The sequence below is a fragment of the Ranitomeya variabilis genome, chromosome 2 (genome assembly GCF_051348905.1).
Source record: "Ranitomeya variabilis isolate aRanVar5 chromosome 2, aRanVar5.hap1, whole genome shotgun sequence".
Taxonomy (NCBI): Eukaryota; Metazoa; Chordata; class Amphibia; order Anura; family Dendrobatidae; genus Ranitomeya; species Ranitomeya variabilis.
Window position 1 is genome coordinate 271,391,470 of NC_135233.1, and position 72,089 is coordinate 271,463,558.

Genomic DNA, 72,089 nt, shown 5'->3' on the forward strand with positions numbered 1-72,089 from the left:
GAACCCCCAAGTGTTTCACTACAGTTTATAACGCAGAGCTGTGAAAATAAAAAATCTTTTTTCCCACAAAAATGATTTTTAGCCCCCCAAATTTTTATTTTCCCAAGGATAACAAGAGAACTTGAACCCCAAAAGTTGTTGTCCAATTTGTCCCGAGTATGCTGATACCCGATATGTTGGGGTAAACCCCTGTTTGGGCGCACGGGAGAGCTCGGAAGGAAAGGAGCACTGTTTTACTTTTTCAACGCAGAATTGGCTGGAATTGAGATCGGACGCCATGTCGCGTTTGGAGAGCCCCTGATGTGCCTGAACAGTGGAAACTCCCCAATTCTACCTGAAACCCTAACCCAAACACACCCCTAACCCTAATCCCAACGGTAACTCTAACCACACCCCTAACCCTAACACACCCCTAACTCTAATCCCAACCCTAATCCCAACCATAAATGTAATCCCAACCCTAACCCTAACTTTAGCCCCAACCCTAACCCTAACTTTACCCCAACCCTAACCCTAACTTTAGCCCCAATCCTAACCCTAACTTTAGCCCAACTCTAATCCTAACTTTAGCCCCAACCCTAACCCTAACTTTATCTCCAACCCTAACCCCAACCCCAACCCTAGCCCTAACCCTAGCCCTAACCCTAATGGGAAAATGGAAATAAATACATTTTTTTAATTTTATTATTTTTCCCTAACTAAGGGGGTGATGAAGGGGTGTTTGATTTACTTTTATAGTGTTTTTATAGCAGATTTTTATGATTGGCAGCTGTCACACACTAAAAGATGCTTTTTATAGCAAAAAAGTTTTTGCATCTCCATATTTTGAGACCTATAATTTTTCCATATATTGGTCCACAGAGTCATGTGAGGTCTTGTTTTTTGTGGGACGAGTTGACATTTTTATTGGTAACATTTTCGGACACGTGACAGTTTTTGATCGCTTTTTATTCCGATTTTTGTGAGGCAGAATGACCAAAAACCAGCTATTCATGAATTTCTTTTGGGGAAGGCGTTTATACCGTTCCAAGTTTGGTAAAATTGATAAAGCAGTTTTATTCTTTGGGTAAGTAGTTTACAGTGATATCTCATTTATATCATTTTTTTATGTTTTGGCGCTTTTATATGATAAAAGCTATTTTATAGAAAAAATAATTATTTTGGCATCGCTTTATTCTGAGGACTATAACTTTTTTATTTTTTTGCTTATGATGCTGTATTGTGGCTCATTTTTTTCGGGACAAGATGACGTTTTCAGCGGTACCATGTTTATTTATATCCATCTTTTTGATCGCGTGTTATTCCACTTTTTGTTCGGCGGTATGATAATAAAGTGTTGTTTTTTGCCTCGTTTTTTTTTTCTTACGGTGTTCACTGAAGGGGTTAACTAGTGGGACAGTTTTATAGGTTGGGTCATTACGGACACGGCGATATTAAATATGTGTACTTTTATTGTTTGTTTTTTTATTTAGATAAAGAAATGTATTTATGGGAATAATATATATATTTTTTCTTTATTTAGGAATTTTTTTTTTTTACACATGTGGAATTTTTTTTTTTTTACTTTTCTACTTTGTCCCAGGGGGGACATCACAGATCACTGATCTGACAGTTTGCACAGCACTCTGTCAGATCAGCGATCTGACTTACAGTGCTGCAGGCTTACCAGCGCTTGCTCTGGACCCGGAAGTAGTACCTGCAGGACCCAGATGCAGCCCCGCGGCTATTTTGGATCCGGGGCCGGCAGGGATAGGAGGTAAGAGACGCTCGGAGCAACGCAATCACATCGCGTTGCTCCGAGGGTCTCAGGGAAGCACGCAGGGAGCCCCCTCCCTGCGCGATGCTTCCCTATACCGCCGGAACACTGCGATCATGTTTGATCGCAGTGTGCCGGGGGTTAATGTGCCGGGGGCGGTCTGTGACCGCTCCTGGCACATAGTGCCGGATGTCAGCTGCGATAGTCAGCTGACACCCGGCCGCGATCGGCCGCGCTCCCCCCGGGAGCGCGGACGATCACATATGACGTACTATCCCGTCGGTGGGAATAGTACGGGATAGTACGTCATATGGGAATAAGGGGTTAAAAGGTGTCCAAAAGCTGACCAACTGCTCAGAAGACTCAACAAACAAATGGAAAAGTCACAAGTACATATAGTCATGCAAAAAGAAAAGAGGTGGAGGAGTAAAAGGAGGAGGAGACACAGATATAGGCTTGTCATGCCCTTCTAAAATCAAGAAAGGCTGGAGTAAAAATCTAAAATCACCCTACCAACACCCAGACATCGTGACAACAAAAATTAAAAAGAAATATCTTTAGGTAGAATGGCGGTGGGTCCATTCAGAACACTTTCCTTAGAAGACGTAGTGGTATCCCCGTTGGGAGTCATGCCACCATTTGTCATATCCAAGGGGCAGGTCAGTAAATGGCAACATCGATGCGGAACCAAGTACAGTACTATGTACTGTACCTCCTTTGATGAGGCAATCATGAGGGTCAAGAAGTTGGGAAGGGGCACCCTAGAGAAAAAAGCAGAGATTATTACCTGCTGAAGCCTCCAAACAAATGCACTATCAGGGTGCAGCGGACCCGATTAATGATGGCAGCCCGCCTGTATGTGCGCTAGTAATAGGCTGTAAACCAGATGCTCTGCTTTGCCTGTGTAAACAATGCCACATACAGACTATTATCTCTTTATCTTTTTGTGCACTAATGCCAAACAGCCAACACTGGATTGAAAGTGGTTGTTTCATCGATATTTTTTGCACCTGTGTTTTTGCCATCATTAATTGGGTCCGCTGCACCCTGATAGTGCATTTGTTTGGAGGCTTCAGCAGGTAATCATCCGTGCTTTTTTCTCTGTGACTTTTTTCACTTTTTGGAGGATTTTTAAGTCCTCTTTTTATGTCTGTCGAAGGGGCACCCTAATGGCCAAAACAGACATTGAGGGGGCGTTCCGGTTGCTACCTGTGCCTCTGAATAGTGTCCTCCCATTGGGCTGCTTCTGTGAAGGAGCATACTACATAGATCGCTGTTTGCCCATAGGGTGCTCCATATCCTGCTCACTATTTGAGGCGTTTAGTTGCTTCCTCGAATGGGTCGTCATGGATGTTTCTAAGGGGGCACATATTATCCATTACCTCGATGACTTCTTATGCCTGGGCCCAAAAGATTCACCACAGTGTGAATACACGCGGTAGTCCACCTGTGAGAAGGAGAGAGCTGGAGGGAGAGTGGACACCCCAGAGCCGAGGGGTAAGATTGAGAAAGGAAGAAGGCGGTGTGGGAACTCTGCTGAGTAGCAGAAATTGCTACTAGGCCCAAAGTATTGCCTGGGCTAGATGCAGTTAAAAATTAGTACTTAGATAAACAGGAGGTGTAGCTTGCTTCATGGGTGGGGTACTGTGCTGAGTAGCACAAAATTCAACTAGGCCCAAAAGGTTTTCCTGGGCTATATGCAGTTAAAAATTAGTACTTAGATAAACAGGCGGTGTAGCTTGCTTCATGGGTGGGGTACTCTGCTGAGTAGCAGACACTGCTACTAGGCCCAAAAGGATTTCCTGGGCTAGATGCAGTTAAAAATTAGTAATTATATAAATAGGCAGTGTAGTTTGCTTCATCGGTGGGGTACTCTGCTGAGTAGCAGACACTGCTACTAGGCCCAAAAGGATTTCCTGGGCTAGATGCAGTTAAAAATTAGTAATTAGATAAACAGGCAGTGTAGCTTGCTTCATGGGTGGGGTACTCTGCTGAGTAGCAGAAATTGCTACTAGGCCCAAAGTATTGCCTGGGCTAGATGCAGTTAAAAATTAGTGCTTAGATAAACAGGCTGTGTAGCTTGCTTCATGGGTGGGGTACGCTGCTGAGTAGCACAAAATTCTCCTAGGCCCAAAAGGTTTTCCTGGGCTAGATGCAGTTAAAAATTAGTACTTAGGTAAACAGGCGGTGTAGCTTTCTTCATGGGTGGGGTACTCTGCTGAGTAGCACAAAATTCTACTAGGCCCAAAAGGATTTCCTGGGCTAGATGCAGTTAAAAATTTAGATACACAGGCGGTGTAGCTAGCTTCACAGGCGGGCTACTCCGTTGACATGCAGACACTGCTCCTAGGCCCAAATGATTTCCTGGGTTAGATGCAGGAAAAATTTAGATTCACAGGCGGTATAGCTAGCTTCACAGGCGGGCTACTCAGATGACTACCAGACAATGCTACTAGCCCGAAAGGATTGGTTGAGCTAGATTACACCAAATGCTGTGACAAACACTTGCACAGCACTGGCACAGACCTGCCTGGCAAAAAGTGCTATGAACTGCTGTAACCTACCCTGAAAAGGGCTGATATTACAACTAGTCCCGACTCCCTAAACCTATCTCTCAGAAAATTCACTCGCAAGAAAAGACTCTTTGACTGTATAGCACCCACAGCAGCAGCGGTGCCGTCTAACACTAAGCTGCAGCAGTGAGGAAATGGTGGCGACGGGGAAAATGGCTGGTTCTTATAGGGCAAGGACTTGTGACATACACAGCCAATGACACATGCCCTGTGTGCATCACATGCACATTGCTGTGTGTGTGTGTGCACTGCTGATAGGCTGAGAGACTGCACCGCGCCCACTGTAAATGGGGGAAAAAAATGGAGATCGGCATTATTTCAGCACAGATCTATCCCCTGCCACCCCCATGCCCGCTATACACTGAAACAGTCTATTAACAATGATAAACAGTTTTAATGTTATCGAACAGAAACTCGAACTGCCGAGTTTTAAGCAAATTGCTTGAGTTCAACGAACGACTCGAACACCGCCTAAAAGAGCTTGAACTATTGATATAGTCAACAGGTTTTACAACACAAGTAATAAGTTTTTTCCTATAAATAAGCATTTAAAAGATTTGCCCGGTCATAATCATTATTTAAAGAAAATAGTTGAAACACTATCAAAGAAAATCAATTAAAATAACATGACATTAATTTTGTGGTCTAGACCAAATTATCAGGGCTGTGATGTCCTGAAGGCATTCTGTTTGTTATGTCTAATAGGGGAATCACCTAAGCAGCCTGAGAAACTGAACATGGGTTGTTTTGGACTTTAAACAAATTCTAGAATTAAAACTTTGTTGCTTATTACTATGTAAATTAGACCTGAGATTATCAGTATGACTTCTAAGTGGAAGAACTAAGTTTTTCCAAAGGTTTTTGAAAGGAGAAATATTTCCATGAGTCATAAACTAGAAGCGAATTGAATAAAAAAACTTTAACTTGGAGATTTGCTTTCAGAGTGTTTTGTCCTTGTCTGAACCCTCTCCTAAAATCCCTGCCTCTGCCAGTAGGCAAGGTTGCACTTCCACTGCAGATAATTGTAGGTGATACATGCTTAGTCCTGCCCCAAGTAAGAGTCTGATTTACTCAGGGTGCCATTTTGAAATTGTTACTTGCCTTTCCTTCTTAGTTTAGCCAGGTTCTGGTATCCCACTATTTAGTTCCTAACCTCGGCTTGTATTCTGATTACTCGACTTTATATTGATTTTGTACCTGACTTTGACCTCCTGGATTTGGCTATGCATCTTGACTACTCTTTCTGCTCACTTTGCAGCCTGCAGCCAATTTATGGCCATAACTGAGGCTCCCATGTTTAAAGGGAACCTGTCACCCCCCGAAATCGAAGATGAGCTAAGCCCACCAGCATCAGGGGCTTATCTGTAGCATTCTGGAATGCTGTAGATAAGCCCCCAATGTATCCTGAAAGATGAGAAAAAGATTATACTCACCTGGGTGGGCGGTCCGATCTGTTGGGCGTCGCCATCTGGTCTGGGGCCTCCCATCTTCATAGGATGATGTCCTCTTCTTGTCTTCACACTGCGGCTCCGGCACAGGCGTACTTTGTCTGCCCTGTTGAGGGCAGAGCAAAGTACTGCAGTGTGCAGGTGTTGGGCCTCACTGACCTTTCCCGGGGCCTGCGCACTGCAGTACTTTGCTCTGCAAAGGGCAGAGAAGGGCAGAGAAGTACGCCTGTGCCAGAGCCGCGGTGTGAATACAAGAAGAGGACGTCATCGTAAGAAGATGGGAGGCCCCGGATCGGACCGCAGCGGGACCGACCCTGAGTGAGTACAATCTAACCTCTTTTTTTCATCTTTCAGGTTACATTGGGGCATTCTGCAATGCTGTATTTAAGCCCCTGATGCTGGGGGGCTTAGCTCATTTTCGATTTTGGGGGTGACAAATTCCCTTTAATTCCAGATCCCTCTATTGGGGTGATTGGGTCAAGGCCAGATTTCCCCTGAGACCTACTAAATGGAGTGGCTTGTGCCAAGCCTGCCAGTGGAAGATCTGATAAGAGCTGCAATGCCTCCGCTTACAATCTGCCTTTACTTTACATATGTAATGTAGTTCAAAGTCTAAATGTCTATGAATACAATACAATAAATAACATTTTTTATTCTTCTATTTTTTAAAATGTTTTTTTTTACAGCTCCCTGGTTGCTCAAGTCATTAAGCATAAGACTGACATAAGCTTCCTACTTCAAAGTATTTGGCTCCTAATGAGTTAAATTTTGCTAATTCCAAGTGGGTGTTATCACATAGCAACTCATACAGTGAGAAGAAGTACACTCCCCCAGTGAAAACACTCACTTGGGCTTAACTAAAGTTAACTCATTAGGTGCCAAACACTTTGATTACTAATCTCCTCCACCATGGAGAGGCATAATAAAATAAAAATGTATTCCCCTCTGAAAGAAGAAAAATTTGGTGAAAGGTCCTCTTTAATGATCAGGAAAGATGGCCAGGTATTTTTTTTATAGCAAGCAATCTACTGTAAAAGAAGCATCCATCCAGTTGGCGTATATTAGGAGCCTGTGACCACACTGCCATGAGTCCTCTGCAACCAATCTATGCTTAGGCACTACAGAAAGATTACGCTTAAAAAAGACTGAAGAAATCACTCTTCCCTTAAACAGTAAGTTTATATGAATGACCCATTGCAGTTAGGTACTAAGCATAGTATGTTACCCAATCTACATAACAAGGTGTACCCCAGTAGCTCATCATTTAAGTGACTTTAATTGCTTTTCTATATCCCGCATGTTAGTATCTCTATGACCACTGAGGCCATTGATTGGCTGTAGTGATCATGTGTGTGGATGTGATATCCGCATTGAAGCAAGTAAATAAAGACCAGTGCAGAACACAGGACTCGTAGCACTGGAGTAAGGGAAGCGGTAGTGTGTAAATAATGGAGTTAATCAAAAAGATTTGGAGGACCTTGGTCCGGCATGCACATCGGCAATCCATGGCTTTTTGCTCTACTCTAGTAAGTAATGCTTCTTGTAGCATTTTTCCCCTTTTCAATTTTTTGGTTTATTCAAGACAACACTGTAACAGACCTAGCTTTCTCTTGGTTTCCCTGTATGAATCAGATTCATCTCTGTGTCACCCATTTTTACTGTAAGATATTTTGATCAAGGCCCTCATTCATATCTGCCAAAGGAGCATTAATGTAAGCCTGGCATAAATCAGCAGACAAACATGCGGAAGGCTTGTTCTCAGGCTAATCTGATTATTTATTCAGAGCAAAAATCATTGTTGTTGGCAGGACCTCTCCAAATGCAACTGTGTGGAGACTGAACTATAGTAATGACACCGCATTTTATAACATATATATGGTATATATACATCATGAGAATATTTCAGCGTTTGTTCCATGAGACATTATAAAGGATAGTTTGTGGATTAAATCCGTGCTACCATAATGATACAAATTCAGATGTAATGAAAAACTCTGCTGATTTATTCAACGCATTTCTAGGTCTATATGACCTCTCCATCAGGAAATCACCACAAAGACATAGAAACATGAAGCTGTTACACTGCTTAAATACATTTAGATTTCAAAAACAGGCGCCAAAGGAACTTCTGACATGTGATATACGATGTCAGAGTTCATGAAACAATGATAAATGATTAATCTAATACAAAATGGTTTCAAAACATGTGCATGCCAAGACGCATGAAAACTGTGATTAAAAATCATGGTTATTCCACAAAATATTGATTTCTGAACTCTTCCTGAGTTAAAACATTAGTATTGTTGTTCCTAAATGATTATGAACTTGTTTTCTTTGCATTATTTGAGGTCTGAAAGCACTGTTTGTTTTTTTTAATTTTGACTATTTTTCTTTGTCAGAAAAAAAATACAAAAATTATTGCTTGGAAATTCGGAGACATGTTATCAGAAGTTTATAGAATGAAAGAACAATTTACATTTTACTCAAAAATATACCTATAATGAGAAAAATCAGACAAACTGAGCATTTTGCAGTGGTCTTCTAATTTTTGCTAGAGCTGTGTATTCATCATGCTGCTTCTGTACCGATGTGATCAGCTGTAGGAGCCCGACTGATATGTAGAGCCAGGCAATTGCTGCACCTCCTATGAATAATGTCCTCCCCGATTCCAGCAGTTTAAAGTTTGATTTGCCTGTCAATAGTAAAGGTGTCACACGATGAGTTTGATAGAGGAAGAGCGATCTCTCTCTCAGCCCATCAGTGACCCCACAATTAGTGTTGAGCATTCCGATACCGCAAGTATCGGGTATCGGCCGATATTTGCGGTATCGGAATTCCGATACCGAGTTCCGATACTTTTGCGATATCGGGAATCGGGATCGGAATGCATATTCATGTGTAAAATAAAGAATAAAAATAAAAAATAGGGATATACTCACCCTCTGACGCGCCCTGGTTGTAACCGCTGCAACCGGCAGCCTCCGTTCCTAAGAATGAGCGAGTGAAGGACCTGCGATGACGTCGCGGTCTTGTGATTGGTCGCGTGAGCGGTCACATGAGCGGTCACGTGACCAATCACAAAGCCACGTCATCGAAGGTCCTTCACTCGCTCATTCTTAGAAACGGAGGCTGCCGGTTAACACCACTAGGTCCAGGGTCCGCCGGAGGGGTGAGTATATCCATATTTTTTATTTTTATTCTTTATTTTTTCCATGAATATGGATCCCAGGGCCTGAAGGAGAGTTTCCTCTCCTTCAGACCCTGGGAACCATCCAGGATAGCTTCCGATACTTGTGTCCCATTGACTTGTATTGGTATTGGGTATCGGTATTGGCGATATCCGATATTTTTCGGATATCGTCCGATACTATCCGATACCGATACTTTCAAGTATCGGAAGGTATCGCTCAACACTACCCACAATGCAATTTTAGGATGCCAATGAGTTGCTTGCTGCCACAATCAGAGACCTGACAATGGCCTTCATGACTACAAAATGCCGACACATATTAGACTTTGCCAGTGGCACGGTTTAATAGCTTTAAGCCATTATAAGGGTGGGTTCACATGAACATAATTTCAGTATGAGTGATGTCTATCAAGTATACAGACCAAAGTTATTCAAAGGTATAGTGTGGATGAGCAATTTTTTTACTTACCGAAACTGAGGAAAAAAATTGTATCATGCACTAGTTTCTACTATGCTTCGAATGAGACTCACCCATTCAAGTCAATGGGTGCACACAAAACATGCCATATGCAGCCAACCTATAACATGTTTTTTTACCAAAACATTACAGTTCTTTACCATAAAAAATTGTAAACAGTCTTGTTAATTACTAATAACTGTAGCTGTAAAGAAACAGAATAAATATGGACTTCACACAGATTTTAGTCGGATGACAAGTGCCAAGAAAACTGTTTGGTTTCTCTGGATGAAACTTATGTTTATGTGCAAGTGCACCAGGCCTAACACTGATAGGATAAAGTAATCCACTGCACTAAATAAGTGATTCACTGTGTTAACATAAGAGACTTTTCACAATATGCTGCGATCATCTCTGCGTTCTCTTGTGATTTCTACAGCTTGAATATACTGCTCCTTAGACCTGATGGTTAACCCACCATTTTCTGTAAGTAATGGTTATTTAGAGATTATTCACGTTACATTGCAATCATCTTTGCATTCCTTTGTGGCTTGTATAACTTGAACCTACTGCTCCTCAGACCTGCTGGTTAACCCACCTTTTGCAGGAAGGTTATTTATAGACTATTCACATTATGCTGTAATCATCCTCACTATCTCCTCTGCATTCCAGTGTGTCATGCTTCTTTTCATTGCATGATATCTAAATTTCTAGAAATTCTTCAAATTCTGCTTCCACTGTGGACCCAGAATTCAAGCACTTCATGCATTAGAAAATCTTCTCCTGGAGCAGCATGACATGAGTTGAAGTAAGTTTTTATCCTACAACCATCAAAAAGATATTTACCACAATCCCTCCTTTTAAAATCAGGCCCTCAGTTGAGATTTTTGGAGAACAGTATGTGAAAAAAATAAAGATTTCTTCACAATGAAAAAAATGATATCTTAACAACACAAATGAAGACATGAAAAATGTTTTAAAACTGAAAGATAAATAAGGGAATGTGTTGGTTTGGCCAATTGAGATGTACATAAAAGGGACTTTCCGACAGCTAAATCATGGCAACGGGAACCATAAATTGCCATCTAGCACCGTAAACTAGGGTTGAGCGAAACGGATCGGTCATTTTCATAAGTCGCCGACTTTTGGCAAAGTTGGCGTCTCATGAAACCCGACCCGATCCCTGTGTGGGGTCGGCCATGCGGTACGCGACTTTCGCGCCAAAGTCGCGTTTCAATGACGCTAAAAGCGCCATTTCTCAGCCAATGAAGGTGGACGCAGAGTGTGGGCAGCGTGATGACATAGATCTCAGTCCCCACCATCTTAGAGAAGGGCATTGCAGTGATTGGCTTGCTTTCTGCGGCGTCACAGGGGCTATAAAGGGGCGTTCCCGCCGACCGCCATCTTACTGCTGCTGATCTGAGCATAGGGAGAGGTTGCTGCCGCTTCGTCAGAAGCAGGGATAGTGTTAGGCAGGGTACATTCACCCCCAAACCGCTTGTGCTGTAGCGATTTCCACTGTCCAACACCACCTTTTGTTTGCAGGGACAGTGGAGGCTAGATTTTTTTTTCCTCAGCGCTGTAGCTCATTGGGCTGCCCTAGAAGGCTCCCTGATAGCTGCGTTGCTGTGTGTGTACGCCGCTGTGCAAACCAACTGCTTTTTTCAAAGCACAAATCCTGTTGTTCCTTCCTTTCTGCACAGCTATCTTGTTTGTTTGTCCACACTTTTGTGTGCAGCAGTCCTTTTTATAGCTGCCTGCCATACTTTTCTGAGATTACTGCAGGGAGATAAAGATTGGCAAGTCTGCCTCTGTGCCAGTGATGTGTGTGGCATCTGTCTCTCATTGTGTGCCACAGAAAACCTAGTGTGTAATACTGGGCCATTTTTTATTTATTTTTTTATTCTCCCTGAAAAAAAGAATAAATAAATGGGAGATAAAGATTGGCAAGTCTGCCTCTGTGCCATTGCTGTGTGTGGCATCTGTCTCTCATTGTGTGCCACAGAAAACCAGTGTGTAATACTGGGCCATTTTTTTTTTTTTGTAAATTATCCCTGAAAAAAAAAATAAATAGTGGGAGATAAAGATTGGCAAGTCTGCCTCTGTGCCATTGCTGTGTGTGGCATCTGTCTCTCATTGTGTGCCACAGAAAACCAGTGTGTAATACTGGGCCATTTTTTTTTTTTGTAAATTCTCCCTGAAAAAAAAAATAAATAGTGGGAGATAAAGATTGGCAAGTCTGCCTCTGTGCCATTGCTGTGTGTGGCATCTGTCTCTCATTGTGTGCCACAGAAAACCAGTGTGTAATACTGGGCCATTTTTTTTTTTTAATTCTCCCTGTAAAAAAATAAATAAATAGTGGGAGATTAAGATTGGCAAGTCTGCCTCTGTGCCATTGCTGTGTGTGGCATCTGTCTCTCATTGTGTGCCACAGAAAACCAGTGTGTAATACTGGGCCATTTTTTTTTTTTGTAAATTCTCCCTGAAAAAAAAAAATAGTGGGAGATAAAGATTGGCAAGTCTGCCTCTGTGCCATTGCTGTGTGTGGCATCTGTCTCTCATTGTGTGCCACAGAAAACCAGTGTGTAATATTGGGCAATTTTTTTTTTTTTTGTAAATTCTCCCTGTAAAAAAAAAAAAAAATAGTGGGAGATAAAGATTGGCAAGTCTGCCTTGGTGCCATTGCTGTGTGTGGCATCTGTCTCTCATTGTGTGCCACAGAAAACCAGTGTGTAATACTGGGCCATTTTTTTTTTTTGTAAATTCTCCCTGAAAAAAAATAAATAAATAGTGGGAGATAAAGATTGGCAAGTCTGCCTCTGTGCCATTGCTGTGTGTGGCATCTGTCTCTCATTGTGTGCCACAGAAAACCAGTGTGTAATACTGGGCCATTTTTTTTTTGTAAATTCTCCCTGAAAAAAATAAATAAATAGTGGGAGATTAAGATTGGCAAGAATGCCTCTGTGCCATTGCTGTGTGTGGCATCTGTCTCTCATTGTGTGCCACAGAAAACCAGTGTGTAATACTGGGCCATTTTTTTTTTTTAATTCTCCCTGTAAAAAAATAAATAAATAGTGGGAGATAAAGATTGGCAAGTCTGCCTCTGTGCCAGTGCTGTGTGTGGCATCTGTCTCTCATTGTGTGCCACAGAAAACCTAGTGTGTAATACTGGGCCATTTTTTATTTTTTTTTTATTCTCCCTGAAAAAAAAATATAAATAGTGGGAGATTAAGATTGGCATTTCTGCTTGAGTGCCGGTCATGTGTGTGCCATCTGTCTCAAATTATTGGGGCATAGAAAAGAAAACCTAGTGTGTAACATTGGGCCTGGTTTTCCTTTCAGTGTCAGCCACCTATAAAGGTGTATATAAATCCTACAGAAGTTAGAGTTCACCTTATAAGTTGTTTTACAGTAACAAATACCGTTACTTTGGTTACGTTTTGCAAACAATGAGGAAGTCTGGTGGAAGAGGTCGTGGCCGTGGGCGGTCATTGTCAGCTGGTAATGATGGTAGTGGTGGTGGAGCATCAGGTGGTTGTGGTAAAAGCAGTACAGCACCTAAGTCTCGAGTTGTTGACCCAGGTTCGTCGTCTGGCTACACAAGGCCTCGAAAGCAACCTTTTCTGGGAGTAGGAAAACCGCTTTTAAAGCCGGAGCAGCAAGAACAATTTTGGGCTTTCCTTGCTGACTCAGCCTCTAGCTCTTTTGCTTCATCTTCTGAAAGTGCAAAATGTAAAAGCAGCGCGTCGTTAGTGGATGTTCACGGTCAGGGACAAGTCGCTTCCTTGTCTTCTTCACCCAGAACAAAAGAGATGGATGCGTCATGAGACACAACGGGTTTCTCCATGGAGCTCTTTACACATACCGTTCCTGGGTTAGACAGTGAAACAGTTAACAGGCCATGCCCATTAGAAGTTGAATCGGACATGGAGTGCACTGATGCACAGCCACAGCCAGATTACTATGCTGTTCCTTTGACTCAGACCAGAACATTGCCCTCGCAGTGTACTGAGCCAGAATCAAACCTAGCTGAGACTATGGTGCCCCGTCACGAACGCTATACCACCGGCTTACACGGTGACACAGACGAAGTTGCGCACGAGATAGAAGAGCAGGTCATAGATGACCCAGTTGTTGACCCCGATTGGCAGCCATTGGGGGAACAGGGTGCAGGCGGCAGTAGTTCTGAAGTGGAGGAGGAGCCGCAGCAGGCATCAACATCACAACAGGTTCCATCTGCCGGGCCCGTATCTGGCCAAAAACGCGTGGCAAAACCAAAACCAGTTGGAGGACAGCGTGGCCATCCGGTTAAAGAAGCTCAGTCTGCAATGCCTGAAAAGGTATCCGATAGTAGAAAGAGTGCAGTCTGGCATTTTTTTAAACAACATCCAAATGATCAGCGCAAAGTCATCTGTCAAAAATGTTCAACTACCTTAAGCAAAGGTCAGAATCTTAAAAGTCTAAATACAAGTTGCATGCATAGACATTTATCCACCATGCATTTGCAAGCCTGGACTAACTACCAAACGTGCCTAAAGGTTGCAGCACCCTCGGCCAATGAAGCTAGTCAGCAATGCTACATCCCTTCCCTCACTGTAAGCCCACCATTTCCCACAACACCTGCAGTATCTGTGCAGCTTTTGTCTCCAGGCCAAAGCAGTCAGGGAATCACCAGGTTCGTAGTAGGAAACACTGCATGTAGGGCACCAGCAAGAATACCATCTCCAACCCTCTCTCAGTCTGCCATGTCCACCGGCACCACCGCTAGTTCCACGATCTCCAGCTCTCCAGTCCAGCTCACCCTACATGAGACTCTGGTTAGGAAAAGGAAGTACTCATCCTCGCATCCGCGTGCACAGGGTTTGAACGCCCACATTGCTAGACTAATCTCATTAGAGATGATGCCCTACTGGTTAGTTGAAAGCGAAGCTTTCAAAGCGCTGATGGACTACGCTGTACCACGCTACGAGCTACCCAGTCGACACTTCTTTTCTAGAAAAGCCATCCCAGCCCTCCAACAGCATGTTAAAGACCGCATCGTCCATGCACTCAGGCAGTCTGTGACTACAAAGGTGCACCTGACAACAGATGCATGGACCAGTAGGCATGGCCAGGGACGTTACGTGTCCATCACGGCACACTGGGTGAATGTGGTGGATGCAGGGTCCACAGGGGACAGCAATATTGGGACAGTTCTGCCTAGCCCACGGTCAAGGAAAGAGTTGGCTGTAGGCGTTCGCCCCCCCTCCTCCTCTTCCTCGTCCTCCTGCAGAAGCGAGAGCTCATCCACAGACCGCAGTCGCACATCCACTCCATCCGCAGCTGCCACTGTTGCACACCAGGTGTGCCATTATGGGACAGCTAGTGGCAAGCGTCAGCAGGCTGTATTGGCAATGAAGTGTTTGGGCGACAACAGACACACCGCGGAAGTTCTGTCCGAGTTCTTGCAGAAAGAAACTCAGTCATGGCTGGGCACTGTACATCTTGAGGCAGGCAAGGTAGTGAGTGATAACGGAAGGAATTTCATGGCTGCCATTGCCCTTTCCCAACTGAAACACATTCCTTGCCTTGCTCACACCTTAAACCTGGTGGTGGAGTGCTTCCTGAAAAGTTATCCGGGGTTACCCGACCTGCTCCTCAAAGTGCGCAGACTTTGCTCGCATATCCGCCGTTCACCCGTACACTCCAGCCGTATGCAGAACTATCAGCGGTCTTTGAACCTTCCCCAGCATCGCCTAATCATTGACGTTGCAACAAGGTGGAACTCCACACTGCACATGCTTCAGAGACTGTGCGAACAGAGGCGTGCTGTTATGTATTTGTGGGAGGGTACACGGGCAGGCAGTTGGATGGCAGACATGGAGTTGTCAGGTGTGCAGTGGTCGAAGCTACAAGACCTGTGTCAAGTCCTTCAGTGTTTTGAGGAATGCACACGGCTGGTTAGTGCAGACAACGCCATAATAAGCATGAGCATCCCCCTAATGCGTCTGCTGATGCAAAGTTTGACGCACATAAAGGAGCAGGCGTCTGCAGCCGAGGAAGAGGAAAGCCTTGATGACAGTCAGCCATTGTCTGGTCAGGGCCGTGTAGAGGACGCGGTAGAGGGCGAAGAGGATGAGGAGGACGAGGAGGATGATGGGGATGAGTACTTTTTTAATGAGGAAGCTTCTCCTGGGCCAACAGAAATTAGTGGCGTTGCAAGGCCGGGTTCTGGTTTTTTAAGGGAGACAAGTGACGTAGATTTGCCTGTAACTGCCCCTCAAACCAGCACAACCGCAGATTTGACAACTGGAACTTTGGCCCACAATACGGATTATGCCTTACGTATCCTCAAAAGGGACCCACGCATTATTAAAATGATGAGCGATGACGATTACTGGTTGGCCTGCATCCTTGACCCTCGCTATAAAGGCAAATTGCAAAATATTATGCCACATGAGAACTCGAACAAATATTAGCAACCAAACAAGCAACTCTTGTAGACCGTTTGATTCAGGCATTCCCAGCACACAGCGCCGGTGATGGTTCTCACACGAGCTGCAGGGGGCTACAGGGCAGAGGTGTTAGAGGTGCACAAATCAGAAGTGGCGTTGGACAGAGGGGTTTTCTGACCAGGTTGTGGAGTGATTTCGCAATGACCGCAGACAGGACAGGTACTGCAGCATCTATTCAAAGTGACAGGAGACAACATTTGTCCAGTATGGTTACTAACTATTTTTCATCCCTTATCGATGTTCTCCCTCAACCGTCATTCCCATTTGATTACTGGGCATCCAAATTAGACACCTGGCCTGAATTGGCAGAATATGCATTGCAGGAGCTTGCTTGCCCAGCAGCTAGTGTGCTATCAGAAAGAGTATTCAGTGCTGCTGAAAAAAGGACTCGTCTGGCTACCCAAAATGTGGATGATCTAAACTTCATTAAAATGAACCACTCCTGGATTTCAAATTATTTTGCCCCACCTTTCCCGGCTGACACCTAGCTTTCCTATAAAAAGGTCTTGCTTGTGGACTGGTCTTACTGAGTGTTCCAATCTCTTAATTTGCAGCAGCTGTTTGTCCAGCATACGACATGTTTACACCTCACTCAATGGGAAAACTCCCCCCACGGGGCCGTGGTCTCGCCACTTGGCGCAAGCACCCGTTAGAGTGCCGTTTGTCTGAAGAGGTGGGTGTGCCCGCTTTTGGTCGACGGCACTGCCACTGGGTCCCTCATAGTACAATAAAGTGTCTCTGGTGGTGGTGGCGCGCACCCAACGTCAGACACACCGTTGTAACATGAGGGGCCCTGGGACGGTACCGCCGGCCACAAGAGAGTTCACCCCCCCCAGCTCAAACTGTGCTCTACCACGTGCAAAATTATCTCTCACAGCTCCACCAATGTTTAGTCTATGCGCTGACATCATTCAATGCCTGGCACTGACAATACCAATTTGTTCACATCTATGATGCTAGTTAAAGTAGTCTGGGTCAGTGTCCTATATTGACACCAGTAAATACTTACTGCCAAATTACTATGTCAGAAACTCAGCAGATGAGCCCACCCCTGTACCTAAGTATGCCACACCTTTTTTTGTTGCTGTTGTTGTTGTTTTGCGAGACATTAACATCTATTTATTTTTTGTGAGTACTAACTGTGTCAGACACTCCTTGCAATCGTCCTCCACTGACCACACCAATGCTGCCTGTGTACCCCTGCGAGATAACTCTAAGTGCCTTGAGCCTATTTTTATTTATTTTAGGCCTAGTAAGCCTGTCTGCAGTCCCTCCTTGCAATCCTCCTCCACTGACCACAACAATGCTGCCTGTGTACCCCTGCGAGATAACTCTAAGTGCCTTGAGCCTATTTTTATTTATTTTAGGCCTAGTAAGCCTGTCTGCGGTCCCTCCTTGCAATCCTCCTCCACTGACCACAACAATGCTGCCTGTGTACCCATGTAACCTATTTAAAACTGCATTGAGCCTATTTTTAGTTATTTTAGGCCTAGTAAGCCTGTCTGCGGTCCCTCCTTGCAATCCTCCTCCACTGACCACAACAATGCTGCCTGTGTACCCCTGCGAGATAACCCTAAGTGCCTTGAGCCTATTTTTATTTATTTTAGGCCTAGTAAGCCTGTCTGCGGTCCCTCCTTGCAATCCTCCTCCACTGACCACAACAATGCTGCCTGTGTACCCATGTAACCTATTTAAAACTGCATTGAGCCTATTTTTATTTATTTTAGGCCTAGTAAGCCTGTCTGCGGTCCCTCCTTGCAATCCTCCTCCACTGACCACAACAATGCTGCCTGTGTACCCATGTAACGTATTTAAAACTGCATAGAGCCTATTTTTATTTATTTTAGGCCTAGTAAGCCTGTCTGCGGTCCCTCCATGCAACCCTCCTCCACTGACCACAACAATGCTGCCTGTGTACCCATGTAACCTATTTAAAACTGCATTGAGCCTATTTTTAGTTATTTTAGGCAAGTCTGCCTCTGTGCCATTGCTGTGTGTGGCATCTGTCTCTCATTGTGTGCCACAGAAAACCAGTGTGTAATACTGGGCCATTTTTTTTTTGTAAATTCTCCCTGAAAAAAAATAAATAAATAGTGGGAGATAAAGATTGGCAAGTCTGCCTCTGTGCCATTGCTGTGTGTGGCATCTGTCTCTCATTGTGTGCCACAGAAAACCAGTGTGTAATACTGGGCCATTTTTTTTTTTGTAAATTCTCCCTGAAAAAAATAAATAAATAGTGGGAGATTAAGATTGGCAAGTCTGCCTCTGTGCCATTGCTGTGTGTGGCATCTGTCTCTCATTGTGTGCCACAGAAAACCAGTGTGTAATACTGGGCCATTTTTTTTTTTTAATTCTCCCTGTAAAAAAAATATAAATAGTGGGAGATTAAGATTGGCATTTCTGCTTGAGTGCCGGTCATGTGTGTGCCATCTGTCTCAAATTATTGGGGCATAGAAAAGAAAACCTAGTGTGTAACATTGGGCCTGGTTTTCCTTTCAGTGTCAGCCACCTATAAAGGTGTATATAAATCCTACAGAAGTTAGAGTTCACCTTATAAGTTGTTTTACAGTAACAAATACCGTTACTTTGGTTACGTTTTGCAAACAATGAGGAAGTCTGGTGGAAGAGGTCGTGGCCGTGGGCGGTCATTGTCAGCTGGTAATGATGGTAGTGGTGGTGGAGCATCAGGTGGTTGTGGTAAAAGCAGTACAGCACCTAAGTCTCGAGTTGTTGACCCAGGTTCGTCGTCTGGCTACACAAGGCTTCGAAAGCAACCTTTTCTGGGAGTAGGAAAACCGCTTTTAAAGCCGGAGCAGCAAGAACGATTTTGGGCTTTCCTTGCTGACTCAGCCTCTAGCTCTTTTGCTTCATCTTCTGAAAGTGCAAAATGTAAAAGCAGCGCGTCGTTAGTGGATGTTCACGGTCAGGGACAAGTCGCTTCCTTGTCTTCTTCACCCAGAACAAAAGAGATGGATGCGTCATGAGACACAACGGGTTTCTCCATGGAGCTCTTTACACATACCGTTCCTGGGTTAGACAGTGAAACAGTTAACAGGCCATGCCCATTAGAAGTTGAATCGGACATGGAGTGCACTGATGCACAGCCACAGCCAGATTACTATGCTGTTCCTTTGACTCAGACCAGAACATTGCCCTCGCAGTGTACTGAGCCAGAATCAAACCTAGCTGAGACTATGGTGCCCCGTCACGAACGCTATACCACCGGCTTACACGGTGACACAGACGAAGTTGCGCACGAGATAGAAGAGGAGGTCATAGATGACCCAGTTGTTGACCCCGATTGGCAGCCATTGGGGGAACAGGGTGCAGGCGGCAGTAGTTCTGAAGTGGAGGAGGAGCCGCAGCAGGCATCAACATCACAACAGGTTCCATCTGCCGGGCCCGTATCTGGCCAAAAACGCGTGGCAAAACCAAAACCAGTTGGAGGACAGCGTGGCCATCCGGTTAAAGAAGCTCAGTCTGCAATGCCTGAAAAGGTATCCGATAGTAGAAAGAGTGCAGTCTGGCATTTTTTTAAACAACATCCAAATGATCAGCGCAAAGTCATCTGTCAAAAATGTTCAACTACCTTAAGCAGAGGTCAGAATCTTAAAAGTCTAAATACAAGTTGCATGCATAGACATTTATCCACCATGCATTTGCAAGCCTGGACTAACTACCAAACGTGCCTAAAGGTTGCAGCACCCTCGGCCAATGAAGCTAGTCAGCAATGCTACATCCCTTCCCTCACTGTAAGCCCACCATTTCCCACAACACCTGCAGTATCTGTGCAGCTTTTGTCTCCAGGCCAAAGCAGTCAGGGAATCACCAGGTTCGTAGTAGGAAACACTGCATGTAGGGCACCAGCAAGAATACCATCTCCAACCCTCTCTCAGTCTGCCATGTCCACCGGCACCACCGCTAGTTCCACGATCTCCAGCTCTCCAGTCCAGCTCACCCTACATGAGACTCTGGTTAGGAAAAGGAAGTACTCATCCTCGCATCCGCGTGCACAGGGTTTGAACGCCCACATTGCTAGACTAATCTCATTAGAGATGATGCCCTACCGGTTAGTTGAAAGCGAAGCTTTCGAAGCGCTGATGGACTACGCTGTACCACGCTACGAGCTACCCAGTCGACACTTCTTTTCTAGAAAAGCCATCCCAGGCCTCCAACAGCATGTTAAAGACCGCATCGTCCATGCACTCAGGCAGTCTGTGACTACAAAGGTGCACCTGACAACAGATGCATGGACCAGTAGGCATGGCCAGGGACGTTATGTGTCCAACACGGCACACTGGGTGAATGTGGTGGATGCAGGGTCCACAGGGGACAGCAATATTGGGACAGTTCTGCCTAGCCCACGGTCAAGGAAAGAGTTGGCTGTAGGCGTTCGCCCCCCCTCCTCCTCTTCCTCGTCCTCCTGCAGAAGCGAGAGCTCATCCACAGACCGCAGTCGCACATCCACTCCATCCGCAGCTGCCACTGTTGCACACCAGGTGTGCCATTATGGGACAGCTAGTGGCAAGCGTCAGCAGGCTGTATTGGCAATGAAGTGTTTGGGCGACAACAGACACACCGCGGAAGTTCTGTCCGAGTTCTTGCAGAAAGAAACTCAGTCATGGCTGGGCACTGTACATCTTGAGGCAGGCAAGTTAGTGAGTGATAACGGAAGGAATTTCATGGCTGCCATTGCCCTTTCCCAACTGAAACACATTCCTTGCCTTGCTCACACCTTAAACCTGGTGGTGGAGTGCTTCCTGAAAAGTTATCCGGGGTTACCCGACCTGCTCCTCAAAGTGCGCAGACTTTGCTCGCATATCCGCCGTTCACCCGTACACTCCAGCCGTATGCAGAACTATCAGCGGTCTTTGAACCTTCCCCAGCATCGCCTAATCATCGACGTTGCAACAAGGTGGAACTCCACACTGCACATGCTTCAGAGACTGTGCGAACAGAGGCGTGCTGTTATGTATTTGTGGGAGGGTACACGGGCAGGCAGTTGGATGGCAGACATGGAGTTGTCAGGTGTGCAGTGGTCGAAGCTACAAGACCTGTGTCAAGTCCTTCAGTGTTTTGAGGAATGCACACGGCTGGTTAGTGCAGACAACGCCATAATAAGCATGAGCATCCCCCTAATGCGTCTGCTGATGCAAAGTTTGATGCACATAAAGGAGCAGGCGTCTGCAGCCGAGGAAGAGGAAAGCCTTGATGACAGTCAGCCATTGTCTGGTCAGGGCCGTGTAGAGGACGCGGTAGAGGGCGAAGAGGATGAGGAGGACGAGGAGGATGATGGGGATGAGTACTTTTTTAATGAGGAAGCTTCTCCTGGGCCAACAGAAATTAGTGGCGTTGCAAGGCCGGGTTCTGGTTTTTTAAGGGAGACAAGTGACGTAGATTTGCCTGTAACTGCCCCTCAAACCAGCACAACCGCAGATTTGACAACTGGAACTTTGGCCCACAATACGGATTATGCCTTACGTATCCTCAAAAGGGACCCACACATTATTAAAATGATGAGCGATGACGATTACTGGTTGGCCTGCATCCTTGACCCTCGCTATAAAGGCAAATTGCAAAATATTATGCCACATGAGAACCTCGAACAAATATTAGCAACCAAACAAGCAACTCTTGTAGACCGTTTGATTCAGGCATTCCCAGCACACAGCGCCGGTGATGGTTCTCACACGAGCTGCAGGGGGCTACAGGGCAGAGGTGTTAGAGGTGCACAAATCAGAAGTGGCGTTGGACAGAGGGGTTTTCTGACCAGGTTGTGGAGTGATTTCGCAATGACCGCAGACAGGACAGGTACTGCAGCATCTATTCAAAGTGACAGGAGACAACATTTGTCCAGTATGGTTACTAACTATTTTTCATCCCTTATCGATGTTCTCCCTCAACCGTCATTCCCATTTGATTACTGGGCATCCAAATTAGACACCTGGCCTGAATTGGCAGAATATGCATTGCAGGAGCTTGCTTGCCCAGCAGCTAGTGTGCTATCAGAAAGAGTATTCAGTGCTGCTGAAAAAAGGACTCGTCTGGCTACCCAAAATGTGGATGATCTAAACTTCATTAAAATGAACCACTCCTGGATTTCAAATTATTTTGCCCCACCTTTCCCGGCTGACACCTAGCTTTCCTATAAAAAGGTCTTGCTTGTGGACTGGTCTTACTGAGTGTTCCAATCTCTTAATTTGCAGCAGCTGTTTGTCCAGCATACGACATGTTTACACCTCCCTCAATGGGAAAACTCCCCCCACGGGGCCGTGGTCTCGCCACTTGGCGCAAGCACCCGTTAGAGTGCCGTTTGTCTGAAGAGGTGGGTGTGCCCGCTTTTGGTCGACGGCACTGCCACTGGGTCCCTCATAGTACAATAAAGTGTCTCTGGCGGTGGTGGCGCGCACCCAACGTCAGACACACCGTTGTAACATGAGGGGCCCTGGGACGGTACCGCCGGCCACAAGAGAGTTCACCCCCCCCAGCTCAAACTGTGCTCTACCACGTGCAAAATTATCTCTCACAGCTCCACCAATGTTTAGTCTATGCGCTGACATCATTCAATGCCTGGCACTGACAATACCAATTTGTTCACATCTATGATGCTAGTTAAAGTAGTCTGGGTCAGTGTCCTATATTGACACCAGTAAATACTTACTGCCAAATTACTATGTCAGAAACTCAGCAGATGAGCCCACCCCTGTACCTAAGTATGCCACACCTTTTTTTGTTGTTGTTGTTGTTGTTTTGCGAGACATTAACATCTATTTATTTTTTGTGAGTACTAACTGTGTCAGACACTCCTTGCAATCGTCCTCCACTGACCACACCAATGCTGCCTGTGTACCCCTGCGAGATAACTCTAAGTGCCTTGAGCCTATTTTTATTTATTTTAGGCCTAGTAAGCCTGTCTGCGGTCCCTCCTTGCAATCCTCCTCCACTGACCACAACAATGCTGCCTGTGTACCCCTGCGAGATAACTCTAAGTGCCATGAGCCTATTTTTATTTATTTTAGGCCTAGTAAGCCTGTCTGTGGTCCCTCCTTGCAATCCTCCTCCACTGACCACAACAATGCTGCCTGTGTACCCATGTAACCTATTTAAAACTGCATTGAGCCTATTTTTAGTTATTTTAGGCCTAGTAAGCCTGTCTGCGGTCCCTCCTTGCAATCCTCCTCCACTGACCACAACAATGCTGCCTGTGTACCCCTGCGAGATAACCCTAAGTGCCTTGAGCCTATTTTTATTTATTTTAGGCCTAGTAAGCCTGTCTGCGGTCCCTCCTTGCAATCCTCCTCCACTGACCACAACAATGCTGCCTGTGTACCCATGTAACCTATTTAAAACTGCATTGAGCCTATTTTTATTTATTTTAGGCCTAGTAAGCCTGTCTGCGGTCCCTCCTTGCAATCCTCCTCCACTGACCACAACAATGCTGCCTGTGTACCCATGTAACGTATTTAAAACTGCATAGAGCCTATTTTTATTTATTTTAGGCCTAGTAAGCCTGTCTGCGGTCCCTCCATGCAACCCTCCTCCACTGACCACAACAATGCTGCCTGTGTACCCATGTAACCTATTTAAAACTGCATTGAGCCTATTTTTAGTTATTTTAGGCCTAGTAAGCCTGTCTGCGGTCCCTCCTTGCAATCCTCCTCCACTGACCACAACAATGCTGCCTGTGTACCCATGTAACCTATTTAAAACTGCATAGAGCCTATTTATATTTATTTTAGGCCTAGAAAGCCTGTCTGCAGTCCCTCCTTGCAATCCTCCTCCACTGACCACAACAATGCTGCCTGTGTACCCATGTAACCTATTTAAAACTGCATTGAGCCTATTTTTAGTTATTTTAGGCCTAGTAAGCCTGTCTGCGGTCCCTCCTTGCAATCCTCCTCCACTGACCACAACAATGCTGCCTGTGTACCCATGTAACGTATTTAAAACTGCATAGAGCCTATTTTTATTTATTTTAGGCCTAGTAAGCCTGTCTGCGGTCCCTCCTTGCAATCCTCCTCCACTGACCACAACAATGCTGCCTGTGTACCCATGTAACCTATTTAAAACTGCATTGAGCCTATTTTTAGTTATTTTAGGCCTAGTAAGCCTGTCTGCGGTCCGTACTTGCAATCCTCCTCCACTGACCACAACAATGCTGCCTGTGTACCCATGTAACCTATTTAAAACTGCATAGAGCCTATTTTTATTTATTTTAGGCCTAGTAAGCCTGTCTGCGGTCCCTCCTTGCAATCCTCCTCCACTGACCACAACAATGCTGCCTGTGTATCCATATAACCTATTTAAAACTGCATAGAGCCTATTTTTATTTATTTTAGGCCTAGTAAGCCTGTCTGCGGTCCCTCCTTGCAATCCTCCTCCACTGACCACAACAATGCTGCCTGTGTACCCCTGCGAGATAACTCTAAGTGCCTTGAGCCTATTTTTATTTATTTTAGGCCTAGTAAGCCTGTCTGCGGTCCCTCCTTGCAATCCTCCTCCACTGACCACAACAATGCTGCCTGTGTACCCCTGCGAGATAACTCTAAGTGCCTTGAGCCTATTTTTAGTTATTTTAGGCCTAGTAAGCCTGTCTGCGGTCCCTCCTTGCAATCCTCCTCCACTGACCACAACAATGCTGCCTGTGTACCCATGTAACCTATTTAAAACTGCATAGAGCCTATTTTTATTTATTTTAGGCCTAGTAAGCCTGTCTGCGGTCCCTACTTGCAATCCTCCTCCACTGACCACAACAATGCTGCCTGTGTACCCATGTAACCTATTTAAAACTGCATAGAGCCTATTTTTATTTATTTTAGGCCTAGTAAGCCTGTCTGCGGTCCCTCCTTGCAATCCTCCTCCACTGACCACAACAATGCTGCCTGTGTACCCATGTAACCTATTTAAAACTGCATAGAGCCTATTTTTATTTATTTTAGGCCTAGTAAGCCTGTCTGCGGTCCCTACTTGCAATCCTCCTCCACTGACCACAACAATGCTGCCTGTGTACCCATGTAACCTATTTAAAACTGCATAGAGCCTATTTTTATTTATTTTAGGCCTAGTAAGCCTGTCTGCGGTCCCTCCTTGCAATCCTCCTCCACTGACCACAACAATGCTGCCTGTGTACCCATATAACCTATTTAACACTGCATAGAGCCTATTTTTATTTATTTTAGGCCTAGTAAGCCTGTCTGCGGTCCCTCCTTGCAATCCTCCTCCACTGACCACAACAATGCTGCCTGTGTACCCATGTAACCTATTTAAAACTGCATTGAGCCTATTTTTAGTTATTTTAGGCCTAGTAAGCCTGTCTGCGGTCCGTACTTGCAATCCTCCTCCACTGACCACAACAATGCTGCCTGTGTACCCATGTAACCTATTTAAAACTGCATAGAGCCTATTTTTATTTATTTTAGGCCTAGTAAGCCTGTCTGCGGTCCCTCCTTGCAATCCTCCTCCACTGACCACAACAATGCTGCCTGTGTATCCATATAACCTATTTAAAACTGCATAGAGCCTATTTTTATTTATTTTAGGCCTAGTAAGCCTGTCTGCGGTCCCTCCTTGCAATCCTCCTCCACTGACCACAACAATGCTGCCTGTGTACCCCTGCGAGATAACTCTAAGTGCCTTGAGCCTATTTTTATTTATTTTAGGCCTAGTAAGCCTGTCTGCGGTCCCTCCTTGCAATCCTCCTCCACTGACCACAACAATGCTGCCTGTGTACCCCTGCGAGATAACTCTAAGTGCCTTGAGCCTATTTTTAGTTATTTTAGGCCTAGTAAGCCTGTCTGCGGTCCCTCCTTGCAATCCTCCTCCACTGACCACAACAATGCTGCCTGTGTACCCATGTAACCTATTTAAAACTGCATAGAGCCTATTTTTATTTATTTTAGGCCTAGTAAGCCTGTCTGCGGTCCCTACTTGCAATCCTCCTCCACTGACCACAACAATGCTGCCTGTGTACCCATGTAACCTATTTAAAACTGCATAGAGCCTATTTTTATTTATTTTAGGCCTAGTAAGCCTGTCTGCGGTCTCTCCTTGCAATCCTCCTCCACTGACCACAACAATGCTGCCTGTGTACCCATATAACCTATTTAACACTGCATAGAGCCTATTTTTATTTATTTTAGGCCTAGTAAGCCTGTCTGCGGTCCCTCCTTGCAATCCTCCTCCACTGACCACAACAATGCTGCCTGTGTACCCCTGCGAGATAACTCTAAGTGCCTTGAGCCTATTTTTATTTATTTTAGGCCTAGTAAGCCTGTCTGCGGTCCCTCCTTGCAATCCTCCTCCACTGACCACAACAGTGCTGCCTGTGTACCCCTGCGAGATAACTCTAAGTGCCTTGAGCCTATTTTTAGTTATTTTAGGCCTAGTAAGCCTGTCTGTGGTCCCTCCTTGCAATCGTCCTCCGCTGACCACATCAATGCTGCCCGTGTACCCCTGGAACCTATTTAAAAGTTCATAGAGCCTATTTATATATTTTATTTAATATTAATAAAGCCATGATGGACTACGCTGTACCACGCTACAAGCTAACCAGTCGACACTTCTTTTGCGAGAAAAGCCATCCCAACCCTCCACCAGCATGTAAAAGACCGCATTGTCCATGCACTCTGGCAATCTGTGAGTACAAAGGTGCACCTGACAACAGACGCATGGACCTGTAGGCATGGCCACGGAAGGCTACGTGTCCATTACGGCGCAATGGGTTAATGTGGTGGATGCATGGTCCACAGGGGACAGCCTACTAAGTCTGTCTGCAGTCCCTAATTCAAATTGTCCTCCACTGTATAAATCTGAGCTTCAACCTTCTGGCTCTCATTAAGTGCTGTTTTTTAAAAATTTGGTGGTTGGGGCCTACTAACGGTGTCTGCCGCTTCCTGGTGTTGTCCTCCACTGTATAAATCTGAGCTTCAACCTTCTGGCTCTCATTAAGTGCTGTTTAAAAAAAATTTGGCGGTTGGGGCCTACTAACGGTGTCTGCCGCTCCCTGGTGTTGTCCTCCACTGTATAAATCTGAGCTTCAACCTTCTGGCTCTCATTAAGTGCTGTTTTTTAAAAATTTGGCGGTTGGGGCCTACTAACGGTGTCTGCCGCTCCCTGGTGTTGTCCTCCACTGTATAAATCTGAGCTTCAACCTTCTGGCTCTCATTAAGTGCTGTTTAAAAAAAATTTGGTAGTTGGGGCATACTAACGGTGTCTGACGCTCCCTGGTGTTGTCCTCCACTGTATAAATCTGAGCTTCAACCTTCTGGCTCTCATTAAGTGCTGTTTTTTAAAAATTTGGTGGTTGGGGCCTACTAACGGTGTGTGCCGCACCTTGGTGTTGTCCTGTGTTATTTTCCTGACCTTTAATCTTCAGGCTTTCGGCCTTCATTTGTAATATTAAACTGCATAGGGCCTACTAGTTGGGTTGGGCCTACTAACGGTGTCTGCCGCTCAAAGGTGTTCTCCTCCACTGAACAAAGCAGTGTCGCCTGTTTACTCCTGTTACCAATTTTGAATTTTGTTTTGCCCACTTTATTATTTGGGCCTACTAACTGTGTCTGCCTCTCATTACAGTTGTCCTCCACTGAACTAAGCAATGCTGCCTGGTTAGTCCTGTTACCAATTTTGAATTGCATTTAGCCCACTTTATTATTTGGCCCTATATCAGTGTTTCCTCCTCATCCTGCTCATTGCCCAGCCGGTGCTACATGAGTCTTGTGGTACTTTGACCCAGACCACTACATTCCCCTTGCACGCTACACAGCCACAATTTGACCCTGCTGAAAGTCAGGTTCCCCTTCCCGCATACTATACCACCTTACACAGGGACAAAGAGGAAGGTGCAGATGAAAGTGCAGGTTTCTTTAACAGGTAGGGGGCATACTCGTTGGCGACGTCACAGGCACAGGGCCCCTCAGAGTACGCAAAAGTGTCGCTGCCAGTGGGAGGCGCCCCCGCCGTGCAAACACACCGCTGTACTTTGAGAGGCCCTGTGCCAGTGCCAATGCGAACGAGTGGGCCCCCCCTGCTTGCTCAGGATCACAGCACTTGCAACGTTGAAATACTTACCTCTCCCTGCTCCACCGCCGTGACGTAGTCCACGTTTCCTGGGCCCACTAAAACCTTGAACCAGCCCAACCCCCCACAACTTTTGCCAAATGACCCCCAATTTCTAATGCCCAACTATTATTATAAAGTTAATTAAGATTGACAAGCTTCAGAAACAAGAATGGATGTTTTTGGCATTAAAATGGGCACTGTAGGTGTTTTCCTGGCCTCCACTCACTGCCGACTATGCTTCCCCATTGACTTGCATTGGGTTTCGTGTTTCGGTCGATCCCCGACTTTTCGCGATAATCGGCTGACTGCACTCGACTCAACTTTGGACAAAGTCGGGTTTCGCAAAACCCGACTCGATCTTAAAAAAATGAAAGTCGCTCAACCCTACCGTAAACACATTTTAATATGAATTACTTTCAATTCCTGCCAGATAGACTTGGCAATAATGCCCTTTCAGGAAATGTGAATTAATGAACTGGTGATTGCTATATTATATTTGTTACCTAAAGTGCATTGCTTTTTCTGGGATGCTTTCTTTTGTTTCAGATGAAACAATCAGGAGATTTTTAAATTTCTATCTACAACTCTGCATACTTGAACTCCCCTTTTAAGTGAAGGATTCGGGTTTGCTCTTGAGACGAGATTGCATTGTTTATGAACAAGACATGTTTCTAATAACTTGTAACGCAGAATCATTATATGCATGCATTAATCATCAACATGGATTAACAAATGCAGATTTTTGTAAAATTCAAGTAGAATTCATTTCCACTCAAATGTATTTGTTCATCTCAAGTGGCCAAGTGTGTAACCTGTGCACCATCATACTGTAATCTATTTCAGTTTTGGTTTCCACATTTTAAAAATGATAATCAGAAGTTAGAGTCAGTTCAAAGGATGGCAACTAGATTATTACAAGGGATGGAGGCCTCTCATATAATGAAAGGTAGTGTCAACTTTCTTATGTACAGTATCACTGCTTTCATAAGTTCCACGGCTGACCTGATAGGCCAGTGTGGATAATCTTGCTTTCATAATTGCCTCAAAACATTGCCTTACCCACCTTCTGTACAACTCTGCTCTGCCTCTATTGCCTCCAATTTACCTGTTCCTTAACAGGACTGTGCAATTTTTTTTTCTAAGCAGAGAGCTGAGACACTAGCTCCACATTGTTGTGAATAAACTTGGCACACACGTGGTCAAATGAAAGTGAGATTTAATTGAAAGAGAGTACATACAATATTGACGTTTCGGTCTCAGATTAGACCTTCATCAATGTACCTCTCAGAGTATTTCACAGATTGACGTTCTAATAGGAGATTAATCCCTCTGCTTGTGGCTGGTACAGCTATAAATAGCAGGCTACACTTGGTGCCGGTGCTGTGCTATGCGGACGCGACATCCACCGCTCGTCCCTCAGGACGAGCGGTGGATGCCGCATCCGCATAGCACAGCACCGGCACCAAGTGTAGCCTGCTATTTATAGCTGTACCAGCCACAAGCAGAGGGATTAATCTCCTATTAGAACGTCAATCTGTGAAATACTCTGAGAGGTACATTGATGAAGGTCTAATCTGAGACCGAAACGTCAATATTGTATGTACTCTCTTTCAATTAAATCTCACTTTCATTTGACCACGTGTGTGCCAAGTTTATCCACAACATAAGTACGGTTTGGGCACCTACTTGTGCTCCACAATTTATAGTAGTGCCTACGGCTATCTTCCACTAGCTCCACATTGGCTGTTTGATTACACCAACCTCCTTCTTCCAGTTGTTAAACCACCTAGGGATTGTCTCTCACCCTGAGACTGAGGTCCTCCTACATTAAAGAGAATCTGGAAAGGCAGTTCATCAGAAAATCTTCATCTCCGGTTGTTATAGGCTTCTTCTTCTCAAAAAAGAAAGACGTAAGACAGTGCATAGACTATCACTGTTTGAAATAAATTGTGATGAAAGACCATAATCTATTGACCTTCTTCTCTGAATTATTTGACAAGTTTAAAGGTGTTACCATCTTCACCAAATTAGACTTGTGAGGAGCGCATAATCTAATCCACATTAAAGAGGGCAACGAATGGAAGATGACTTTCAAAACCCGTAATGGTCAATAATCACTATGAATATTTTCTCATGCCTATTGCATTATACAAAGCATCGGCTGTGTTTCATCATTTGATAAATGGGATCTTTCTTTGTGTCCTATCTCAGTATGTCCTAGTCTATCTGAAAGGCACACTCATTTGTAACAGAAAACTAGACTACCATTGTTTTCATGTCCACTTCATTCTGCACAGCTTGCACCTGTTCACACTTGCTTTATTCTGTTCGGAGATGCTGGTTAGTTTTCAGTTTTTTTGTAGAATACTATTGGAGAAGGTGACAGCCTCTATATTTGGCTGAACTCCTCCCATCAGTCTAACACTGTTTTTAATTAGTTCTGGATTCTACCTGTCCTTTATATTTGTAGATTTTTTGGCCCGAGAGAGACACATTTGCTAAATATTAGGTTAGGGTCCATCAAAGAAAGGTGGACTGTGATGACTTGGCCAATGTATATGCTAAGCACTTTCATTGTTATAAGCATATTATATATAGCAGTAACATAGTCTACAACCCCTGGCAAAAATTATGGAATCACTGGCATTGGAGGATGTTCATTCAGTTGTTTAATTTTGTAGAAAAAAAGCAGATCACAGACATGGCACAAAACTAAAGTTATTTCACATGACAGCTTTCTGGCTTTAAGAAACACTAAAAGAAATCAGGAACAAAAAATGTGGTAGTCAGTAATGGTTACTTTTTTTTAACCAAGCATAGGGGAAAAATTATGGAATCATTCAATTCTGAGGAAAAAATTATGGAATCACCCTGTAAATTTTCATACCCAAAAATAACACCTGCATCAAATTAGATCTGCTCGTTAGTCTGCAACTAAAAAGGAGTGATTACACCTTGGAGAGCTGTTGCACCAAGTGGAGTGACATAAATCATGGTTCCAACACGAGAGATGTCAATTGAAACAAAGGAGAGGATTATCAAACTCTTAAAAGAGGATAAATCATCATGCAATGTTGCAAAGATGTTGGTTGTTCACAGACAGCTGTGTCTAGAATCTGGACCAAATACAAACAACATGGGAAGGTTGTTAAAGGCAAACATACTGGTAGACCAAGGAAAACATCAAAGCATCAAGACCAGAAACTTCAAGCAATATGTCTGCATAACAGGAAATGCACAACAAAACAAATGAGGAACGAATGGGTGGAAACTGGAGTCAACGTCTGTGACCGAATTGTAAGAAACCGCCTAAAGGAAATGGGATTTACATACAGAAAAGCTAAACGAAAGCCATCATTAACACCTAAACAGAAAAAAACAAGGTTACAATGGGCTAAGGAAAAGCAATCATGGACTGTGGATGACTGGATGAAAGTCATATTCAGTGATGAATCACGAATCAGCATTGGGCAAAGTGATGATGCTGGAACTTTTGTTTGGTGCTGTTCCAATGAGATTTATAAAGATGACTGCCTGAAGAGAACATGCAAATTTCCACAGTCTTTGATGATATGGGGCTGCATGTCAGGTACAGGAATTGGGGATATGGCTGTCATTACATCTTCAATAAATGCACAAGTTTACAGTATGTTTATATTTTGGACACTTTTCTGATCCCATCAATTGAAAGGATGTTTGGGGATGATGAAATCATTTTTCAAGATGGTAATGCATCCTGCCATAGAGCAAAGATTGTGAAAACATTCCTTGAAAAAAGGCACATAAGGTCAATGTCATGGCCTGCAAATAGTCCAGATCTCAAGCCAATGGAAAATCTTTGGTGGAAGTTGTACAAAATGGTCCATGACAAGGCTCCAACCTGCAAAGCTGATCTGGCAACAGCAATCAGAGAAAGTTGGAGCCAGATTGATGAAGAGTACTGTTTGACACTAATTAAGTCCATGCCTCAGAGACTGCAAGCTGTTATAAAAGCCAGAGGTGGTGCAACAAAATACTAGTGATGTTTTGGAGTGTTTTTTTGTTTCTTTGTTTGGTTGTTTTTCATGATTCCATAATTTTTTCCTCAGAATTGAGTGATTCCACAATTTTACCCCTATGCTTGGTTAAAAAAGTAGTCATTACTGACTACCACATTTTTTGTTCTTGATTTCTTTTAGTGTTTCATAAAGCCAGAAAGTTGCCATTTGAAATGAGTTTAGTTTTGTGCCATGTCTGTGATCTGCTTTTATTCTACAAAATTAAACAATATGTTCAATATGTTCAATATTTGCATACATCTTAGCACTTACAGAGGCTACTGTATTCTTTTGTTTGTGTATTATGCAGTCATAGCAGCTTGAACCTGTTCAGATTTGCTGTCAGGACACCACTGTCGGGGGGACACGGGACCAGGGGTTCCTTCCCTGTACCTAACACTAAGGGTGCGCCCTAGCTCGCACTACTCCCTGGGATACTTCTGAAGGTGAAAATGCTGGGGCCTCCACCCTTGCCTTATTTCCAATGTTAGACCTCCGTTTGTTCTCTTCCCCCACCCAGGGAAGAGGGATGCTACTGTGCACCGTAGTACACCAAACCCGACAAACAAGGCCAACACAAACAAAAGCTAACAGAAAACTCCAGGCATACAAAATATTCACTCACCTATAACAGAGGAATGCACCGGGGTGTGGAGGTAGGGGAATAAACCAAAATAGAGAAAGATAGGGAATTACCACACATACAAACCAAACAGCAGTCACAGATAACTCCTCCAACTCTTCTTCTAATATGAACTCCTCTGCCTCTGTTAGCCATGCAGCAAATGCTAGCTCTGACAAAGATTTGTAACAGAGCCCAGATTATAAAGGGGAAAAGAGTAGCTAACCGAGCTCAGCTGTGAGCACAGGGATTTCCAACATAGCTTATTAACCCCTTGTTCTGCCAGAAGGAAAAAACACATTTAAAATGAAGGAGAAGTGCTTTTTCTCAGCACCGGAGTATGAGCAATCAGATGCTGTGGCCTTTTGGCTCCACACTGTCGCAGTAACCCCCGTGACACTTTTTTATTTTGTTTGGAGGAGCTGGTCAGTTTCCTGTTTATTGCTTTTAAATTACATTAATATATTCCAGCATAAACCTTTCATTAGGAAAAATTTACTAGTTCAAAATAGGAGTCCGATCTGGCTTTCAATAATAACCTTGGAGAATTGAAGGGTTATTATCAAATTCTTTAATGAGTTAAATTGCATAGTGCTTGTAAAAACAAGCAACTTTGCAATTTCTTTGTTAATAAAAATTCTTTCCTTTCTAGAGACCTGAGGGCTTTTTAATTCTATTGTGTACTGTTTGTGGCCTAGTTTACCGTCCACCACTGCAGTATATGAATGGTGGCCGGTCTAATAGACAAAAAGCACAGTGCATACAAGGTCTTACCAAATACTTTGAAGCTTGATCACAGTGATCAGAGATTTGCTTCTGCAGGATCAGAGTGCATAGCTTTGGCCAGCAGTGAGGACCATGGTGCTGGTCTGAATTGTCAATTAAAAGCCCATCTCCCCCCATGAGCAGGATCTCCCCCCATGAGCAGGAAGCTGGAAGATAGGCATGCAGTGTGCTCCTGAAAATCTAGCTTGAGACTACTTTAATGTACTTTATCCTTATTTAACCTCTCATTAGGATGAGAAAAAATTTAATTAAAGGGGTTGTCTGGGAATTTAACTTTAATGGCCTATCCTTAGGATAGGTCATCAATGTCTGATTGGTGAGGGCTGCAACACCCAGCATCCATCCGATCAACTGTTCCCGGTGTCAGTGGCAGCTAAAACTGCTCAGTTATGGAGCTGCACAGCACAGCTCTGTCGATAGAATAGTGGCTGTGGCCAGGTACGGTACATCCACCCCTTATTGACTTAAATAGTACTTGGCAGCAGCCACTATACAGTCTACGGAGATGTACTGTGCAGCGCTGTAACTGAACAGTTCTGGCCACCGCTGACAACGGGAACACCTGATGGGCAGTGGTGCCAGGTGTCGCACCCCCACCGATCAGAGACTGATGACCTATCTTAAGGATAGGCCATCAATGTTAAAATCCCAGACAACCCCTGTAAATGTGGAATGAAAACATTTAGAGGACCTTTCCTTATCCCCATTCCTATAAAAATATTTTTTATACATGCTCCTATTGTTTTTTTATGAAAAGATCTCTCTCATCTTAGATATTGATGACGTATCTTTTTTAAGTCTGACTACCACAGGTTTAATTGGGAGACCCCATCATTTCTATAGCTCTGAATAAATCACCTCCTCAAATAATGCCATTCCAGACCCAACTGCAACAAGGAAACTCTCACTTGAATGGCCCTTGAATGGTAGTTTTGAAAAGCCCAGTGATGGGATCCTGACCCAACAAACAATCAAGCAACGTTGGAGTCTCCCATTAACATGCAGTTACCATAAGGTGTTGGAAAGCATTTTCAATGCTTTGGAGTGGTATATAGTTAAAATCCTCACTTTATACCTTACAGTCGACTGCATAATCGTAAAAAGCCTCATACAAGAACATCAACATTTATTATGAAAACAACGTCCTGTGTTTGCCAGATTTATTGAAGCGTAAACTATAGATGGCTTCTTATCACAAACACATGGGATGGATGTTTGACTTTTTTGTGGACATAATGCTTCATCCACTGTCAAGCAATGATCACAAACTTACTATATTAGGGCAGGGGAAACAGTGCCTCAAAGCTAATAAAAGCTGATCTACTGTACATGCCACTATTCATGACGTCATCATGCTCCAGCTGTATAATAATGCTGCATAGAATTCAAGCTATTCTTTTGTGACAAGTGACAACCACAAATTAAGCTGACAAGTGTTGAATAAGCAGGAAGAAAAAAAAAGAATATTTTATGTATTTCAGTGACGTATTCATGCATTTGAAATGTCTTAGCATTTATATTTAACTACATCTGGTCAAAGTGCTTAGGAATAGTTCGAGGTGAAGCTTTTGTACCAACATTGGGTCTCACCTTTGATTCTGATTTATTTCCAGAAGATCTGACATAACATGGGAGATATTGCTCAAAATAGACAATATTATTTCAGTAATTTCATTTATTCATTTTCCAAGAGCTCTTATATGGGAAATAATAAGGTAAATATGATAAATATGCCAGTAGGTTCATATGTCACACATGACATTGCTTTACTCTACATTTCTTACTTAAAATAACAAATTCTCTTGATATATAATACATTATTTACTGGTTACAAATAAGCTATCCGTGATTCACTAAAAAATAAATAAGACACAAAGGCACATGATAAAAACCATGACATGTACAAAGGAGGAGGAACAGGAAAAAATAATATATGCATATTTCAAGTAAAAAATAGATATTTAAGGAAAAATTGAAGAAGTAGACATGAAATGCATGTTACGGTGCTAGACAGAGGAGCAGCTTGGTCACTGGCTTTCAGCTCAGGTGTTTATTTTTCTACCATCCTTTCAGGTTAGGGTACCGTCACACAGTGCCATTTTCATTGCTACGACGGCACGATTCGTGACGTTCTAGCGATATCGTTACGATATCGTTGTGTCTGACACGCTACTGCGATCCGGATCCCTGCTGAGAATCGTACGTCGTAGCAGATCGTTTGAAACTTTCTTTCGTCGTCTAGTGTCCCGCTGTGGCAGCATGATTGCATCGTGTGACACAGGTTGTATACGATGTGCGCACAGTAACCAACGGCTTCTACATCGCAAATACGTCATGAAATTATCGCTCCAGCGCCATGTATTGCAACGTGTGACCGCAGTATACGACGCTGCAACGTCACGAATCGTGCCGTCATAGCGATGAAAATGGCACTGTGTGACGGTACCCTTACCCTACCTATATTTCTTATCTTCTGAGGATATCTTTCCAATTATCTGCATCTGAATAACAGCACGAGAAACACTGGCAGTTCTAATCGGCGGTAAGATCATTACTGCCAATCAGAATGCTGTGGTTCCCATGCTGTTAGATGACGGCGTGAGCCAGTAGCTGTGACCGGTGGTAAATAGGTTAACAATGGTCACAGGTGTCATCTGATAAAAGAGCATAAAGGCCCCGTCTCACATAGCGAGATCGCTAGCGAGATCGCTGCTGAGTCACAAGTTTTGTGACGCAACAGCGACCTCAGTAGCGATCTCGCTATGTGTGACACGTACCAGCGATCAGGCCCCTGCTGTGAGATCGCTGGTCGTGTCGGAATGGCCTGGACCTTTTTTTGGTCGTTGAGGTCCCGCTGACATCGCTGAATCGGTGTGTGTGACACCGATCCAGCGATGTCTTCACTGGTAACCAGGGTAAACATCGGGTTACTAAGCGCAGGGCCGTGCTTAGTAACCTGATGTTTACCCTGGTTACCAAAAAAAACAAACAGTACATACTCACCATCTGATGTCCGTCAGGTCCCTTGCCGTCTGCTTCCCACACTGACTGAGCGCCGCAAAATGAAAGTGAAAGTACAGCACAGCGGTGACGTCACCGCTGCGCTCTGCTCTCACTGTACGGCGGCACTCAGTCAGAGCAGGAAGCAGACGGCAAGGGACCTGACGGACATCAGATGGTGAGTATGTACTGTTTGTTTTTTTTGGTAACCAGGGTAAACATCGGGTTACTAAGCGCGGCCCTGCGCTTAGTAACCCGATGTTTACCCTGGTTACCCGGGTGCTGCAGGGGGACTTCGGCATCGTTGAAGACAGTTTCAACAATGCCGAAGTCGTTCCCCTGATCGTTGGTCACTGGAGAGAGCTGTCTGTGTGACAGCTCCCCAGCGACCACACAGCGACTTACCAACGATCACGGCCAGGTCGTATCGCTGGTCGTGATCGTTGGTAAATCGCTATGTGTGCCGGGGCCTTTACTCCCATCAGCTAACGCTTGCTGTCAATGATAACAGCAAGAGCAGGCATCGCTGATGAGAGTATTCCTCCGTTGCCCATGTCCCCTGAAAAAGAAGAAAAATAATAAACAACCATATCCCTCACTTGTCCAATTTGAAGATAATCCTTATTGTCCCAGATGACTTGAAGATCAGTCACATCACAGGAGCGTAATCGCCCCTCCACTGTGTAGAGCTGAACAACTGTGAGAAGGCTCAAACCTGATGAACATTGTGACCTCATTTGGCACCGCTCGCTGCATGAGAAAATTCTCACGGCTGCTCAGCGCTAGACACTGGAAGAGCTATTATTATCCTGTGAGTGCACTCCAAATCATCCGGGTCATCGGGGAAAGGTGAGAGATATGGTTGTTTTTATTTTTTGTCTTTTACAGGTGACATGGGCTTCAATGAATTAGGTGTAAGGTTAGTATAATTGTGCTTTTTAATTTTGATTTCAAATAAAGGTGTCTGTGTCTTTCTTTCAAATAAAGTATTTTTTGTGGCTGTGTATTTTTTACAATCTAACTAAGGGGTTAGTAATGGGGGCATCTTATAGGCGCCTCTCCATTACTAACCCCTGAGCTTAATGTTAGCTGACAATACAAACCTGACTTCAACCCCACATGCCACCGCACTAGGACAAGTGGGAAGAGTGACGCTAAGCACCAGATTTGGTGCATCTTTTTGATGAGCCATTTCTGGAGTGGCTGAGTGTTGATGTTCTTAACCTGGGAGGAGGGCCAATTTCCCTGGCTATGAATATAAGTCCACAGCTGTCTGTTTAGCCATTGCTGGTTTGAAACTATGGGGGGGACACTATGTAATTTTTTGGGGGGTCCAGGTTTGTTGTGAGACAGCATGGGTTATCTTCACATCGGACATATGAGGAATATGTTTTTTTATTATTTTTTTTTTTTTACAGGTGACATGTTTTCAATGGATTAGGCATAAGGTAAGTATAATTGTGCTTTTTTATTTCAAATAAAGAAGTCTGTTATTCTTTCAATTCATTTTTTTACATTTATTATTACTCTGATTTTCTCTTTTTACAATCTAACTATGGGGTTATTAATGGGGGTGTGTTAGGTGTCGAGTTCCCACCGCTGCACAGCGGGAATTTCGAACCATTTCCGCTGCGGTCTCCCATTCTCCTCCAGCTGCAGTGGAGCCTGCTTAGCAGAGACGTCGGTCCCAGTGTCTGGCTGAAGATAATACTGTGCAGCTGGTTACCGCTGTCCTTCCAGGCTCAGCCATTGTAACCAGTACTGATCAGTGGCAAGCAGGCGTCCCTGGGACTAAGTCCTGCTTTTCTTCTTCTGAGCATGCCCAAGGGACGACCTCTCATTGTAAGTCAGGAGTCACATGCTCAGGTCCTGTAGCAGCTCCTATTGGACCACTAGGAAGGTCCTGGAGAGCTTCCGCTATAAAAGAATCACATGGCCGCACAGCCATGCTCTAGTATAAACTTATTATTGTGTGTGTGTGGATGTATGCCTGTCGATGGATGAAAGCTCCGAATCATTCCCATGCCTAGTGTTGTTGACTGTTCGCAAATGGTGGAAGCTACCTAGCGCCTGACAGTGCTATCCCGCACAGCTAGCACACAATACAGCATCTGATAGCAGTGACCGCCAGTGCGTCCGCCACAGCAGCACTGCACGCACTCTTGTGTAGTAAATTATTAGTTCTGTTGATCTCTGACACCCCAGTAGCAATGTTGAGTGCAAGAGGTCTAGAGAAACTCTTTCCCTGAGTCTCAGGACAGAGTTCTGTGACTCTTTGCTTGCGCTCTTTGTGCAGTACCATGGCCCTGTGACACAGCAAGGTTCGCTTCCTTCATACCGGGTGAAGCTAACCCGTGTGTGTATCCATATTATACTGCCATATAGTCCATCATTACTCAGCAGCAGGTTCCATCTCTGCACGGTGGACCCCGGGCTGTGAACGCACCTTATACCATCCTTATAATTATTTGGTGTATTCCACTAGCCCTAACATTATACTAGCGCTAGGGTCTGGCTAGTAATGGGGGATTAACAGCGACTGCAGCGGTACATCAAGCAGATGGAGGGCAGGTTGGCAGCTCTCGAGCGCACAACCTCGGCTGTGGATGTTACCGCAGTAGCTGTTCAGGCTGCTAGCGTGGCTGCAGCTAGTTTGTCCACTGCCACCCCTGTTCCTACCTTATCCCGCCTCCTGCTGCCAGATAAGTACTCTGACAATAGCAAGTCATGCATGGGATTCGTGAACCAGTGTGCGATATATCTTGAGCTTCTGGCTGCACATTTACCCTCAGAGTGGGCTAAAGTGGGATTCATAATATCTATTGACGGACAGGGCATTGGAGTGGGCTACACCGCTGTGGGAGCATGACGATCATGTGGTGCAGAGTGCTCTGCGGTTCCTGAGCACTCTGAAACAGGTCTTTTTGGGACCTCAAGTCACCCATGATTAGTGTTGAGCATTCCGATACTGCAAGTATCGGGTATCGGCCGATACTTGCTGTATCGGAATTTCCGATACCGAGATCCGATACTTTTGTGGTATCGGGTATCGGGTATCGCAACAACATTAATGTAATAATGTGTAAAAAAGAGAATTAAAATAAAAAATATCGCTATACTCACCTGTCCGACGCAGCCGGGACCTCAGCGAGGGAACCGGCAGCGTTGTTTGTTTAAATTTCGCGCTTTTACTTGGTTACGTGAAGTCCCGGCTTGTGATTGGTCAGGGCGGCCATGTTGCCGGGACGCGGACCAATCACAGCAAGCCGTGACGAAATTACGTCACGGCTTGCTGTGATTGGTCCGCGTCCCGGCAACATGGCCGCCATTAACCAATCACAAGCCGTGACGTCACGGGAGGCTGGACATGCGCGTATTTTGAAAAGCGCGCGTGTCCAGCCTCCAGTGACGTCCCGGCAACATGGCCGCCATTAACCAATCACAAGCCGGGACGTCACGGGAGGCTGGACATGCGCGTATTTTGAAAAGCGCGCGTGTCCAGCCTCCAGTGACGTCCCGGCAACATGGCCGCCATTAACCAATCACAAGCTGGGACGTCACGGGAGGCTGGACATGCGCGTATTTTGAAAAGCGCGCGTGTCCAGCCTCCAGTGACGTCCCGGCAACATGGCCGCCATTAACCAATCACAAGCCGGGACGTCATGGGAGGCTGGACATGCGCGTATTTTGAAAAGCGCGCGTGTCCAGCCTCCCGTGACGTCACGGCTTGTGATTGGTTAATGGCGGCCATGTTGCCGGGACGCGGACCAATCACAGCAAGCCGTGACGTAATTTCGTCACGGCTTGCTGTGATTGGTCCGCGTCCCGGCAACATGGCGCCGTGACCAATCATAAGCCGGGACGTCACTGGAGGCTGGACACGCGCGCTTTTCAAAATACGCGCATGTCCAGCCTCCCGTGACGTCACGGCTTGTGATTGGTTAATGGCGGCCATGTTGCCGGGACGCGGACCAATCACAGCAAGCCGTGACGTAATTTCGTCACGGCTTGCTGTGATTGGTCCGCGTCCCGGCAACATGGCCGCCCTGACCAATCACAAGCCGGGACCTCACGTAACCAAGTAAAAGCGCGAATTTTAAACAAACAACGCTGCCGGTTCCCTCGCTGAGGTCCCGGCTGCGTCGGACAGGTGAGTATAGCAATATTTTTTATTTTAATTCTTTCTTTTACACATTAATATGGTTCCCAGGGCCTGAAGGAGAGTTTCCTCTCCTTCAGACCCTGGGAACCATCAGGAATACCGTCCGATACCTGAGTCCCATTGACTTGTATTGGTATCGGGTATCGGTATCGGATTGGATCCGATACTTTGCCGGTATCGGCCGATACTTTCCGATACCGATACTTTCAAGTATCGGACGGTATCGCTCAACACTACCCATGATACGGTGCTCCAACTGCTGGCACTGACACAGGGCTCATCCTTGGTCAGCCATTTTTCCATCCACTTCCGGACTTTAGCATCTGAGCTGGAGTGGCCGGATAAAGCCCTCATCCCTGTATTTTGGAGGGGGCTGGTGGACCATGTAAAGGACGCTTTGGCCACTAGGGAGATTCCCGCCACACTGGAGGAGCTTATAGCTGTATCAATTCGCATCGACCTTTGTTTTTAAGGAGCGAAGGTTGGAGCGAGCCCAGTGTAGGCAGAGGTTTCGACTGGCTCCCACCTTTGCCATACCTCTGGAATCTCCAGTCCAGGCGTCCGAGCCACATGAGGCCATGGAGGTGTGACGAGTGGGATCTAAGTCTCAGATCGCTCATGCACTCAAGGTCTGTCCTGTCTGCCGGCGGTCAGGACATCATGCCTCCAGATGTTCCCAGCTTCGGGAAAACATCAGCGTCTAGTGGATATAGGAGGAGGTACACTAGACACAGGGACGTTTTCCTCCAAACTGTCCTTCAAAGGGACAACCATCTTTGGCCCGTCCACTCTTACAGTCGAGCTTTGTGAGAATTCCGGGGCGGAGGGGAATTTTATGTCCTCCACCTTCGCCCAACGCCACGCAATACCCCTGGTGATGCTCGCCAAGCCGGTGACTGTACAAGTGGTGAATGGGTCAACTCTGCCCTCACAAATAACACACCAGACCATCCCATTTACTTTATCCATGTCTCCATACCATCAGGAGATTATCTCCCTGCTAGTCATTCCTGAGGGAATTGATGAGGTTCTGTTAGGGATACCATGGCTATGCTACCACTCTCCTCATATAGAGTGGACCTCTGGGAGAATTCTGGGATGGAGTGAATCTTGTGAGGGTAGATGTCTGAGGGAGTGCGTTCAGGCTGCTACTACTGAAGTACCCGCAGATCTTTCTTCTCTCCCCAAGCACTATTGGCCCTATGCGGATGTGTTCTCCAAGAGGGCTGCGGAGACCCTTCCACCCCACTGTCCCTATGACTGTCCTATTGACCTATTGTCTGGTGCAGAGCCTCCCCGGGGTCAAGTCTATCCCCTATCTCTCTCAGAGATGGAGGCGATGATTCAATACATTCATGAGAATCTGGCAAGAGGATTCATTAGGAAGTCAGTGTCACCTGCAGGGGCGGGGTTCTTCTTCGTGCAGAAGAAGAATGGAGAATTACATCCATGCATAGATTACAGGGGTCTTAACGCAATCACCGTTAAGAACAAATACCCTCTGCCTCTGATATCTGAGCTATTCAATAGGTTGTGGGGAGCGAGGATATTTACTAAGCTTGATCTGCGGGGTGCTTACAACCTGATTCATTTAACACCAGGGACGGACACTATAAATACCTGGTGATGCCCTTCAGGCTCTGTAATGCGCCTGTCGTTTTTCAAGACTTTGTGAATGATATCTTCCAGGAAATGCTCACCACCTCGATCGTAGTCTATCTGGATGATATTCTCATCTACTCTCCAGATATAGACTCCCACCAGAGAGATGTTTGCAAAGTCCTTGCCTTTCCTTGGCTATATCATCTCCACCCAGGGATTGGCTATGGATCCTGCCAAGCTACAGGCTGTGATGCACTGGCAGGAACCCCATTCTCTCAAAGCGGTGCAGCGCTTTATGGGGTTAATTAACTATTATCGCCAGTTCATTCCCCACTTCTCAACTTTGGTAGCTCCCTTGGTTGCCCTCACCAAGAAGGGAGCAAATCCCAAATTGTGGTCAGAGAAGGTCTCCAAAGCCTTCCTCTCTATTAAGTTTCATTTTGCTAGCACTCCTATCCTACATCGCCCCGATGTAAATAAACCATTTATACTGGAGGTGGATGCCTCATCCGTCGGTGCTGGAGCAGTCCTCTTCCAAAAGGATGCTTAAGGTCAGGAGCATCCTTGCTTCTTTTTCTCCAAGACCTTCACACCAGTGGAGAGGAATTATTCCATCGGGGTCAGGGAGTTGCTAGCTATGAAGCTGGCCTTCTCGGAGTGGAGACACCTCCCGGAGGGGGCTCCTTTTCTCTTCCAAGTGTATACCGACCACAAAGACTTGCTTTATTTTCAGACTGCCCAGTGGCTAAACTCTCACCAGGCTAGACGGTCCTTGTTCTTCTCCCGCTTCCACTTCACCCTCCATTATCTTTCCAGGGAGAAGAACATCCATGCCGATGCTCTCTCCCGCTGCGTAGTGTCATCAGTAGAAGAGGAGGAGGAGCCTCGGTTAATTGTCCCTTTGGAGAGCCTGAGGATCGCGGCCCCGGTTTCGCTAGTCTCTGCCCCCTGGCAAGACCTTTGTGCCATCTAATTTGTGACCAGAGGTTCTCTCTTGGGCTCACTTGTCCATGGTGGGTGGACATTTTGAGAGCAAGAGGACATCTAAGCTTCTGGTGAGGACGTACTGGTGGCCGCATATGGCCTGTGACGTCGGAGACTATATTCGGGCATGTGTCTCCTGTGCCAAGAATAAGACTCCTCAACAATGGCCTGCTGGGCTCCTTTACCCCCTGCCGGTGGCGGATAGGCCCTGGGAAATGGTCAGGATGGATTTTGTGGTGGGCTTACCAAAGTCCGGTAGCTGCACCATTATTTGGGTAGTCACCAAACATTTTTCCAAAATGGTGCACTTGGTGCCTCTTCCATGACTACCTTCTGTTTATTAAGCACGTTTTACGCCTACACGGTATGCCAGACAAAATTTTCAGTGACCGGGGTCCCCAGTTTGCGTCTCGCTTCTGGAGAGAGCTTTGTTGTCTTCTCAGCATCGAGCTGAATCTCTCTGAATCCCGAGATGAATGGGTTGGTAGAGAGGGCCAATCAGACCCTGGTCGCATACCTGCGACACTTTGTCTCAGCCAGGCAGGATGACTGGGCATCCTTGCTACCATGGGCAGAGTTTGCGCTGATCAACGCTGTAGCCGACTCCACTGGGCAGACCCCATTCCTTAGTTCAGGCCAGCATCCGCAGGTTCCTGTACCCATGCCTTCCGTTGACTCCAGGGTGGCAGACTGGGCTGTGGTGGCATGTGACATTTGGGACCGCACACAGGATGCTATCCAGGCCTCCAAGGAGAGAATGAGGATCTCCACCAATGCACATCGGCACCCCGCTCCGACCTTTGCTCCTGGCGATTTAGTGTGGCTCTCCGCCCATAACATCAGGCTGCAAGTTGAGTCTATTAAGTTTGCGCCTTGCTACCTAGGTCCCTTCGAGGTCCTGGAACAGGTTAATCCTGTGGTCTACCATCTGGCCCTTCCTCCACGTCTAGGCATCACCGACACCTTTCATGTGTCCCTGATAAAGCCCGTCCACATGTCCTGTTTTCTGAGTCATCTGCTAGGACATCGGGTTCGTCCACGGACGAATACGAGGTGAATGCCATCAAGGGGTGTAAGGTGGTACATGGCAAAAAATTCTATTTGGTGGATTGGAAGGGTCATGGCCCAGAGGACAGGTCCTGGGAGCCTGTTGAGCACATTTGGGCTCCGCAGCTCATTGCTGCCTTCGAGCGTAGGGGCCAAGGGACAACCTCTCATTGGAGGTTGGGGGTCACATGCTCAGGTCCTGTAGCAGCTCCTATTGGACCACTAGGAAGGTCCTGGAGAGCTGCCGCTATAAAAGGTTCACATGACTGCACGGCCATGCACTAGTATAAACTTAGTATTGTGTGTGTGTAGATGTATGTCTATCGATGGATGAAAGCTCCAAATCATTCCCATCCCTAGTGTTGTTGACTGTTCGTGAATGGTGGAAGCGACCTAGCACCTGACAGTGCTATCCCGCACAGCTAGCACACGATACAGCGTCTGATAGCAGTGACTGTCAGTGCAGCGCCGTGCGCTAATAGAGCACTTTCCTGGCCCAAGTCTGGGAGGTTAGTGGCGTCCCCACAGCGGCACTGCACGCACTCTTGTGCAGTAAATTATTAGTTCTGTTGATCTCTGACACCCCAGTAGCGGTGTCGAGCACAAGAGGTCTAGAGGAACTCTTTCCCTGAGTCTTGGGACAGAGTTCTGTGACTCTTTGTTTGTGCTCTTTGTGCAGTACTGATGCCCTGTGACACAACAGGGTTCGCTTCCTTCATACCGGGTGAAGTTAACCCATGTGTGTATCCACATTATACTGCCATATAGTCCGTCATTACTCAGCAGCAGGTTCCATCTTTGCACTGTGGACTCCGGGCTGCGAATACACCTTATACCATTCTTATAATTGTTTGGTGCGTTCTGCTAGCCCTAACATTGTGTCCCTCCATTACTAACCTGTGGGCTTGATGTAAGCGGCCATAAAACAGCTGACATCAACCCTACAACCATTACCCCACTTGCCACCACACCAGGGCAAGTGGGAGGAGCCAGGCCAAATTTCAGAATTGGTGCATCTAATAGATAAAATCGTATCACTCTCCAATGACACTTGGATCAAACTCTGACAGAATTTGAGCTGACTGTCATTAGAATAATTGGCCAGATTTCCCTACGCAAGAGAGAATCGATGCCATTGTGAGCGTACCCTAATGGTCACAGTGGTAGACATGAATGTATAATTATTTTTTGCTGACTTGTGTTAGACAATTTACATTGAAGTGTAACCATCATTTTAAGCTTTATATCATAAATCAATATTACATGTGAAAATAAGTAACTCTGTAATATATCTTATCAGAGAAATCTGCTTTCTCCTCCTAACCTGATCATTCTCAAAATTCTCAATTCACAGGTAAAATCTGTATTCAGTGAAGACAGATTTTTACATTATTGGAATAGTAGATGGCAGTAGTTACTACTGATAAGTTTCAATGTAGTGATGAGAGAGGAAAAGGGAGGAGTGAGAGATAGAGGGCCGACCTCCTTCCCCTCCCCTCTACATCTCCTGTCTCAGTAATGTAAAAATCTGTCTTCACCAAGTACAGATTTTACAAGTGAATTGAGAATTATATATTATATATAAGGATAAACGATCAGTCCAGGAGGAGAAGGAATCAGATTTCCCTGATGAGATATATTACAAAGTTGCTTATTTTCACATGTAATATTGATTTCTGAAATATAAATGAAAATGATGGCTACTTTTTAAAGGAAACTGTCACCCTATTAGATTCTTCTCCCAAACCGCTATAATTATCATAAAGTGACTAGAGAGATGTTTTACAACATATCTGTAACTGGCAGTAGTAATGCAGCATGCCTTAGAAAAATTACTTCTAACTACCCCTACACTGTATACAAATTATTATAGAAGTGTTCGATAGGCGTTTCTATAGCAGGCAAGAATCCTGCAATGATTGATATCTGTGATGTCTCCTGCATTAACAACTGTACTATTGCAAAGACATCAATCAAACTAAGATGGCAGACCTGATGACAGGTTGCCTTTAATGCATGACTACTTTATATGTAACACTCATGCCTGAATATAATATTGAACAATTGCATATATCAACTAAATATGTATTTTTAAAGAATTTTTCATGAAAATTTAAATGATGTTCCATATAATGGTTAAAGGGTAATGTCCAGAACCGACATATTGAATAGGAGCCGAGCTGCAATACCCTGAAACAGCCACTACACAGTGTACGGAGCTATACTGTTTGGACATATACTATTTGAAGAGCTGAAAATGTCCCATTGGTGTAGATGTGGGTGTTGGCCCCCCACTGTTTTGGTTACCTTTACAGTGGTTAAGTCATCAATATGTCAGTCCTGGATAACCCTTTAAAAACATGAAAATAATGCATATAGGCAGCATGGTGGCTCATTGGTTAGAATTGCAGCCTTACAGCTCTGGGGTTCTGGGTTCAAATTCCACCAAGGACAACATCTGCAAGAAGATTGTATGTTCTCCCTGTGCTTGCTGGGGTTTCCTCCCACACTCAAAAGAAATTTAGATTGTTAGCCCCAATGCTGACAGAAATGATGTATGTAAAGCGCTGTTGAACAAGATGGAGATATGTAAACAAAGCATAATAATAATACAGTTAGGTCCATATATATTTGGACAGAGACAACATTTTTCTCATTTTGGTTATAGACATTACCACAATTAATTTTAAACAAAACAATTCAGATGCAGTTGAAGTTCAGACTTTTAGCTTTCATTTGAGGGTATCCACATTAAAATTGGATGAAGGGTTTAGGAGTTTCAGCTCCTTAACCTGTGCCACCCTGTTTTTAAAGGGACCAAAAGTAATTGGACAATTGACTCCAAGGCTATTTCATGGACAGGTGTGGGCAATCCCTTCATTATGTCATTCTCAATTAAGCAGATAAAAGGCCTGGAGTTGATTTGAGGTGTGGTGCTTGCATTTGGAAGGTTTTCCTATGAAGTAAACATGCGGTCAAAAGCGCTCTCCATGCAGGTAAAACAAGCCATCCTTAAGCTCTGAAAACAGAAAAAACCCATCCGAGAAATTGCTACAATATTAGGAGTGGCAAAATGTACAGTTTGGTACATCCTGAGAAAGAAAGAAAGCACTGGTGAACTCATCAATGCAAAAAGACCTGGGCGCCCATGGAAGACAACAGTAGTGGATGATCGCAGAATTATCTCCATGGTGAAGAGAAACCCCTTCACAACAGCCAACCAAGTGAACAGCACTCTCCAGGAGGTAGGAGTATCAATATCCAAATCTACCATAAAGAGAAGACTGCATGAAAGTAAATACAGAGGGTTCACTGCACGGTGCAAGCCACTCATAAGTGTCAAAAATAAAAAGGCTAGACTGGACTTTGCTAAAAAACATCTAAAAAAGCCAGCACAGTTCTGGAAGAACATTCTATGGACAGATGAAACCAAGATCAACCTCTACCAGAATGATGGAAAGAGAAAAGTATGTTGAAGGCTTGGTACAGCTCATGATCCAAAGCATACCGCATCATCTGTAAAACACGGCGGAGGCAGTGTGATGGCTTGGGCATGCATGGCTGCCAGTGGCACTGGGTCACTAGTGTTTATTGATGATGTGACACAGGACAGAAGCAGCCGAATGAATTCTGAGGTATTCAGAACCATACTGTGTGCTCAGATCCAGCCAAATGCAGCCAAACTGATTGGTCGTCGTTTCATACTACAGATGGACAATGGCCCAAAACATAAAGCTAAAGCAACCCAGGAGTTTATTAAAGCAAAGAAGTGGAATATTATTGAATGACCAAGTCAGTCACCTGATCTCAACCCAATTGAGCATGCATTTTACTTGTTAAAGACTAAACTTCAGACAGAAAGGCCCACAAACAAACAGCAACTGAAAACCACTGCAGTCAAGGCCTGGCAGAGCATCAAAAAGGAGGAAACACAGCGTCTGGTGATGTCCATGGGTTCAAGACTTCAGGCAGTCATTCCCAACGAAGGGTTTTCAGCCAAGTATTAAAAATGAACATTTTATTTAAAATTATTGAATCTGTCCAATTACTTTTGGTCCCTTTAAAAACAGGGTGGCACATATTAAGGAGCTGAAACTCCTAAACCCTTCTTCCAATTTTAATGTGGATACCCTCAAATGAAAGCTGAAAGTCTGAACTTCAACTGCATCTGAATTGTTTTGTTTAAAATTCATTGTGGTAATGTCTATAACTAAAATGAGAAAAATGTTGTCTCTGTCCAAATATATATGGATCTAACTGTACATTCATCTGATACAGCAATCAGTGCATTTTACCAATTTTATAGTAACTGTCGGGTGTTGACATGTTGTTGTGCAGTCACATTCTTTGTTATGTATGTGGAGACTAAGGCTACTTTCACACTTGCGTTGGTACGGGGCCGTCGCAATGCGTCGGCCCGACGTACCGACGCACGTTGTGAAAATTGTGCACAACGTGGGCAGAGGATGCAGTTTTTCAACACATCCGCTGCCCAGTCTATGTCCCGGGGAGGAGGGGGCGGAGTACTGGCCGCGCATGCGCGGTCAGAAATGGCTGACGCGACGTACAAGAAAGTTACATTGAATTTTTTTTGTGACGACGGTCCGCCAAAACACAACGGATCCAGTGCACGATGGACGTGACGTGTGGCCATCCGTCGCAATCCTTTGGCAATACAAGGAGGAGGGCGGGGCAAAAAATGGGCAAAAAACGCATCCTGTGGGCACATTTGCAGGATCCGTTTTTTGCCCAAATTGATGGATTGCGACGGATTGCTAAAAACGCAAGTGTGAAAGTAGCCTTAGTGGTTAGAAGAACTAGAGTCCAAGGATAAAGGATTAGCAGTAGCACTGTTGCCTTGTAGCAGCTGGATCTGTAGAGCTAGATATACTGTGTATGAAATGTGGATATTCTCCCTCGGGATGGGTTTCCTCCCAATCTCCCCTAAAAATTCTGCTAGGTTAAATTTTACAATATGAGACAAAATGGGGAAAATGATGACTTGAGTGACAGCAATGTCTGTTGAATGCTGTGAAAAGTGTTTCATCTTGCAGCATGAACATGGTCACATCTGTGACTAAACTGATGCAACTGCTGAATTTCTGCACAATTGTTCTGTGACAGGGCGCAGCATAGACGTTACGTCCAGGTGTATGCAGGCCCAGTGTCGGACTGGGGTGCCAAGGGCCCACCAGTAACTGACTTTGAGGGGCCCACTTTTCACCTGCATACAAATATTACACTACACTGGTTCACAAATTTACCTATATCTCTATATAATAATAAACTGGGTGGCGTGGTTAATGAATGATGAAATGCTGTTTTTTTTCTGTACAGAGTGAATCAAATGAATTATGCCAAGTACTACCTATATAGTGGGGTTGGGGGCCCGTGTCTGCCCAGGGGCCAACCGGGGGATTCCCTTGTTACCCTGTGGGCCAGTCCGAGCCTCTGCAGGCCCCTGGCTGGTGGATTTCTATTGGGGCCATCTTTGCTTTTAATTTTTCCTCTGCTCCTTCCCCTAACTTTTTTTTAATCTTTTTGGTTGCTCTGCACTGTATATCTTAAAAGGTATCATTTTGTGGTCCATACAATTTTATGTTATTTTTTTAATTTTTTTTTTCACAAGGCGCAGTGACGAAAAAACTATTTGTTCGGAATAAATATACTTTATTAATTCAGAAAATTATGCACGATACAATACTAAATGTAAACTTTAAAAAAAAATGTATTTACATTCTGGGGGTGATTTGAAATTTTTGTATTTAATATTTTTTATTGATTTTAGTCCCCCGGGGGGAACTGAAACTGCAATCACTTTCGGCAGCACTGTAATATTGCAGTGTATTGTAAAATTGTAAACCTGGCAGATACAAGGCTTTCGGTACTCCCTCACCTGCCATGACATTGCCATCATCACCCCATTTCCAACCTCTTAAGTGCTGCTGTCACAGTAAAAAACTGCATATAAGGTGTTACAATGCTGCAATTGGAGCCAGTTCAAGTAAAGACTAACCGGTACACTAGCCGGCACCAGTGCTATATGGAGCTGCTTCAGCTACTGAGGGCGACCCAAACATGCAGTGCACAGGTGCCTTAGGGTTCCTCATGGACACAGTGTTCCCCAACACTTGCCTGGGATCGTTGGGTGATGGCACTTACCCTGATATTTAGGTATCTTAAGTAGAGCTGAGCAAATTTTTCAATATTCTGTTCGGATTACGATCGCCGGCAAATATTGAATTTGCAATATTTGCTGAACACAAACGAACGCCATTGTAGTCATTGGGAGTAGAAATGACGAAATATGTTTGGAAACAATTGAAAACATAATTGAAACATAAATTCGGGACAAATCGGGTAACAATAAAGTACGAATATTGCAAATTAGGATTTGGCGATCGTTTCCGAACATATTTGCTCAACTCTAATCTTAAGTACAACACACAATAAATAAATCTTAATGGCACATATGCTGCATAGCCTTTTCCATTACACTTATGTTGAGCCACAAAATAATTGCCCAACATATTCTCAAATCCCTGGTATTAATACATTTTGAAGAAAATTAATTTTGCATCAGTAATGCAGAAATAAATACTGTACAAATTCCGGAAAACAGATTTCCTGTAGGAAGAAGGCTCAGTATAAATCTTTATTAATATAACAATGATTTATAGTATAATGATACTGTGATGAAGCTATCACTTAGGAAAATAAAGGTTCCAGAAAATAAATTAACCATCATAATCGCTATCTACTAAAGATTTCTCCACTCTTCAATAGTGAGCAAGCATGTCTGATCTTCATGGACAAAGGGGGTTAACTGTATCTAGCTAAGCAAGAGTTCAGTGCTTTTTTTCTAAAGGGAATCTGGCTGTGTTCCTGAGATGGTCGGTTGGAAAACAGTCTAGCACAGCTGGGACCCTTTCAGGAAACAACAGAGCGAAGAACAAAAAGTCTTTTACCGGGGCACCGACTCTACAAAACCTTATGTTCCCAATAACTGTGCAGGGCAACAGCCAGGGATTGATCCGCAGCAGAGGGGACAACCTCCTCATAATTATTCATGACATCCCAGTGAACAAAAGGCTCAAGATTAAGAACCATCACATATAAAGACATGTATCCGAGCAGTCCCTCAACCAAAGCTGTGTTCCTGCAGAAAACAAGACGGCCCAGCCCAGAGGTAGCGTGGGACATCATCAAATCAAAGAGAAGGGATTTAGTACAATCAGCCAAATTGGCTGTTGCAGCTGAACTGGTCATTAGCGACCTATAGAGTTTCATTTCCATCTGGTCTCCAATGACACACACATTCCAGAGGTCTGATGAGTCCAATAACTAAATGTTTTGGAGCAGTGCTTGGTAGACGGTCTGTTTTCTCAAGCACGAACGCCTGCAGATTGCGGCTATGGTGCAATGGCATGCCAGGCCTGTAATGGTCCTCATTAGCTTGATCCCTTCGGTAACCTGTGCTGGGAGGGGGAGTTCTTATGAAAGATTGAAGGATTTGCTAATACAGAGTATGGACTAAAGTACGTTAACCTCTTGCTATCAAATGTTCAGTTATGAACACTTTTTTGCAGAACTTTCATATCTAAATAAGTTGATCATCTACATGTAATATCAGTATGGAGATCTATATTAACTGTATTCAACAATTTCCTAATATTAAACCTGAAAATCTCAGCCCTCTCAAAATCACTATTGATGTTTCAATTTCCCTGGGATATTTTATTGTCTAATATTTTTCAGCAGCTTTTATAATTGTTTGCATTACGTTTATTGATGTGAATAGGGGGTAAGACATTTTTTGTAATTTTTTTTCCAACTAAATCACTCCTTTCATAAACAAGAACAATCCTCTAATGGAGAAAATCATTAAAATGAAGTTATAATAGGCTGCCATCTCGCCTGTCCACTAAACTTTGATGTTTCCATAGCTTCCCACCTTAATCACTGGATCCATTGCACTCATAAAGGGATCATTCTGAAAGAAGCATATTCAGTTGAAGTATATTAGTTACTGCATATGCTATTTTCTAATGTTTTGGTATAGGTTTACCATAGCCTCACCTAAGATTATCCCAATTTTTTACGATAGCTATCAAGTGGCTCAGATTACATTTGAGCATTATTATGAGGGGGCTATGTCAGACTAATTAACGAAAAATTGCTAAATATATGATATCCCAAAATTGTACCTATAATTGCTGCCTTCCTTTTTTCAATTATAGGTTTACACGCGTAGACAGGTATCTTGGGTTCCTTATCAAGGCTATACTTTGTCCTGTCATCTGAAGGAACAATCATGTTCTGACTGTACAAATCTACTGTACCCAAATAACAATTTTATAAATTTTCCACAAATCATAGTGTAATACTTTGCTTAAGCAACGGTACCCATATATCAAATTTTCTAACACAAATATCTCCATACAGCGCACAAGTCATAGAATTGCCAAGAAAAATGGCCATATTAAACTGGCTGCCAAAGCACCAATTAATTGTGTCATCCTTAATAATCCCTCTAATGGCAGCCACAGTTTTTAGGAAACACCTTGACTGACAGTGTATGAAACTGATATAATGAAGTTTCAAAAAATTTTGTCATTTAATGAACAGCCGACATAATGGGAAAACAGACATCAATCCATCCAACGTTTCGGCACCATTGCCTTTACTAAGGAAGACTGTTTGTGAATAATGTCGAAAGAGTCCCAATATTCAGGGTGATGCGGTGAAAATCATGCCAATATCGATAGGTAGGAACTGTCACAATGCTGTGACATTAAGATGCTGGTGTGCTTCCGGTGGTTACATGCGGTGAGGTGAGATTATGTACGGGGATTTATTTACAAGGTAATCTCCATGGTAAAAAAATATTCAAAGTGACTCATACTAGTCAAACCAAAGACCTATCTGTACACAGCATTGTTTCAGAGTTTTTGCCATCAGCATACAGTAGTATAATGGTTGGCTGAACGCAGGACCTAGATTGAGCTCAATGAGGATAGTGGAAGGAGATGGACGGCTTTCCTGTGCTGCTGTCAATATCCCACAAAAGATAAAGGGAATCAATAAAATTAAAACATTTGTTTATTCTGTGGTTTGGATCTACGTGTTTCGAGGTACTCCAAGCTAGTCTTCAGGAAATAACCACATTCAGTATGTGGTTATTTCCTGATGACAAGGTTGAAGTACCTCAAAACGTGCAGATCCATGCCACAAAATAAACAAATGTTTTTATTTTATTGATTCTCCTTTATCCTATGTGGACTATTGACAGCCGCACAGGAGAGCCGTCCATCTCCTTCTACTATCCTCATGGTCTATCATGCAGGTTTCATTATTTTGTATAACACATACTTAAACAATTTAATACTTGCACTTTTTGCCTCTTGCTTTACTCCTACTTCTTAATACATTGTAACCTTGCAATCAGGGCCCTCACTTCTCTTGTTTGTATTTTTTTATGGTTGAAATAGTTAATGTTGAAAGAAGACAAAAGTCCATAGAGTTCAACCTATGATGTAATGTCCTGGAAGTAAAAAAAATATTTTAGGGGAAAGTTCCTCCTTTACCCCAAATATTGCCAATATTGACTAGTTCGTATAAGCCGTATTTTTCAAGAAAGGCATCCAGGTCCTTCTTGAACTTGTTAATGTCTTATATTGTGTGCACATGTACTCTCTAAATGGTGAAGTGCTGTAAAATATGTTGACTCAAAATAAACAAAATTTATTATAAAAGGTATAACGTCTTCATACAAAATTGATCTTGGTTGTACAAACAAGGCGTGGCTCCCCTTTTTGTACTAGAAATTTCATCTATCCGGGTTCCCATGGGCAGGTGTCTGAACAGTCGGGCCTGTATTCTGCTTAACTACATTACGTTGACACAATTTTCTTTCCCTGAGGAAGCCGCCATTTGGGCGGCGATACGCGTGGGAGCCTACCCACAGGCTGCTTCCCCTCTCTACATGGATCTTTACCCTTTCCACACGGATTTTCATTCATGGTCATGGGCTTGATTTTTTGGTATGATAGGGGTGTTTCATGGGATTGAGGTTTATTTCATTGGGCTTTCATACATTCCTTGCAGTCCTTCCTCTCCCTTTCCCTTTCAGGCCACGTGTGTTTACCACATAATAGCCATCTCTTGAGTCATATTTCTGACTCTATCTACAGGCACGTGTTTCCTTTAGGGCCCCTTTGTACTGTATCTCCCTGACCATGATTTGTATATTGTTGCGGTCATTCTATATAGGAACTATGCACCTCATGTTGGTAGTCATGGTATTGCAACATTGATACCACTTTGTTCAGTGGTCATTATTTCTATATTTTGACTGTGTGGTTAGATTTTGTGGATTGTCTTATGGGGAGAAGCATGCCTTTTGTGGGATGTCATTTTCCCTATCATAGGATTTGACTATTATTCCAGCATAGGCATGTTATTGCATTGTATGCAATTTTAAATGTTTTTAAATGTTTTGTGTCATCGTTCCTTGCATGTACACATATACATTTTTTGAGGTCTTTTGCCAATAATAAATATATATTTTCATTATTTATCATTGTTCGGAGGTGTTCCTTTATATATGGGCATGATCTTTTTGTCTTGCTGTCTTTTACATTACGTTGGTTGATACAAGGTGAGGTTTTAATACTAGGGATAGGATAGTACCATCCTGATTGGGTACACCTTGTCGTGGTGGGATGGCTTTTAAAATTTTTCAAAATAGTGTTAACTACGTACCCTATGTTATTTACATGTACTACTATTACTATTTACTTATATACTTGCTACAAGGTTTAAGCTCATTTTGTTATTTTTTTGGGGTTTTGTGAAATGGCCACAGCGCAAACGTGCTCCTACACATTGCACATATACCAACATATGCTCCAATTCATTGATTTGGTTAAGTTGTCAATTTTGTCAAAAAGTGTATTTCATAAAAACATTGCTGACTTTTATGACGGTACATCAAGGTCAGTATAGTTTAGAAGATGCAATTATTTTGTAATGTCTTGTCTGTCCTTAAGTAGCTAATAGAAGAACACTATGTTCCTTACTTATTGTACATAATATCTTTAGTTTCAAAATGGACTTTACCCGAAATGCCCTTTACAGGATTAAAAAAAATAAATTAAAAATCATATTACAAATGAAAGGGTCTCGGGATGTTCTGTCTTTTTGTCATGCTCAAAAATGATTTGGCTTGGTAAAAAAAAATTACCGTATAATAAATTCTGCGTAATTATATATTGTGTCATAACAGATTTTAAAAAGGTAAAATAGAAATAGAAAAACAAAAAAAAATGAAGGACATGTGATCTGTTGTATGAGAAATTGTAAGACTGGGACTTCTCGATTACAGTTTGGAGCTCTCAAATAAATCAATTTCTAGGCGTAATTTCTAGCCTTCAAAAACGTTCAGCATTAGAGCCAGAATGCAGGAAAAAAACAATAAAGGTCTGGATGAAGAGAGCACACTTAAGGTCTTATACGCAGACATCGTTCTAGGCTGCTGGTCTGAATAATACAAGCTTAGGTTACACATGTTGCTCTCTTCCAGCAAAGAACTGGAGCTGCAGAATGTTCCTCATCTGTATTTTCTGCAACTTTGTAAAGTCTTGTTGCTTTGCCTGTTCCAAAAATTCGGCACGGAACATTATTTAAGTGTCTACAACTGTGGTAAGATTTTATATTTCTCTACATCTGCATTTCTTCATGCTTAGACCTTGGAATTACACTTTTAATGCCCATTATCTATTGGTTTTTATTTTCAATATTTTCATTTTTTTCAGTGTCTTTATCTTGTGTTGTTATTTGATTATTTTTTACCTTATTGCAGCTCTTTCCTCATTCATGAACAGCTGGATAACCATTCTATCTATTCTTGTGGCTGTAAAGTGCAGTATGTTAGTTTTTAGAATTCTTTTAAGGTCATATATTTTATTTTACTCATGATAAATTATTTGTCCTCATTTTTAAAACAACTACATCCTTGTCTCCTCAGCTTGCACTGCTACTCTATATGGACCACTTTAATCCTACATAAAAATGGAGAAAATTGCTCTCAATAACTGTGGTGAGACAAAAACATTATCAAAAATATAAACTATATAAGTTTTATTATTAGCTCACTCACAAATATAAAATACAATATCAACAACCAAATACATGGACAAGTGAAAAGGAGGGCAATAGATCCAGATACAAAACGTCTCCAACACATTCCCTAAATACATCAAATGATGGCACATAATATCAATGCATCAGTGTAGTTAACTCACATAGGAGTCGACACCAGTCTGTTAAAAAAAAAAATATATGTATATAAACACAGGGGGGCATAGTGAGTACCTGCATACAAGTGTTGTTGCTGCTATATATACCTATATATAAAGTGCCAATCAGTGCAAAACACAAAAGGTTCTTACCTATGTGAGGGAAAGGTGGATCGGTGACCGAGGACGTATGAATCAATTGCCCCGACGCGCGTTTTGCGTTTTTGGGCTTCTTCGGGGGTCTGTCATATGAACCATATGTACCAGTCCCTAATTTTTCATAACTCAATTTATAAACTGTTTCTCTGTACTGCCTAAGTCTGTGTTTTACAGCACAAATCGGATAAGTTCAGAAGTTGATTAGGAAATAGTGGAATATACTACAAATTTAGCCTATTGTGAGGAAATGCTATAAGCAAAGGAGAATGTCATTCAGATGTTTTGTAAATCAATCTTGGAGTTCAAAAGGTTCATTGGTGCTCAATAGCAGATCCAGTAGATTATGGCTCATATAAGAGACAAATGGAAGAGTGGAGTAATGGTTTCAAAGAACTTTGCTTTTTTTTTTAGTTATATGAGCTATTTGTAGAGAACACATATCTTGACATTTTGCTGTGATCTATAATTTTCCCTTTCCTGACATTTCATCTGGGAATAATGTAACTATTGGCATGGCTAAAGTCATTTTTCTTTCCATATTAGCAGAAGCCCCATATTTTATAGTGAAACAATTCCCCACCCCTTTTATTTTCCATCTCCTCACAACTTCACCGCCCCACTATTATTATAGCTGTATTCATTGACCCATAGAGGCAAGTGATAAAGTCTCCCAGAGTAGTAACTTGTGAGGCTTCGTCACTGGATTTCATCCAACAGGTGGAATAGATGCATCAAAGCTATTTACACATAAAAAAAACCTTGGAAAAGGCCATTAAATGGCTCACATTAAGTGTAGGTGAACCAGACTAAACCTCAGTGACTGTAGTGATAAAAAGCAAAGCTGTCATTGCAGAATGCTGTACTCAGCTCACTTTCCCCAATTCCCATGGATTATAAATCAGGGAAATGCGTTTGTCATAAAGATGTTTCCTTGTGGTCGTCTGCACGGAGAGAAGTGATGTATAAAGAAAGCCTGAAACAGTAAATCAGAGATGTAATTCAGCCAATCCGTCTTTACAATTTGTTATCGTTATCAAAGTGATAAGAAAGAGATTACCTGAAAACAAAGACAAAAAAAGACAAAAAACCCCACAAAAAATAGCATTATGGTTATGCAGTCAATATATTATAAGAAAAGTTCCTGCTTATTTAAGGGTAGTCCCATAACAAGCAATTCCAATGCACAAAATGATAGTAGGAAAAATCAGCGTGTATCCAACAGTAAGAACATTGACTTTCTAGTTCTACATATTGAAAACAGGAATCCTAAATGACAATTTCAAGCCTTACAAAATGACTGGATATTTAACAAAGTTATTATTTATACTTAGAGCACCATTGATTCCATGGTGCTGTACATGTGAAAAGGGGTTACATACAAAATACAAATATAAATAACAATGAACAAACTAACAATGACAGATTGGAACAGAAAAGAGAAGGCCTTGCCCTTGCTGCCTTACAGGATGAAAAACTAAAACCAAAGAAATGTGCAAGAACACCTTGGTATATGTGCAATGTGTACGTGCGCATTCGCACTGTGACTGTTAACAAACATAAACTAGGATAAAAGCAAAACGAGTAAATATCCTGCAGTAAGTAAATAAGTAAATAGGAATAGTAAATGTAAATAACATAGGGTACTTGGTTAACATTATTTTGCTCAAAAAAGAGTAAGGGTATGTGCACACGTCAGGATTTCTTGCAGAAATTTCCTGAAGAAAACCGGAAATTTTCTGCAAGAAATCCGCATTTTTTGGGGGGCGTTTTTTTCCTGTTTTTTAGGCGTTTTTTTTTTTTAGCATTTTGCAAGCAAAATTAGCTTGCAGGATGCTAAAGTTTTCCAAGCGATCTGTAGCATCGCTTGGAAAACTGACTGACAGGTTGGTCACACTTGTCAAACATAGTGTTTGACAAGTGTGACCAACTTGTTACTATAGATGCTGCCTTTGCAGCATCAATAGTAAAAGATAGAATGTTTAAAAATAATAAAAAAATTAAAAAAATTGTTATACTCACCTGCAGACAGCCGATCTCCTCAGCGGCTTCCGTTCCTATAGATGGTGTGTGTGTGCAGGACCTTCGATGACGTCACGGTCACGTGAGCGGTCACATGAGCGGTCACGCGACCAATCACAAGACCGCGACGTCATCGCAGGTCCTTCACACACACCATCTATAGGAACGGAAGCGGCAGCATGCACAGATGAGAGGCGGGAAGACTCCGGGGCCATCAGAGGGTGAGTATATGACTATTTTTTACTTTAATTATTTTTTTTTACCAATTATATGGTGCCCAGTCCGTGGAGGAGAGTCTCCTCTCCTCCACCCTGGGTACCAACCGCACATGATCTGCTTACTTCCCGCATGGTGGGCATAGCCACATGCGGAAAGTAAGCAAATCAATGCATTCCTAGTTGTGCGGAATCCCCGCAATTCCGCAAATTTAATGAACATGTTGCTTTTTTTTCCGCTATGCGATTTTTTCGCGGAAAAAAAAGCAACATTTGCACAAGAAATGTGGAATACACTGTAAATAATAGGAGGCATATGTAAGCGTTTTTTTTGCGTTTTTATCACGTTTTTATAGCAAAAAAAGCGGAAAAAAAACGCGAAAAATACTGAACGTGTGCACATGGCCTAAAAGCCATTCCACCACGACAAGATGTACTCTAATCAGGATGATCACTAACTCTAGTATTTAATCTCTCTTCGTACCAGGACTCAGTGGACAGAGGCAAAGCAGGACCCAGATCTAACTGTTTAAACCCTGCCTGTTGAAATCTATATAAGCTACATGCACAGCCCAAAAAGGGGGAACACACACTTGTGTGTAAAAAGTACAAAATGTAAAACCAAAGAAATGAGCTAGAGCACATTTTGGTAAAAGTGCAATAATACTAAATAAAAATCTTTATTTTTACATAGCGCTAACATATTCCGCAGCGCTTTACAGTTTGCACACATTATCATCACTGTCCCCGTTGGGGCTCACAATCTAAATTCCCTATCAGTATGTCTTTGGAATGTGGGAGGAAAGCGGAGAACCCAGAGGAAACCCACGCAAACACGGGAAGAACATACAAACTCCTTGCAGATGTTGTCCAAGGTGGGATTAGAACCCAGGACTCCAGCACTATTCACTGAACCACCGTGCTGCCCTAATGTGTAATGTGTAGGTGCACGTTTACACTGTAGCTATTAACAAATATAAGGAGATGGACATACTGCCTACATTCCACAAAAAAGCAAAACAGGCTGACAGCACTCACTGTTCAATAGAGCGCTCGTTCCACATCCAGAGAACCGTCCTGGATTACAGCAGACCAAGAAAGGTATAATGAACAGCGCTCAATCCGGGTGTAAAAGTCTTCAAGATGAACTTTATTTAAGCCATGGTTCAATGCGACGTTTCGACCACAACATGGTCTTTATCAAGCATACAATAAAACACAGAGGGCTGTCTTAAGTAGTGTGGATGCCACACAGTGCACCAATCACCACTCAGTACCGCCCATCCGATATAATTAACAAATATCATAAAAACAACAAACAACAGTGGTATATATACACAAATAATCACAAAAAATACCCATACAGTGTATAAAACGTATCATACCTCATCGAGATTGAACGTTAATCTTCCCGTATTTACACCCGATCGGTCAGCTGTCATTATCTGTTTACACCATCGCCATGGGGACAAACCACCCCTCACTAATCCTCTGGTGTATCGCGCCGTCCAATCCTGGTTCATAGCGCCAAAAAGATCAGTAACCAATCCATATGTACAATATAACCTACCACCCCAATCGAGACCAATTGGAGGGATTCTAACACACTTGAAAGTGTGTTAGAATCCCTCCAATTGGTCTCGATTGGGGTGGTAGGTTATATTGTACATATGGATTGGTTACTGATCTTTTTGGCGCTATGAACCAGGATTGGACGGCGCGATACACCAGAGGATTAGTGAGGGGTGGTTTGTCCCCATGGCGATGGTGTAAACAGATAATGACAGCTGACCGATCGGGTGTAAATATGGGAAGATTAACGTTCAATCTCGATGAGGTATGATAAGTTTTATACACTGTATGGGTATTTTTTGTGATTATTTGTGTATATATACCACTGTTTGTTGTTTTTATGATATTTGTTAATTATATCGGATGGGCGGTACTGAGTGGTGATTGGTGCACTGTGTGGCATCCACACTACTTAAGACAGCCCTCTGTGTTTTATTGTATGCTTGATAAAGACCATGTTGTGGTCGAAACGTCGCATTGAACCATGGCTTAAATAAAGTTCATCTTGAAGACTTTTACACCCGGATTGAGCGCTGTTCATTACACCTTTCTTGGTATACTGCCTACATTCCTTCTCTTGAACAACAAATGTAATGTTATATTGTGTAATGTGAATAGTGATATGTGTAAATAATGTTGGTATTGTGTGTTGCCCAACAGTAGGCAGAGTTACAGTTAATGGTTGGGACTTGCCAAGCATGGGAGGGGATAGATAAACTGAAGGGACAGAAACAGTTTCCTGTCAGAATGTCAGATAAGGACACTGTGCATAGAAATCTGACCTAAGGTCTGAGGCAAGCAGTGCCGTATGACGTGAGTGTCCCTAATCTGAGGAGAGACCTAGACAGAGGATATCGAGATCCAAAAAAGTAGGATAGAAGTGACCGAAAGGCAGAGTGAACGATCAGAGACGGGTCCAGGGAACGAATGCCTATTAGTACAGCCCAGAATTTATAACTCCAAGAGAAAACAGACCAAAACAGGACAGAATACATGAAGGGAAGAGAGTGCCTCAGTGTGCAAGAAACAAGAACCTCGTCCATGGCTACCACCACGCACCACGTTATACAAACATAATGTAGTATAAAAACAAAATGAGCAAATGGGCTGACATTACAAGTCAGAATCATTTTCTCTTAAGGTACCGTCACACTAAACGATATCGCTAGCGATCCGTGACGTTGCAGCGTCCTCGCTAGTGATATCGTTTAGTTTGACACGCAGCAGCGATCAGGATCCTGCTGTGATGTCGCTGGTCGCTGAATAAAGTTCAGAACTTTATTTGGTCGTCCGATCGCCGTGTATCGTTGTGTTTGACAGCAAAAGCAACGATACCAGCGATATTTTACACTGGTAACCAGGGTAAACATCGGGTTACTAAGCGCAGGGCCACGCTTAGTAACCCGATGTTTGCCCTGGTTACCAGCGTAAAATGTAAAAAAAACAAACAGTACATACTTACATGCGTCCCCCGGCGTCCGCTTCCCACACTGACTGAGCGCCGCAAAGTGAAAGTGAAACCACAGCACAGCGGTGACGTCACCGCTGTGCCCTGCTACTGCCGGCGCTCAGTCATTGCAGGAAGCGGACGCCGGGGGACGCATGTAAGTATGTACTGTTTGGTTTTTTTACATTTTACTCTGGTAACCAGGGTAAACATCGGGTTACTAAGCGCGGCCCTGCGCTTAGCAACCCGATGTTTACCCTGGTTACCCAGGGACCTCGGCATCGTTGGTCGCTGGAGAGCGGTCTGTGTGACAGCTCTCCAGCGATCAAACAGCGACGCTGCAGCAATCGGCATCGTTGTCGCTATCGCTGCAGCGTCGCTTAGTGTGACGGTACCTTTAGTCTCCGCTTTACATAAATATAGATACTGGCTTCCTGCAGCACCCGGGTGATCAAGTGTGTAGCTACTAAAGAGAATGAATATTCACTGCTCTCCACGCCTATAGGTGTGGAGAGCAGTGAATATTAATTTCCTTAAGTAGCGGGCACACGTGATTGCCTGGCCGCAGGGAGCCGGCTATTGTGCCCGCTATTAAAGATCAATGAATATTCACTGCTCTCCACTTCTATAGTCCTGATGTGGGGAGCATTGAGAATTCCGGAAGCTGTCCTCTGCTTGTAGGTAGCATATGACATCACTGCCATGCGCTGCTTACAAGCATAAATCAGCAGCTGGCATCAGAATAAGACGCTGTGAGGAAGCGCAGGGAAGGTAAATAGGATGTTTTATTTTTTAAAATGTTTTTCTGATGGGTGTCATGCATACCAGGATAGGGATGAGGGGGCCATGCATAACAGGATAGGGATGAGGGGACCTTGCATACCAGGATAGGGATGAGGAGACCATGCATACCAGGATGGGGATGAGGAGGCCATGCATACCAGGATGGGAATGAGGGGGACATGCGTAACAGGATAGGGATGAGGGGACCATGCATACCAGTATGGGGAAGAGGGGGCAATGTATACCAGTATGGGGATGGGCACCCTGCATACCAGGAAAGGGATGGGGATGAGGGGGACACGCATACCAGAAAGGGGATGAGGGACCATGCATACCAGAATGGGGATGAGGGGACCATGCATACCAGGATGGGGATGAGGGGACCATGCATACCAGGATGGGGATGGGCACCATGCATACCAGGAAAGGGATGGGGATGGGAACCATGCATTCCAGGATAGGGATAGGGATTGACACTATGCATACCAGGCTAGGGATAGGGATTGGTGCCATGCATATCAGGACAGAGATGAGTCTGCCATGTATATCAGGATGAGGATGAGGGGGCCATGCATATCAGGATGGGGATGAGTGTCATGCATAACAGGATAGGGATGGGGATTGGCACCATGCATGTCAATATAGGGATGAGGGGACCATGCATACAAGGATAGGGATGAGGGGGATATTAGTACACAGTTGACCACATTTTGTGCTTCACTTTTTTTCTATTTTCCTTCTCTAAAACTTAGGGACATAACTACAATATGAGGACCTGTATGGGGACATGACTACAATATGGGGACCTGAATATGGGGACATATCTACGCTATGGGATCCTAGATGTGGAAATTAGGGTTGAGCGAAACGGGTCGATCATTTTCAAAAGTCGCCGACTTTTGGCTAAGTCGGCGTCTCATGAAACCCGATCCGACCCCTGTGCTTGTCGGCCATGCGGTACGCGACTTTCGCGCCAAAGTCGCGTTTCAATGACGCGAAAAGCGCCATTTCTCAGCCAATGAAGGTGAACGCAGAGTGTGGGCAGCGTGATGACATAGATCCTGGTCCCCACCATCTTAGAGAAGGGCATTGCAGTGATTGGCTTGCTGTCTGCGGCGTCACAGGGGCTATAAAGGGGCGTTCCCGCCGACCGCCATCTTACTGCTGCTGATCTGAGCTTAGGGACAGGTTGCTGCCGCTTCATCAGAAGCAGGGAGAGCGTTAGGCAGGGTCCACTAACCACCAAACCGCTTGTGCTGCAGCGATTTCCACTGTCCAACACCACCTTCGGTGTGCAGGGACTGTGGAAGCTATTTTTTTTTTTTTTTCCCCTCAGCGCTGTAGCTCATTGGGCTGCCCTAGAAGGCTCCGTGATAGCTGTATTGCTGTGTGTACGCCACTGTGGAAACCAACTGCTTTTTTCAAAGCACATATCCTCTTGTTCCTTCCTTTCTGCACAGCTATCTTTTCTGTTTTTCCACACTTTTTATTTAATTTGTGCATCAGTCCACTCCTATTGCTGCCTGCCATACCTGGCTTACATTACTGCAGGGAGATAGTAATTGTAGGACAGTTTTTTTTTTTTTTTTGTTTTTTTTTTTTGTGGGAGATTAAGATTGGCATTTCTGCTACAGTGCCATCCCTGTGTGTGCCATCTCTCACTGAGTGGGCCATAGAAAGCCTATTTATTTTTTCCGTGATTTGTGTTCTAAAATCTACCTCAACACAAAAACAGTACATCAATCAGTGGGAGAAAAATATTGGCCTCAGTCAGGGCTTGTGTGCCACTGCTGTGTGTGCTATCTCTCATTCAGTGGGCTATAGCAAGCCTATTTTTTTTTTTTTTTTTAATATTATTTGGTTTCTAATTCTCCCTGAAAAAAAAAAAAAAAACCTAAAAAAACAGTGGGAGAATAATATTGCCCTTTCAGCTTGTGTGCCAGTCTTGACTCCTGGGTGTGCCACCTCTCTCCCTCTCATTCAGTGGGCCATAGAAAGCCTATTTATTTTTTTTTTAAAATATTATTGGGTTTCTAAAGTCTCCCTGAAAAAACAAAAAATACATAAAAAAACAGTGGGAGAGTAATATTGCCCTTTCAGCTTGTGTGCCAGTCTTGACTCCTGGGTGTGCCACCTCTCTCCCTTTCATTCAGTGGGCCATAGAAAGCCTATTTATTTTTTCCGTGATTTGTGTTCTAAAATCTACCTCAACACAAAAACACTACATCAATCAGTGGGAGAAAAATATTGGCCTCAGTCAGGGCTTGTGTGCCACTGCTGTGTGTGCTATCTCTCATTCAGTGGGCTATAGCAAGCCTATTTTTTTTTTTTTTTTTTAATATTATTTGGTTTCTAAAGTCTCCCTGAAAAAAAAAAAAAAACATAAAAAAACAGTGGGAGAGTAATATTGCCCTTTCAGCTTGTGTGCCAGTCTTGACTCCTGGGTGTGCCACCTCTCTCCCTTTCATTCAGTGGGCCATAGAAAGCCTATTTATTTTTTGGTTTTTTTAATATTATTTGGTTTCTAAAGTCTCCCTGAAAATAAAAAAAAAAAATACATAAAAAAACAGTGGGAGAGTAATATTGCCATTTCAGCTTGTGTGCCAGTCTTGACTCCTGGGTGTGCCACCTCTCTCCCTCTCATTCAGTGGGCCATAGAAAGCCTTGTTTTTTTGTTTTTTTTTTAATATTATTTGGTTTCTAAAGTCTCCCTGAAAATAAAAAAAAAAAACATAAAAAAACAGTGGGAGAGTAATATTGCCATTTCAGCTTGTGTGCCAGTCTTGACTCCTGGGTGTGCCACCTCTCTCTCTAATTGTGGGCCATAGAAAGCCTATTTATTTTTTGGTTTTTTTAATATTATTTGGTTTCTAAAGTCTCCCTGAAAATAAAAAAAAAAAATACATAAAAAAACAGTGGGAGAGTAATATTGCCCTTTCAGCTTGTGTGCCAGTCTTGACTCCTGGGTGTGCCACCTCTCTCCCTTTCATTCAGTGGGCCATAGAAAGCCTATTTATTTTTTGGTTTTTTTAATATTATTTGGTTTCTAAAGTCTCCCTGAAAATAAAAAAAAAAAATACATAAAAAAACAGTGGGAGAGTAATATTGCCATTTCAGCTTGTGTGCCAGTCTTGACTCCTGGGTGTGCCACCTCTGTCCCTCTCATTCAGTGGGCCATAGAAAGCCTTGTTTTTTTTTTTTTTTTTAAATATTATTTGGTTTCTAAAGTCTCCCTGAAAATAAAAAAAAAATACATAAAAAAACAGTGGGAGAGTAATATTGCCATTTCAGCTTGTGTGCCAGTCTTGACTCCTGGGTGTGCCACCTCTCTCTCTAATTGTGGGCCATAGAAAGCCTTTTTATTTTTTTCCTTCATTTGTGTTTTAAAATCAACCTCAACACAAAAACACTACATCAATCAGTGGGAGAAAAATATTGGCCTCAGTCAGGGCTTGTGTGCCACTCCTGTGCGTGCCATCTCTCATTCAGTGGGCCATAGAAAGCCTTGTTTTTTTGTTTTTTTTTTAAATATTATTTGGTTTCTAAAGTCTCACAGAGAAAAAAAAAAAAATAAATTAGGTGGGAGATTAATATTGACATTAGTGCTTGAGTGACAGTCCTGCGTGTGTGTCATCTCTGTGATTTGGTGTCACAGAAAACAGAGTGTGTAACATTGTGCCTGATTTTCCTTGTGGTCTCACCAACCTGTTAAGGGATATTGAAATCATACTGAAGTTATAGCTCACCGTGTAAGTTGTTTGACAGCAACAAATAAAGTTAGTTTGGTTACGATTTTTAAACAATGAGGAAGTCTGGTGCAAGAGGTCGTCGTGGGCGTTCATTGTCAGCTGGTAATGATGGTAGTGGTAGTGGAGCATCAGGTGGTCGTGGGGATAAAAATATTCCACCTAAGTCTGGAGCTGTGGAGCCAGTTTCGTCGTCAGGCTACACAAGGCCTCGAACGCTCTCTTTTCTGGGAGTAGGAAAACCGCTTTTAAAGGCTGAGCAGCAACAGCAAGTTTTGGCTTACATTGCAGACTCAGCCTCTAGCTCTTTTGCCTCCTCTTCCGAAACTGGTAAATGTAAAAGCAGCGCGTCGCTTGTGGATGTTCACGGTCAGGGACAAGTCGCTTCCTTGTCCTCCTCAGCAAAAACTACAACAAGAGAGAAGGATGCAGCAGGCGACACAACGGGTCACTCCATGGAGCTCTTTACACATACCGTCCCTGGCTTAGAAAGTGAAACATTTAACAGGCCATGCCCATTACAAGTAGATTCTGACATGGAGTGCACTGATGCACAGCCACAGCCAGAGTACTATGCTGCTCCTTTGACTCAGACCACCACATTGCCCTCTCAGGGTACAGATCCACAATCAGACCCTGATGAGACTATGTTGCCCCGCCACGAACGCTATACCACCGACCGACACAGTGACACAGACGAAGTTGCACACGAGCTCGAAGAGGAGGTAATAGATGACCCAGTTATTGACCCCGATTGGCAGCCATTGGGGGAACAGGGTGCAGGCGGCAGTAGTTCAGAAGCGGAGGTGGAGGAGGGGCCGCAGCAGGCATCAACATCGCAACAGGTTCCATCTGCCGGGCCCGTATCTGGCCCAAAACGCGTGTCAAAGCCAAAACCTGTTGGAGGACAGCGTGGCCATCCGGTTAAAGCTCAGTCTGCAATCCCTGAAAAGGGATCCGAGTCTAGGAAGAGTGCAGTCTGGCATTTTTTTAAACAACATCCAACTGATCAGCGCAAAGTCATCTGTCAAAAATGTTCAACTAGCTTAAGCAGAGGTCAGAATCTGAAAAGTCTAAATACTAGTTGCATGCATAGACACTTAACCACCATGCATTTTCAAGCCTGGACTAACTACCAAACGTCCCTTAAGGTTGTAGCACCCTCGGCCAATGAAGCTAGTCAGCAACGCAACATCCCTTCCGTCACTGTAAGGCCACCATTTTCCGCACCACCGGCAGTATCTGTGCAGGTTTCTTTGCCAGCCAAAAGCAGTCAGGGTCAGGGAATCACCAGTTTAGTAGGAGGAAATATTGCATCTAGGGCACCGGCGGAAACAATACCGTCTCCAACCGTCTCTCAGTCTGCCATGTACACCGGCACACCCGAAAGTTCCACGATCTCCTGCTCTCCAGTCCAGCTCACCCTACATGAGACTCTGGTTAGAAAAAGGAAGTACTTATCCTCGCATCCGCGTACACAGGGTTTTAACGCCCACATAGCTAGACTAATCTCGTTAGAGATGATGCCCTACCGTTTAGTTGAAAGCGAAGCTTTTAAAGCCCTGATGGAGTACGCTGAACCACGATACGAGCTACCTAGTCGACACTTTTTTTCCAGAAAAGCCATCCCAGCCCTGCACCAGCATGTTAAACAGCGCATCGTCCATGCACTTAGGCAATCTGTGAGTACAAAGGTGCACCTGACTACAGATGCATGGACCAGTAGGCATGGCCAGGGACGTTATGTGTCCATCACGGCACACTGGGTGAATGTGGTGGATGCAGGGTCCACAGGCGACATCAATTTAGGGACAGTTGTGCCTAGCCCACGGTCTAGGAAACAGTTGGCTGTAGGCGTTCGCACCCCCTCCTCCTCCTCCTCGTCCTCCTGCAGAAGCTACAGCTCTTCCACAGAACGCAGTCGGCCAACCACTCCATCGGCAGATGACACTGTTGCACACCAGTTGTCCCATTATGGGCCAGCTACTGCCAAGCGTCAGCAGGCTGTATTGGCTATGAAGTGTTTGGGCGACAACAGACACACCGCGGAAGTTCTGTCCGAGTTCTTGCAACAAGAAACGCAGTCGTGGCTGGGCACAGTAGATCTTGAGGCAGGCAAGGTAGTGAGTGATAACGGAAGGAATTTCATGGCTGCCATCTCCCTTTCCCAACTGAAACACATTCCTTGCCTGGCTCACACCTTAAACCTGGTGGTGCAGTGCTTATTGAAAACTTATCCTGGGTTCTCCGACCTGCTCCTCAAAGTGCGTGCACTTTGCTCACATATCCGACGTTCGCCTGTACACGCCAGCCGTATGCAGACCTATCAGCGGTCTTTGAACCTTCCCCAGCATCGCCTAATCATAGACGTTGCAACAAGGTGGAACTCAACACTGCACATGCTTCAGAGACTGTGCGAACAGAGGCGTGCTGTTATTTATTTGTGGGAGGATACACGGGCAGGCAGTAGGATGGCAGACATGGAGTTGTCAGGTGTGCAGTGGTCGAAGATACAAGACATGTGTCAAGTCCTTCAGTGTTTTGAGGAATGCACACGGCTGGTTAGTGCAGACAACGCCGTAATAAGCATGAGCATCCCCCTAATGCGTCTGCTGATGCAAAGTTTGACGCACATAAAGGAGCAGGCGTCTGCACCAGAGGAAGAGGGAAGCCTTGATGACAGTCAGCCATTGTCTGGTCAGGGCAGTGTACAGGACGAGGTAGCGGGCGAAGAGGAGGTGGAGGACGAGGAGGATGATGGGGATGAGTATATTTTTAATGCGGAAACTTTCACGGGGGCACAGGAAATTGGTTGCGTGTCACGGCCGGGTTCTGGTTTTTTGAGGGACACAAGTGACGTAGATTTGCCTGCAACTGCCCCTCAACCAATCACAACCGGAGATTTGACAACTGGAACTTTGGCCCACATGGCGGATTATGCCTTACGTATCCTAAAAAGGGACACACGCATTACGAAAATGATGAACGATGACGATTACTGGTTGGCCTGCCTCCTTGATCCACGCTATAAAGGCAAATTGCAAAATATTATGCCACATGAGAACTTGGAACTAATATTAGCAACCAAACAATCAACTCTTGTTGACCGTTTGCTTCAGGCATTCCCAGCACACAGCGCACGTGATCGTTCTCACACAAGCTCCAGGGGGCAGCAGACTAGGAGTGTTAGGGGTGCACACATCAGAAGTGGCGTTGGACAGAGGGGTTTTCTGACCAGGTTGTGGAGTGATTTTGCTATGACCGCAGACAGGACAGGTACTGCTGCATCAATTGAAAGTGACAGGAGACAACATTTGTCCAGTATGGTTACTAACTATTTTTCATCCCTTATCGATGTTCTCCCTCAACCGTCATTCCCATTTGATTACTGGGCCTCCAAATTAGACACCTGGCCAGAATTGGCAGAATATGCATTGCAGGAGCTTGCTTGCCCGGCAGCAAGTGTCCTATCAGAAAGAGTATTCAGTGCTGCAGGTTCAATATTAACCGAAAAAAGGACTCGTCTGGCTACCCAAAATGTTGACGATCTAACATTCATTAAAATGAACCACAACTGGATTTCGAAATCTTTTGCCCCACCTTGCCCGGCCGACACCTAGCTTTCCTATGAAAAGCTCTTGCCTGTGAATTACTTTTCTAATGTCTAATTTGCTGCAGCTGATTGTACAGCATACGACATGTTTACACCTCCCTAAATGGCAAAACTCCCCACACGGGGCCGTGGTATCGCGACTTGGCGCAAGCACCCGTGAGACTGCTGTTTGTCTGAAGAGGTGGGTGTGCTCGCTTTTGGTTGACGGCATTGCTACTGGGTCCCTCATAGTACAATGTAGTGTCTCTGGCGGTGGTGGTGCGCACCCAACGTCAGACACACCGTTGTAACATGAGGGGCCCTGGGGCGGTCCCGCCGGCCTCAAGAGAGTTCCCCCCTACCCCAGCTCAAAATGTGCTCTACCACGTGCAAAATTATGTCGCACAGCTCCACCAATCTTTAGTCTATTCGCTGACATCATTCAATGTCTGGCACTGACAATACAAATTTGTAGACATCTATGATGCAACTTAAAGTAGTCTGTGTCTGTGTCCTATATTGGCACCATTAAATAGTTACTGCCAAATTACAATGTCAGAAACTCAGTAGATGAGCCCACCCCTGTACCTAAGTATGCCACCTTTTTTTTTTGTTTTGGTTGTTTTGCGAGACATTAACATCTATTTATATTTTGGGAGTACTGGGACAGACACTCCTTGCACTACTCCTCCACTCACCACCAAGCTGCCTGTGTATCCATGTAACCGCTGTAAAACTGCCATGAGCCTATTGTTTGTTATTTTAGGCCTTTGATAGCCTGTCTGCGGTCCCTACTTTAAATACTCCTCCACTGACCACCAAGCTGCCTGCCCGTGTATCCATGTAACCGCTGTGAAACTGCCATGAGCCTATTGTTTGTTATGTTAGGCCTTTGATAGCCTGTCTGCGGTCCCTACTTTAAATACTCCTCCACTGACCAGACCACTGCTGCCCGTGTACCCCTGGAACCAATTATAAAGTGCCTACAGCCAGCCCATTTTCTTATGTTAGGCCTTTGAAGCCTGTCTGCGGTCCCTACTTTAAATACTCCTCCACTGACCAGACCACTGCTGCCCGTGTACCCCTGGAACCAATTATAAAGTGCCTACAGCCAGCCCATTTTCTTATGTTAGGCCTTTGAAGCCTTTCTGCGGTCCCTACTTTAAATACTCCTCCACTCACCACCACCAAGCTGCCTGCCCGTGTATCCATGTAACCGCTGTGAAACTGCCATGAGCCTATTGTTTGTTATTTTAGGCCTTTGATAGCCTGTCTGCGGTCCCTACTTTAAATACTCCTCCACTCACCACCAAGCTGCCTGCCCGTGTATCCATGTAACCGCTGTGAAACTGCCATCATGAGCCTATTGTTTGTTATGTTAGGCCTTTGATAGCCTGTCTGCGGTCCCTACTTTAAATACTCCTCCACTGACCAGACCACTGCTGCCCGTGTACCCCTGGAACCAATTATAAAGTGCCTACAGCCAGCCCATTTTCTTATGTTAGGCCTTTGATAGCCTGTCTGCGGTCCCTACTTTAAATACTCCTCCACTCACCACCACCAAGCTGCCTGCCCGTGTATCCATGTAACCGCTGTGAAACTGCCATGAGCCTATTGTTTGTTATTTTAGGCCTTTGATAGCCTGTGTGCGGTCCCTACTTTAAATACTCCTCCACTCACCACCAAGCTGCCTGCCCGTGTATCCATGTAACCGCTGTGAAACTGCCATGAGCCTATTGTTTGTTATTTTAGGCCTTTGATAGCCTGTGTGCGGTCCCTACTTTAAATACTCCTCCACTCACCACCAAGCTGCCTGCCCGTGTATCCATGTAACCGCTGTGAAACTGCCATGAGCCTATTGTTTGTTATGTTAGGCCTTTGATAGCCTGTCTGCGGTCCCTACTTTAAATACTCCTCCACTGACCAGACCACTGCTGCCCGTGTACCCCTGGAACCAATTATAAAGTGCCTACAGCCAGCCCATTTTCTTATGTTAGGCCTTTGAAGCCTGTCTGCGGTCCCTACTTTAAATACTCCTC